The 72,089-nt window shown below is 37.8% G+C and overlaps 1 protein-coding gene across 2 annotated transcripts; it reads right to left on the reverse strand.

The window, feature by feature from the left end:
* Positions 1-42,789: 42,789 nt before the first annotated feature.
* On the reverse strand, positions 42,790-56,887 carry LOC127977657 (sterile alpha motif domain-containing protein 3-like). Of its 2 annotated transcripts, none has more exons than XM_052582643.1 (9): positions 55,897-56,887; positions 52,933-53,062; positions 52,562-52,750; positions 51,810-51,897; positions 51,265-51,408; positions 50,148-50,345; positions 49,890-50,052; positions 49,584-49,660; positions 42,790-43,209 (listed from the first exon to the last, which is right to left on the reverse strand). In XM_052582643.1, the coding sequence occupies exons 1-9, from the start codon at positions 55,982-55,984 to the stop codon at positions 42,901-42,903; spliced, it is 1,386 nt and encodes a 461-aa protein (XP_052438603.1). In that variant the 5' UTR covers positions 55,985-56,887; the 3' UTR covers positions 42,790-42,900. The 2 variants fall into 2 exon arrangements, with proteins under 2 accessions (XP_052438603.1, XP_052438604.1); XM_052582644.1 differs by lacking the exon at positions 55,897-56,887 and adding an exon at positions 53,457-53,595.
* Between the last annotated feature and the right edge of the window lie 15,202 nt (positions 56,888-72,089).

Genomic DNA, 72,089 nt, shown 5'->3' on the forward strand with positions numbered 1-72,089 from the left:
TTTGTTTAATGACTTCTATACAGAAGCCCCTTGTCAATGGTGTGATTGCTCAATCCTAGTTGAATACAGGTAGTTTGGAAGCAGTCAAGGCTCAACAACATGAAGACATAGGGCCACATCTTCACATTGATTTCAGATCAGCTGCTGTAATGAGCTTTAATGTCACTCTGCCCCTTGTTGAACATGATAAAAGCTCAGGGATCCACCCTCATTTTCCCCGTGGAAATCACATAATTTCACTTACAGATCCAAAAAAAATCCACTCCAACCATCCCTTGCCTGGCATGTTCATTGTGAAGATGCACTATGACAGGTTTCATAAAAGAAGATAAAGATATTGAACAGAAAGTAATTGACTGTTTTTCTGCCCATATGCATGTACATGTTGCTAATTTTAATGTCATACTTGAGGGTCAATTCTCACAATTAATTAGCTATTAACCACGACATTTATCTCAATAAATTCCTTATTTGCTGCTTTAAGGATTAAGGGATCTAAAATGTTGCTACCAACTTGTCACGTCACCCAGGAAACTATCACAATTTAGAATTAATAGAATAGAATAAATTACTATTGTTTCCCTTTGTGCAGTGACTGCTTTTTAAGGTTAGTTTGTTAATTTGAAGCATTTATCAAAGAGAAAAGTTTTAAGTTTTAAAATAACCTTGTTTTGAACCTTAAACTGACTGTAACTTCGCTCAGCTCAGATTCATGTTTAATTGGGATCTTTGCTTACAACCATGTAGAATAGCTCCAATTTTCTCTCAAGTGCTATTGCTTCACATTTGATCTTTTCTCATCTCGGACAATGACTCCCAAGTAATTTTGGAACTTGCTGACCGTGGCCGCATTTGTGTCAGTGTTTAAAAATCCTGCACTGGCCAGTTTGCTGACAGATGATTCTGAATGAGTCTATCTGTGGTGTGAGCTCTTCGGCCATTGGCTAAATCCTCCATGGTCATCCTACCTGCCTGACACCCGGGAATCATGATGAATCGGCCCCAACTGCAGCCCCAGATTGTTTTTTAACATTTAATTCAGTTTCTTCCTGTGCTTGGATGAACATGGGCCGTGTTATGGATTCCGGGTCTAATGTACTCCAGCAGGTTGGGAGAAGGGCCCCAGTAAGCCATGGAAATTATGGAGGCTTGGATCAATACTCAAGGTCATCACCTCCACACAACCCCCACACCCCCGCCATCCTATTTGTGGTCCAGCCTTTGATTCAATGCTGTGCCCTATGATTCTTCTCGCTCTGGTCAGTACTATCGCCACTACCAAAGAGCAAAGACCTCCTCTCTTCAGGAGACAGAGAGGGGGCAGTGATGAAACAGAGAAAGATCTGAATGCATTTAATTCACACCATCAATTTATGAAATAACTGTGATTTATGAAAACAAACAAATGAATGGATAAGAAAACAAGTAAAATAAATAACTACTATAAATATCTAAAGGAAAGAATGAACAAACTAACAACATCATTTCGTGCAATCATGATTAAAATAAAAATATCCATGAAATATGGATGAACAAATAAGCTTAAAAGATATAAAACAAAACAAACTACTAAATTAACAAATGCAAAACAAACAAACAAACAAAAACTCCATTCCATACAACCACTGTAAAGGCAAACACATATTTCTTGATAACAAGCAAACCATTTTAAGCAGTCATCGTTAAATTAATACAAACAAATAAATGAATTAACAAACAATGCAACAAAAAGAAAGAAAGAAAGAAAGAGCTGGAAAAAAAACAAGCAAATGAAAATATAATACAAATGAATTTATACTGAATCTTCACAAAATGCAGGAATGATCAATAAATCCTTATCACTTTCTCAAACAGTCGGAAATCATAAACATCAGAAATCATGGATCTAAAATATGGTGAAAAAAAAAAGAGAAAAATGATAATCTCAACTTTAAACCACCACAACAGTAATTATTTGTATTGAGGAATATTACAGACTAAAATACTATATATTACATTTTACCTGCACCTAATTTCATTTTTATACTGTATGTATTTTGGACTGTCATGTATTTTTTAAGATAGAGAATAAAGGAAAGCCTATTTTGGTCTTGATACCTGAGCCTCTCAGATCGCTGCATTTGAGCGACGTTAAACCCTTTAAAACCTTTAGAGAGATCTGTTGTGTTTTGTACTGCATTCAGTAAACTATCTGAATTACAGTGCATTCTGTCGCCCTATAGCAGTGTCTGTCTGTTGGACATTACCCAAATATGTCTGTCTGACTGTCTGTCTGTCTGTCAAAGTGACACCTGAAAACCCTCATCATCATCATCATCATCCACATCACTGTCCTTCCACAAACTCTCCCTTTATTTAGCTCTTTTTTTTTTTCTTGGTCCGTTTATTTCAGAGTGCTGTTCTGCTCTTCTCTCCTGGGGCAAGATTACCCTTTTATTTTGTTGTGGTGGTAAAATTACTGGCTTGGGATGATTGGACCGTGTTTGCTGTTGAGGAAATCAATTTTCTTTCTCCCGTATATGATCAACATGTCAGAGCCATCAGCTGGATAATAGCAGTGTGGAGCTCAAAATGGCTGCTAATACAGGACTACAAGGGGGAAGGGGGTGCTCAAAAAAAAAATAACACGTCCGCCCGGCTGGACACGACACTGTGGTTACAGACAGGCAATAGCGGGCTGGTGTCACAGGGCAATCTGCCCCCCGGCCTTATCCAGCCACCATGATGTGAGGAAATGGGTCCCTGAAAGATATTTGGGGATGAGCGAGATGGTGGCCATGGAGAGAGTCTTTTGTTTAGGTCGTTTGGATAGCTTTCAATCAACCTGTTAATGGGCAAAGGAGGAGTCCAGGGGGAGGGTCCCAGAGGCATGATGGGAGAGCTGGCGTGAGTGAGAGCGAGTCTTAATTTGTCCATCACAAACAGAAGGAAACATCCCAGCGTGACCTTGGTGCTGGTGTTAATGGTTTCTCTGTCCATCAGTAGAGCCTGTTTAGTGGTCTGTCCACATCCTGCGCTCAGAGTTTACTGACAGCAGATAAAAGTACTCATTTGCAGCCACCAGCACACTTAAAGGAATAGTTCACCCAAAAAGGAATGATTTACTTCATGCTAATATCATCGTATGCGTGAAGCATGAGAATGTTTTTCTTCATACTACAATCTCACAATCTCCGAAAAGGATAATACAAGTAGTCCGCATAAAGGTTTTACTAACGAATACACTATTTTTTTCTTTTTTATTGAAAGTCACAGCCAGTCTGCAGATATGAGCTGATCATTTTTCTTAGTCATATTGAAAGCACTGTGTGAGTAACAGAGCTGACCTCATGAATGTGACCAACAGGCAATGTGTATTTACCCACGTATACACAAAATATCATATCCTAACATGTTCATCTAAATTAAATAATCTATTTATATTTACTGCTAAAGCAGAATCTGTGTATTAATATTATTGTGCATGCAGTATATTATTGTTATCTCAATTAACTTGTTCATGTTTATTTGATTAGGGTTCATACTAAATTGGCAAATAGTGCAGACGTTTTTAAATAAGGTGCGATCCATAAGTTGAATTTACATTGAAAGGATTGTTTTTTGCAGAAAATAAGGGCAAGACTCACCTCAATGTCAGTGCATTTTAGTACCTGGTTAAAGTAGTGAGAATAGTAAGTCTTTGTGAATAAGATATATTTTAGTCTTTGGCAAATATTATACATCAATATAGAAATACATTTTTGTACCTTAATTCTGTACTGCAATAATTCATATGTTATTAATGATTTACAGCAAGGTTAAATATAATAAATAAAACAAAAATCATGAATTCCAATCTGATCTTTCACAGTTACACTGCAAAAAAATATTATATATATATATATATATATATATATATATATATATATATATATATATATATATATATATATATATATATATATATATATATATAATATTTATTTAATACACATGGCCTAGATGAGAAATGAAAGTGTCAGATTCAGTGTGGTGTTTGCTGTTCATGCTGTCAACTAAAACACATATATGAGCCCTATCCAACTACGATGTGAACATAGCCATTAGTAATCAATCAGAGCTATCACATTGCAGTTAATACACACAATCTAAACACAGACACACGTACTGGTATACATGTTTTATGAGGATAGTACATAGGTGTAATTGTTTTTATACTGTACATAATTTGTTTTCTATGCCCTCACCCTAATCCTACCACTACACCTACCTCATTTGTATTTATTTATTTATTTATTTATTTATTTTATTTTTTTTTAAAGGTCACGCTATACAATTTATTGTTTTCTTAAGCTTGTTTCCTCATGGGGACCAAAAAAAAAAAAAACACTCCCCTAAGTTCAAAATGTTAATAAATTATTACAATACTTGTGGGGATATTTGTGCCCCATAGCATAGGGAATAACAAGTACACACACACACAAATTACACAGACAACATTATGCATACACACCATTAGGAAAAAAGTGCTAAAAAAGTGCTCCTTAATATTCATAAATATATATGCCTCTTTGCTGCAACTTAGTCCCGAGACAAACATCTTGCTGTATCTTCCAGGGTGTTCAAATGAGAAGGTCGATTCTAAACACCTGCAGTTCAGTGCAAGGCATTAAGTAATAGACTATGGCCTTCCACTGAAAAGAGACAGAGAGCGAGACAAAGAGAAAGAGGGAGAGAGGGGTTCAGGGTTTCTGTGCCGTTTGCCTGACTGAAATTGGAATGAAAGGGATGAAAACCTATAAGTGAAAATCAATAGCAGAAGACAGCAGAGGAGAAGAAGAAAAGGCCATAAAATACAATACATATAAATGCAGAGAGCCGGAGAGAAAAGAGGAGAGAGACAGGGATTATTTCATAGCATCAGGAGATAATGCAGATTGTGTTCACTGAAACGGCTTCTTCTCTGTGCAGTCTGCTGGTCATCAGACAATTTTAAACACATTTTGAGGTTTGCAGCTCATTCTGAATCCATGTTCTGACAGGTTCAGTGTGAAACAAGATTTTAAACAAATAAAAGTAAATATGTATGTGTACTGTTTTTATCATCTTTATCATGTATACAGTATATTAATACACACATACAGTATATATTTTGAAAATATTTACATGTGTATATAATTATATTAGTATATTAAAATTGATATAATTATTTTCATACGCCTGTTTCATAGACAGGCGTGGGCTCTTCCGTTGTTATTTATACAATAATTAAACAGGTAAAAGGTCTGGAGTTGATTCTAAGTGACCCATTTGCGTTTGGAAGCTGTTGCCGTGAACCCACATCACCCGGTCAAAGGATTTCTGCATGCAATTGAAACAGACAATTGTTAGACTACAAAAACAAAACAAATCCATCAGAGAGATAACAGGAACATTAGGAGTGGCTAAATCAACAGTTTGATACTTTCTGAGAAAAAAAAAATGCACTGGTGAGCTCAACAACATAAACAGGCCTGGACGTCCAGGGAAGAAAACAGTGGTGGATAATCGGAGGATCCTCTCCATGGCAAAAAAAAAAAAAAAAAAAAAAAACCTTTCACGACATCCAGCCAAGTGAAGAACAATCTCCAGGAGGTAGACGTGTCACTGTCAAAGTCTACAATCAATAGAAGACTTCACAAGAACAAACACAGAGGGTTCACCACAAGGTGCAAACAAGGCCAGATTAGACATCTCAAAAGCCAGACCACTTCTGGAAAAGCATTCTTTGGACGGCTGAAATTAAGATCAACCTGTATCAGAATGACGGGAAGGAAAAAAGTATGGAGAAGGCTTGGAACAGCTCATGATCCAAAGAATGCAACATGATCTGTGAAACATGGTGGAGCAGTGTGATAGCATGAGAATGCATTGCATGCAGTGGCATTGGGTTACTGGTGTTTATTGATGACATAACAGAAGACAGAAGCAGCTGGATGAATTCTGAAGTGTATAGGGATATACTGTCTGCCCAGATACAGCCAAATGGAGCTAATTTGTTTAGGCGGAACTTCATAGTTCAAATGGACGATGACCCAAAACATACTGAAAAAGCTATAGGAGTTTTTCAAGGTAAAAAAAAATTGAATATTCTGGAATGGCCAAGTCAGTCTCCTGATCTCAGCCTGGTTGAGCATGCATTTCACTTTGCTGCAGACAAAACTAAAGGCAGAAATACAAATGAACAAACAACAACTGAAGTCAGCTGCAGTTAAAGGCCTGGAAAAGCATCACAAAGTAGTAAACCCAGTTTCTGGTGATGTCCGTGAGTTCCAGACTTAAGGCAGTTATTACCTGCAAAGGATTCTCAAAAAAATAATGAACATTTTATTTATAAATGTATTTATTTGTGCAATTACTTCGTTGCAATTATTCGTTGAAATTCCCTAAGCATTTTTGTGTAACCCCTTGAAGTATAGCTTGAAGTCTGTACTTCAATTCCATCTTGATTGTTTCATTTTTAATTCTGTCCTGGTGGCATACAGTGCCAAAAACTGTGTCAGTGTCCAAATATTTATGGACCTAACTGTGGTTTGGTAGATTTGATTGGAAATATACTACAGGTGCAAATTCAATACAATTAAAGGTACAGGTTGTAGGACCTGCCACTAGAGGGCACACTACCAAAACAATAACAATCGCATGGTTTGATTATGCTAAGAAGGAGCGTGGAAAGATGGGATTTGTTGTCTTCTACCCAACCGCTGGCCATCAATCAGACGATATGAAAATGATTACCATTTGTTCAACAAATATATACACTCATGTACATTCAAACACGATAATTGGGTATACATAGCATACACAAGTTCAACGATTTGCATGAGTAGATTGCATACAAAGTCAATGCAAAGATGCGATCAGACTATGGATCAGATGCGTCCTCGCACGGGTCTAGAGACACGATGACCTGCGTTTGGCGTGTATGCCCCATAATACTAATCTTGTTGATCGTTAAAATAGCATACATTTTCTGTAAAGATACGAATCAAAACAACTCCCCTGTCGAGTAAAACACAAGCGAGATCGGCATCTCTTTCTAGTTGAAGTTTGTCACGAAGCTCTCTCCATCTAGAAAATGCGACACCGATACCTTGCTCTTTCTCTCATCTTGTCCCAAACTCTTCTTGGGTCGTTTGGTTGGCCCGTACGCTTACATTTACGGGAGCTGTCCTTGTCAACAGAACCAGCGGCAGACGGTAAACAGTAATTATGTTCCATAAATAAGTTAGACAATCCACCATAAAACGTGCAAAGAAGAAGTAAATAAGGAACTGCTTGAAGCAAGCTAGTGGTTTGCTGGACTCTAGACACTACTTCCCCATTTGTCCACGACACTGTTGTCATGTGGTTTCTACGTCAGTGAAGGCGGTAACAAAGAGTAACTAATGTCATTGATAGTTGACTGCACTGCCCTGTGTCACTGTTTAGAATGGGAAATTTCTCATGATTTACAAGTAGTTGAAAACATTAGAGGTATTGTTAGTAATCAGCTGGACAACTAGCCTAGTGGTTTTTGGATATTTTACTGCAAATATCTTACAAATTGTACCTTTAAGTGCACTATTTTCAAAACAAAACAACAGTGTCCTAAAAATGTTAAAAGATGCTGATAAAACTATAAGATGTGAAGCAGTGGCCTAATACATCAGTGTACCAAATGTTTACAATTCAATTTTAAAAATAGATGAAATACATGAATACATTGTTTGTGAATGGACCATAGCCTAGTGAGTGTGTTGCTTTTTTTCAGCAAATATTGACATTTATACGTGAATTTATCATCATGTGATTAATTCAATTATAATGTTCTTGAAGTGTTACGTGGTATAGCTAAAGGACCTGAATGTTTTAGTACAGTGGTCACAGTTTAGCAGGAATATTGAGTTGATAATAGAAACTAGAATCTAACAATACTCCAATTCCAACGGAGGTCAGGAGGTTTAAACAACAAAGTTAAGCGATGCATCTAATACTGGAACACCTGGACTCCCTCCTCTTCCACCCTGAAGCCCTTCTGTTGGACTTCCCTTTGATAAAACACAAGTCAATGCCTGTCTGTGTGTTCAATGTCTCTGACTGTGCTGAATAAGACAGTTTAATTGTATTTGAAAACAGAATGCCGGATGGGTTCAATGTGAAGCTCATTGATCTGTTTACAGAGTGGCATGCCTGGAATATCGCATCCCGGCCATGAGATATTTAAAAACGTAGTTATTGATCAATAATGGGAGTGAGCTCTGATCACATGACCTCTGAAACGATTACATGAAACTTATTTTGTGTTGCTTTCTTTTCTCTCTCTCTCTCTCTGTGGATAGCTGTGGTTCTCTAGGCATCAAAGGATAGCATTCTTTGGGGAATGTTGTCAGGAAAGTGTCATATTGCAGTGTGGTCTCCACATCTCCTGTGTTGTATGATATTACAATTATAAGAATCATCGTCAAGTAAACAATCAATGTCAAGTTCAAATGTCTCTAATGGTTTGTTGACTGAAATGTGTTATTTTTACACTTACAGATGCCAGGCTAAGAGAAGGTGTCAGTCATAAACCTATAGAGCTCTCTTTCTCTTTCAGGGTACAAGGACATGTCACATGCTTGTGTTTATGTGAAAGGCTAGATGTTTTTTAACTCACATCTTTAACTCTATGACAGCCTAAAATAAAGACTGAAAGGGAAACTCTAAGAAGCACTTAAACAAAAAGAACAAATCCTTTCAGAATTTTTTTTAACGATCAACTAGTTTTTGTGTGAATGTCTGAACACATTATTCACTTTCATTTTTGAGAACTTAACGTTTCAATAACTTAAAGCATTATATATACTGATATAAAAAAAAAAATGCTTTGATAATTATTTGCTAAATCTTGGCTTTAAATTTTTTGTGTCCCTGCAGAATTTAATCTTTCCCAGTAATTACCAATGCAGGGTGTTCTGGGTGGTCACTAGATTGTCCTGGGCTGCGTTTCCCAAAAGCAGCATAAGTTTAATACATTTTAAACCCATTAAAACCTATGGAGCTATGATCAACTTATGCTTAATATGCCTTTTGGGAAATGCAGCCCTGATTGGTTGCTAGATCACTATTATGCTTTTTAGGATGGTGAGAAAAGAGGAGAGAGACCCATACTCAGAATTCGTGCTCTGCATTTAACCCATCCAGTGCACACACACAGCATTGAACACTCATACAGCAGTGAACACACACACACCATGAACACACAGCCAGAGCAATGGGCAGCCATTTATGCTGCAGCGCCCGGAGAGCATTTGGGGGTTCGGTGCCTTGCTCAAGGACACCTCAGTCCCCACGATTGGTTGTTAGATCGCTACTAGGCAGTTCTTCAAGTCTTATGATTGATTGTTAACTTGTTGTTAGGCAGGTTCAAAAGTGTTCAGAGATGCGTTTCACAAAAGCATTTCTTTGGATACAAGTTCTGTAATTACAAGTTCAACTATTAAGTGTTTTTCAAAACTATAGTTTATACCAACATTCATGAAAAACAATCTGCATTTTATTGGGATGAATGGTTCCATGGAGAACAATTTATCTAGATTAAAGACACATCTCTTTGGCCAAGCATTCAAATAATGCATATCATAATCTTGTACTGCAGTTATATCTGATCAAACGTGCAATACAGTCCTTTAGCTTGGGTTAAACAAATCAATTTTGGAACAGCAGCTGCGCTAATTATGTCTCTATTTGTTTCTCTGTTTCTGCCACAGGATTGACAAGCTCCAGTCTGGATCCAGAACATCTGATATATATATCATTTATATATATATAAATGTAGAGAGTATATACTGTGAAGTAGTTATCAGATGCATGTTCATACAGCAGCATCTCAGAGAAATTACACTGTGGATTAAACTGCTGACTGATTACACCACATGTATCGCCCATGGGAGTATACTAATGATATACTGCATGCAAATATGATTTAAAAAAAAAATATGAACTGCTTTCTGCTGTAATTTAACTACAATAACGTGATATTAATTGTGACCTTGAATGAATTTTTAAACAAAAGTTAAAAGAAGATACATTTTCAAGTCTGTTCTGGAAAAAAAAAATATTATATATTATTGTTTACAAATTAACAGATTGCAAAAATTTTTACCTTTAGATAATTTAAAATCAACAATATTTGAGAATTTATGCTTAGTAGACTCTTAGTAGTGGATCAGTGGCTAGATAAATTCTAGTAAATCTAATTTACTAGATAAATTACATTGCATCCTACTGGCGTATCCCATCATGCACCAGTGCTTTGGGCGGCGTGCAGCAATGGCTCCAAACAGAGTACCAGCACTTATTACATTTGTGATTCTTCAAAGAGTTTTGCCTAGTATTGATTTTGTGTCAAGGTTGGGCGCTGGTTCAGCCAGAGAACTCTGCTTTTTAAAGCTACTGGACCAACTTGAAACACACTGTGCATAAATGGAGAGCCGGCAACCTTGAGGTGAAGAAAGGGAGAGAAAAAAAAGACAAAAAATAAGGTGAAAAAAAAAAATACTTGAAGCACTGTGGGGCCTCGTCTTGTGCTAAGTTGGGAAGCTTTTCAACACACACAAACAAAAAGGAAGTAGATAAATAAATAAATGTTGAGTACATATAATTCAGCCACTAGTTGGGCAGTAATAACCCTTTTCTGTGGCACTGGCAGAGCCTGATGGGAAGGGGTTAAAGGTGAATGCTGCAGGGCCTTCTTTTCTGTCTGTCTGACTGAAGTGGAGAGATTACTGTACCATGTTCATCAGGGACGCCGGGGCTGCAGTGCTGCTTGTGTGCAAGGCATTTTCTTTGCGTTTGAAGTCTTTTGGGGTTCCTGAGGTTTTCTTGCAGAAGATGAAGCAGCGCTGGTTGCATGTGAATCAGCTGTGTTTATGTGAGACAGGTCCCAGATCAGTGCAGGAAACAGCACGGCCGGAGGCGCTGACCTCATCAACTATCTGCCAAAGCCAGCCAATGTTCTTCAGCAGAAGAAAAACAAAGTTGAATGATTCCTCAATGCAGAGGCATTTTTTTCCCATCAAGAAAAAGAATGAGTGTGAAATATCTAAGATAAATCTTATTACCACTTTTTTTCAGGTAAATAGGTCATGGCCCAATTTCGAATCCAATTAAAATAGATAAAATAGAGTCTATACTATGCAATAGCATCTGTTTGAAAAAGTTACCTCTGAAAGGTAAAGAAATTACATTTCCCACCTCGGGTACAAAATACCAGAACTATAACAAAAAAAAAAAAAAAAAAAAAAAAAAAAAAAAAAAAAAAAAAACATATGATGGACCACCATAGAGGGGGAGTGTTTCCTTCATTATTCAGATTAATGATTTCTCCATAGGCCAATATAAGTGTTACTAAGCCTCAAGAGTGGCTGGAGGGATCTTTGTTTCTATTTTAGTTATGTGATACTCTAATAATCTTTAAAATGCATTTTGCACAAATGTTGGGTAAAATATTGCATTTTCTTTTAGCTTGGTATATTTTTAATGGACGCATTTGGTAATTTATTTATTATACAAGTTTTATAACTGTATTTGTTATCAATGTGGTTCTCACTTTTAGTTTCTTCACTCAGTAAAGCATTAAGGCATTGTTAGTTCCACAAAGGAAATATGCCATACTCCTCTAGAAAACTGGTCCAAATTCAAGTATCATGAAAGGCCATATAATGTTGCTACTTCTGGAGCAGAGTTTCCTGCACAACAGGACTGTACTTGTTGTGCACTGAATTGCTTCCTATACGTGGGCAGTTCACTTTGTTATGGAACAGAGCGTGTGTTCCATATCTTATGGCACTATGTCAGGGTTGTTCTCTGTCTGTGACCGAGATGGTATTTTAGAGAGTCTCCCCCCTCATAGAGATGGATTTCCTTTGGGCTTTATCAGGAATGAAATAGCAACAGTGATAAAATAATCTCTTTGAAGCTCAGTGGGTGCCACCTTTGAGTAAAGTACAAAAGCAAATATGCTTTCTCTTTCCTTCAAATCCAATACATCACGGGGATTGTTTGGCACATGAAGTATGTTTGAAGACGGTCTCATTTGTGAAATTTAGCAAAAAATCTTTGTCAAAAAACAGTCCATTTTGCATTGGCAGTAGTGTGAAGCACTGCTCACAGAAAGTCACTTTCAAACCAAGCAACTTTCTGTTGATCAGGCGAATGTGCGTGACAAATTTAATATGAGCAAAATCTGCATGGGGAACTTTTTCATCCACATGCGAACCTTCCAATCGCACAGAATCCTGTTGAAATTACTGGAATTTTGCTGAACTTTTGCAAAGCAACGGTCAGTTTGTCCGCACCCAAATAGAATATTTATGAATATTTAACAGGTCATTCCAGGTGGTTACACAGCAATGCTGAAGCACAAAATGGCCCTACAAAATTATCACATACAGTACATTACTGTATTTTACACTGTTTATGCAACAAATGTGATGTGGCCATGCATCTTTGACTATGTTTAAATGGAGTCAATGAAGTTATGCAACTCTATACATTTTAAAGATCATATCTGTGCATTTTTAGTGTTTTGGAAACTGAATTATAGTTTGATTATTAACATGAAAATGAAATATAATGTCCACTGGGTGGGTATACAGAGTTACAATTAACTGTTTATAAGGGCCACTAAGCAACAAAAAACGTATTGCTCATAAATGTGCTGTTATTTTCCTAATTTACTATTTACGTATTTTTGGACTGATACGCCTTATACTCAGGTGCGACTTATAGTCCGAAAAATACGGTAAATACACGACAAACATGTTTCATTAGAAATTACACTGAATCAGTGCACTTTATACGGTGGCAGAGAGAGCTTAACGCGCTGCAGAATGCAAAACACATGCAAATTGAAAAAACACCAGCAAATGAAAAAAACATCTACATCAGTTTGACAACACAAGTGCTGCAAATCTTTCACAACACATGCATATAATGAAATGCGCTGCAAATCATCAGAACACATGTATATAATGAAACGCGCTGCAAAATCTCACAACACATGCATATAACGAAACGTGCTGCAAATCCTTCACAACACATGCATATTAAGAAACGCTGCATATCATCACAACACATGCATATAACGAAACGCGCTGCAAATCCTTCACAACACATGCATATAACGAAAAAAAAAGTCAAAAAGCATTCTAAAGATCAATTAATTAAATTTAATATAAATGTAAACTATAATATATTTAAACGTGCAAAAGCATTGCCTTCAGTTTTAACTTAAAGTGTTAGTTCTTCCAAAAAATTATGTCATTAATGACTCAACCTTCATGTCATTCCAAACCTGTAAGGCCTCCTTTCATCTTCAGAACATAGTTAAAGAAAGACCAGTTTAAGCATCGAAAATACATAATTTAAATTTGGGGGTGAACTAACCCTTTAAAGAATATATCCTATTAAAGTATATCATTTTCTTAATATAAGTACCCCTTGTCAAGCTAGGCGAAAGTATACTTTTTCAGAAAGGTTGAAAAATCAGATCACAGAAAAAGTTCTGGATCCTGTTGACACCCATTTTTAACACTGTCCATTTGACGTGATCAGATTGTGTGAGATTAATATAAATACTAGGTAGAACTGGGGCCAATGATTCTGTGTTCCTGTCATGTTAGCTCCCAGATAAATAAAAACAAGATAATTGTGTAACATGAGATCTCAACGACTGTCGCCTGAATGTTCTCTCATTGACGTCTGGTGAGACTAAAGTCACCCTGAATATCAGACAGTCTGTTTTGACATGGACCTTCTGCCGGACTGAAAGACCCAGAAGCCCTTATGGGCACATCTGTGTGTGTGTTCAATTATTCATGCCGTGGAAGCTGGTGGTGAGTGTGTAAAAGGAGCAGGGGGGTCTGACGGATGACAGCGATGTCAGAACAAGCTCCACAGATACGACATGACAAGCAGCTAACACACTTCTGCTACTCTGAAGACTGTGTGACCAGCCGTGTGGGAAGTCGCATGACAAATTCATGATTTGGTGAAATTTTGTCAATGTGTGCATGTTAAGCAAAGAACACAATTCTGACAACACAAGTTCCACTGATGAGGATGTTTTGTATGATAGTAAACAATATGTTTGTAATAGTAAACAAACACACACAGGCGAGACATGGCACATACATGGGCATGCACCGCCATTTTTTCTCCTTTTTTTCTCACACTTGCTGGGTCGTTCAGGCTTGTCCATGGATCAATATGAGCAATTCTAGGAGAACTACAATGTTGCCATGGTAACCGAGCCACAAATTTGGCACAGAAGGTAGGAGGTGTGTGTGTGTGTGTGTGTGTGTGTGTGTGTGTGTGTGTGTGTGTGTGTGTGTGTGTGTGCAGTGGGGCACAATAGCTTGTAGTATTTACACTGCCAGTCAGGGGATATAAATCAGATAAAGCAAAGATATCAAATACACACTATCACAGTAAAAGTTTCATAAAATAGTCCGTAAGAAAAAAAAAAAAGCAGGAAAACATTGTAAAATCTAACAATTTTTTACAATAGATAAAGGTCCGACAATTCCAACAACTATTTCCAAACGGTGCCAAAGCAGATGGGCACGCAGGGCAAGGAGGGGGGGCCCTGTGTTAACCTCCCCGTCAGGAGTGATTCTAGGACTTTTTCAACTGGGTGGTGCAAGAGGGGTCACAGTTAATACAGAGGGGCCAATCTTATGTTGCGCATTTGGTCCAAATCTCGCTATTAACAAACCATTTACTAAGACTTTTGTCTCAAAAAAAAAAAAAAAGGAAGTAGATGGTCATGTAGAATAAATTATTTCTAATTACTAATAAACAGACAATATGTTAGTAATAATAGGCATGCTAATAAGCAAGGGATACTCCACCTCAAAACTGGTTCAAGAAGATCCGGTTACATCGGGTGATTCATTCACAAACCGGATATCACTAAACTGCAGTGTTTTGAACGCGCTCACAACAGACACGGAAGAGAAGACAATGCTGAATAAAGTCATAGTTTTTGATATTTTTGGACCAAAAGGTATTTTCGATGCTTCAAAAAATTCTAACTGACCCTCTGATGTCACATGGACTACTTTGTCCTGTTCCCCATATACATACTATGTACTTATTATAGTAATTACAATGACTATGTAATAACTAGGTACTAACCCTGAACCTACCCCTAAACCTAACCCTACCCCATGTAGTTACCTTGTATTACCAGAACTTTCTTAGATAAATACACTATAAGTACATGTAAGTACTGTAAAATAAAGTGCAACCGATGTTTTTTATTACCTTTCTGGACATGCACAGTATATCGTGCATATACTTTCAATGGAGGGACAGAAAGCTCTTGGACTAAATCTAAAATGTCTTAAACTGTGTTCCGAAGATGAACAGAGGTTTTACGGGTTTGGAACGACATGAGAGTCATTAATGACATAATTTTCATTTTTCGGTGAACTAACCCTTTAACATTGCTTAATTAGAGAGTGTTTAAACTCTTATGATCTAGAATATTTTTAAACATTTTTATATCAGCCAATCATTGTGTGCATAGTTAGTAAACTTAGTAAACACACTGACATCCATAGCAACAAGGTCAACAACGTCCTTGCTCTTAGCTTAACACTTCTATCTATTCCTTGGTAAATGTTTGTGAATAGGTTTTAAGAGAAAACGCTTAGCTAAAAACTTTTACCGCTTTTAAGGAGAACTCTTTAGTGGTAAGATAAAATGTTTTGTGAAAACGGGCCCTGATGAAGAAACAAAATATGAATAGGGTGTGGGTGTAAATGTTTAGCAAATTTTCATTTTGGATGAGCTTTCCCTTTGCATTTAGCTGTTGTTTATTAGATTAGTTGTGTATTTAAACCACAAAAAAAAAACTGCATAAAATGTGAGTTTAGTGGCTTGGGTGACGTGCAGTCTTTATATATAGTATTGTCAAGGCGGACAAACATCAACAAATATATATATATTGTTTTAGCTATATTGCCCAGCCATATATATTGCTATTATATCCTGATCGATATGTTACACGTCTAGCTCTACGCTATTTGGTGTTTGCTTGTTTGTGCCATAACCGGGAATGACAGAAAAAAAATATCCTCCCAGCTATATCAGAGAATGATGGACAGAGAAGCCCTCTCTATTCTGGGCTTATATGTCAGGTTAAAACTACTCATTAAAGTTGCATGGCGCTGAATTGGATACGGGTGGCAGTAAACAGCAGGCTGCGGATCTGCTATGAGAGGTCAGCAAACCCTAAGAGTCCCTGCACAGGTCTGAAAACTCTCTGAGCTTTCACGCTCACTCCAGAGCTCAGTTTCTAGGCTTTGAAGCGATCCAGGACCCCAGCCGCTGCTTTGATTCTCTGGCCTCTGTCTGACTGAGCCAGAGGGCAGGAGTTTTTCACAACACCCGGCAGACAAATGCATCTCACGCTAACCTCTAAGAAATTGACCTATGGCAAGAAATAGAACATCTCTTACACCTTATGCCGTCTGCAACCATCGTAACCCATACAGCAAAATGACTAAAAATATTTCATTTTCATTTCATGTTAAGCTTATTTCATAATATACTTTTTTTTCTGTGTCCATGCATATTACTGTATAGACATTTTTTTTTTCTTTCAAATGTGACTTACATTAATGTATTTCTCTCTATTGAAATATAGTGCCAATAAATTATTTTTTTTAAGTATGTCAGCAAACAGGCCAGAAACACAGGTATGTATGCCAAACAGGGCTGTGGCAAAGAGAAGCAACGATCAGAAGGTGAGTAATATGCAGATATGTCTCTTAACTGATAGTAACAGATGATTGTCTCTCGCAGGTGATCTGGAGGAGTGAAGGAGCGGTGGAGAATGGGAACAGTGGAAAAAAAAAGATCTAAGGGTGCATAAACACAGGCAAGTAGCAAGATAAGGCGTCAGGCTTAGTTCAGTAAGGCAATCTATCTATCTATCTATCTATCTATCTATCTATCTATCTATCTATCTATCTATCAATTTATCTATCTATCTATCTATCTATCTATCTATCTATCAATCTGTCTGTCCGTCCGTCTGTCCGTCCGTCCATCCGTATATATATATATATATATATATATATATATATATATATATATATATATATATGTATATATATATACTTCTTTCAGGGTTTTTGCCTTTTTTGGATCCTGAAATACATATGTTTATTTTATTTTTATTTATTTTTTTTGGGGGGGGGGGGTGAATGAAAGACATATAGGTTTGGAAAGACATGGATGAGTAAATGAAAGCAGAATTTTCATTGCTGGGTGAACTATTCCTTTAAGACACCAGAACGCCAAAGTCACTGTTTGTTTAAAACACACTAAATCTGAAAGACAATAATGTCCATCCCTGAGGAATGCTGACTGCCCATTTATAGAAACGCTTCAAAACAATCTAGTTAAGACTCACTTTAGCATTGAGCATATCTGGAGAGATAGATAGAGAGAGAGAGAGAGAGAGAGAGAGAGAGAGAGAAATAGAAAGGGAGGAGGAGGGCCCCAGGGTCCCTGAGGAGCTGCCCCGTAGAGGTGAGGTGCTTTAGAAAGCCTGTAATGCCTTGATGTGGTTTGAGCTCCAGTGATTTGAGATTAGCTCCACTGAGAAATATGAAATATGTGCTCAGAATTGTGATACCAGGCCAGGAAGTCAATCAAATCAACCAGGACTGTTTGACTCATATAAGAGAGAACACAGTAACTGCCCAGATTTTGATCAAAGCCTGCCTTTTATACTTTTATTTTTATTTATAGGTCAAAGTGATTAATTTGAAGGCTTTTCTTAACCCACCTCCTAATTTGTTAATACATTTACTAAATACTGGCTATGATGGTAATGTTATCTTATTTGAGTCAGAAAAAGAAATCTTTAGTTCCAAAATTAGCAAAGCTACTCTGACATTTATGCATTTAGCAGACACGTTTACTTGCTGCCTCGCTTCCGTATGAGGCAAAGACGTGGCAGGCAGTATAATGATGCCTTCCTGCCTTGGAATGCTGCCTCCGAAGGCAGCATTTGAGAGTTTTCGGATGCAGCCCATCTCCCACTCTCTCTCTCTCTTTCTCCATGTCAGCTGCCGCCCCCTCCTCTTCACCCGTCCTGCTACACTATTTGTCATTGTACTGTTTCTGTAGCGTGTGGCTTTAAACGACTCTCACCTGCACCGTCAGTCTCCTCAGGGGTGCATCCTTCACATACACACTCACACAAACCTACTTTCTGTTACACACACACATACACACTTCCTGTCGGGTGGCTGGCGGAAGGCCAGTGCTGAAATACTGTCATGCTCGACCGAACCGGCACCTCGCTGTGAAGGATCAGTGGACAGAAAAGCCACATAAAATATTTGCTTCTAAATATAAACCTCAGCCCTAGCTTAGTTTCTCTGTTCTTCTCACTCCTCCTGTATTTCTGTCCAACTACACATACACAGGCACAACTTATTTTGTTACTTATTGAATGATCGATCGATTGATTGTATTATATCATGGGGAAAGGAAATAAAAACAATAACTGAAAATATAAACACAAGAATCTGCAAGAAGACTGTTTTGAATACAAGCAATTTAGTGTCAGTATCTTTATTATACATAGCAATGTATAGAAATGGGAATTGTACATTTGCATTTTGCAGTGGTGTAGTTAGATATGGTGTTTAATAAAAATGTTAATGTCCAAAAAGTTGCCTACACCTAGTCTTGAACACAGTTGGTTATGTACATACAATGCAACCCTGCAAGTAAATACCTACACACTTACATCTGTTTAAGGAACTCTGTAAAATAAATAAATTAATAATTAAATCACACCTTTTTATGCTCAGGTTAAACTTAAAAGCCACTAGTGTTATTAAACTAATCTTTACAAGGTGTTTTATTTTTTATTTTTTATTTTTTTAATCAGGACATGACTTTAATCTTGAACTCTTGTTCTGGATTTTAGAAAGTAAATAAAAAAATAAAAAATAAAAAAAACACTTTGTTACACAAGCAAAAGAAACACAGAAAACAACATCCTTCTGAAAAACAAGTAAAACTTTCAATACTAAGACCTTTTCTTCAACAACATGGATAACATTGTAAAAACATCACAAGGATCAATCAAAAATCCCCTGCAAGGATATGAACAATTGCATTGAGTTACAGTATTACAATAACATTCCTCCAACCATCTGCCAACCACTGCCCCTCCCACACAGTTCCAGAACTCTGTTCCTTTGCCAAATACACAATAGAGAATTACTGTTGATTCAAAACAAGCCAATAAATATGGAAAAGCAAGATAGGCCAAGCAGATCACGCTCCTGGTCGATATTATCAATAACACATTTATTACAGCTAACAAAAATATTCAGCCTTTCCCTGCAGCCATCCATTCTCTAAATGAGGAAATATATCCATTAACGTTGGCTAAACACTTATTCAGCATGTAGCTGCATGTTTGCCAATGAATCATGATGTTGTAGATATTTTCTCCCCCACCAAGCTACAAAGCAAACATCTACTTCAACGAATTTCCTCAGCAGGATGTGAGAACACTTTGCAGATGTGTTTTTATTGATCTGAAGTGTAATAGCAACTGTTTAGGCAATTGATACCGCTGAATATTAGTTTTGAATTTTTTTTTTTAAACAATCGTTTCAAAATATAGTTCATAATACGTTTTTCAGTCATTTTAAGTAATAAATAATTAACTTTTTGTTATCTGACAATTCTTATATGGTTAAATTTATATATTGCATAAAAAAATAATTTGTGAGTATTAATAAAATGATAGATTAATCAATGGTGAAAGGATTTCCATAGTGATTTTTTATACATTTTGTAATTCTTGAAAGAAAAATAAATAAATAAAAACTACTATTATGCATTTCCACTGTTACACATAATAGATAACATAAATAACACAGCTAAAATAAATTAGAGTATAAAAAGATTTAGTTACAAATCTGCCACGCCAAAACTGTCCTTAGCTGAAGTTGCTATTTTTATTTGTATTGCATTATTTGCATTGTTTTAATTTTAGCACATTTCAGAGATTAACATGGTACTATATTATGGTAGTGTTACAAAAAAAACCTGGATTATGTAAAAAAACATATTATGCAAAAACATACTTGCAGTTCGAATATATTACAATTTAAAATGTTAACAATTTACAGGTACTTTTAATGGATTACATGATTACATATTTTACACACTCATTATTGATTGATTCTCCATAATTCTTTTTTCCGCCTCTTTTAAATGTTTAAATGTCATTGTTGTTTTCATATAAGGCAGGGATTCCCATACATTTTTTGTCAGTCAAACCCCTAAAATGTTCAATAAACCTGTTAACTGTCACTCACGTTTTTGAATATAGACTTGAATGTGCATGATACAAACCTAAATTTTTATAATTCATGACTTAAAACATTTTTTTAACATGATTTTGATGTGCCATTTACACGGTAATGCAATGTCTGATTTTAAAATGGGTTTTACAGGATGAATTTTGAAATTTTATGTTTTCAAGTGATATATAACTTCTGATGATTTCTAAAATGTGATAGAGAAAAAGGCAACGAGGAAGTCTTTTTTTTAAACAAAGGTTAAAACTCCTTTTGTAATGTAGATTTCTGAGGGTGCACTCTAGTCATAAATTAATCTATTACTTTTCCTACATAATTTTTAACAAAAAATATTGGTAAAATATATATTTGGGAGTCTTAGACCTTTCCAACGATATATAGTTTGTCAAGATTAGATTAAATTTGATTGTAATATAGTATAGTCAACGTAGGCGTCCCGTATACGGGACGGGGTGACAATTAACAGGTTAATAGACACATGGACAGGCAGGTACACAAATAATAAAATAAAATAAAAATATTTAGTGTTCAAATGTTTATTTAACATTTTTTTATTTAATTAATTATTTGCGTTTTATCAACCCACAAACACAGTTCTTTAACCCTAGTTTGGGAAACCCTGGTGTAAATTGGTGTAATTAAGTTTGATTTAAAAAAGTAATCTAAAAATGAGTGACCTACGTTATGTTGTTAAGTGCAGTTTTCATCACGTAATCTCTAATCAGTAACAATCGTATGCGGTATTCAGCATATTATCAATATATATCTCACTGATCTGAACTAATCAAAGTAGTTTATGCATATAGCAGACAAAGAGTTTTATATTTTCTGAGGAAAGTGAATGCAGAACACACAGACATATGCCAGAATGTCAGTTCCAGCAATGCTGTTGTGGGTGGATGCTTATATGCACAAGTCTTGGGCCTTGGACTCTTTTGAGATTTGGGAGTTGGCTCTTTTCAACTCTCAAATCTCAAGAGTCCAAGCTCCAAGATTATATACTGGTCTCTAGATATGGTTTGGTTCAGTTCTTCGTCTGATTGATTTTTTACACCCGTTTCATTTTTGCTCACCAAGCAAAAATTCTGATTGCTTAGAAAGTAATAATATATATCTCGAGCTACATGCCGCACTTGTTTATTCTATTACAGTACATTATAGTAGGGACAACAGTAGTGATGCTTATCTTAGCAAACACCACTAACAGACACTGCATACATTTGTATATACTGTAAGTCTCTTGTGCTCTTTCTCCATCTGCAGGCCTAATCATTTGCGAGGACAGCCTCTCTCCACCCTGCTGCTATGAATTTGCTGGCTGGGCGATTCGTCATGGCAACAGAGAGAGACACAGACAGAAAGATCCCAGAAGAGATCAATACTCCAGCACCCATCCCCCCTCACCCGTACCTACACATCTCATAGCAGTTTAACACAGGACAAGACCACGTGAACCGATTCATATACTCACACAGCCAGTATCACCTTCAATTGCTCTGTTACGGAGAGCAGGCAGGGTTTTGAATTATCCTTCACATTTCAGTACTTAAGGACCCAAACAAAACAATTCAGTCAAAGCATTTTCCTATTGAATAGATGCCCGGCATAAGCAGCCATTTTATGATCAGTTTTTCTGGTTTTTCTGATCACAGACAACTGATCAAGTCAACCTGTGTTGTTTTCGCATATTCTGTATGTATGGCCAATATAGTGCCTATGGCAAGGAAGACCACGGTAAGCAGACTGGTGGTTTATCTGGCTGCACAAGGCCTGAAAAACAGAATGCAGCTAAAAAGGCAGGACAGTCTGTGCCCAGAGCCCTAAGGGTCAGAGAGCATGTGTGAATAATGAATGAGAGTATACTGACCCTTTGACCCTAGAGAGAACAGGAGTCATGAACACAGACATACACATACAAACATATACACAACAGCAAGTGCACTCGTCAAATGCATGATATGTGCATCTTTTCCACTGAGAATTGTATGAGAGTATTTCACTGAGGATGTTTGTGAGCTAACAGAAAAACATTTTATTTCCTGTTTTGTGACAGTAGAGGACACATACACATTAATTATCCAGAAAGAACCGATATGAATGTTTGTGTGCAGTGTTGGGAAGGTTGGGTCTTTACAAATGTAATGAGTTACAGATTATAAGTTACCCTATCTAAAATGTAAAAAGTAGTGAAACAATTTCAGTTAATCTATTAATGTAACTAATTACTTTTTCTTTCTCTAGATTTCTGGTGTTTTCAACTATTTATCATTGTCAAACTTTTAAAGCAGGCAGGGTTAATCTTACAGTAGTACTCAACACTGATTTTTACTGACTGAAAAAAAAAGGTTTTAGCACCTCTTTTTACTTAGAGATCATTTTGAGGTCAAATACAGATTTAAAACCAGAACAAGAAATAGTTTAATAGCTATGATACTGTTTTTGAAATCAAAGCTTGCATAATTATGATAGAATAAAAAAAAAACAATGATAAAAATCCACATACTGTACATTATTGTTTCTTCTCTATGCCCTGCCTTTCTGAAACAGTTCTTTTATTTTTTACTCCCCAACACTGTGGGTTAGGGCTGGGGAAAATATTAATATTGGCTGTTAAAGCTGCAGTATAAAAGACACACCACTCCAGTAGCAGTGAAGTATTAAAACTGCAAGGTACTCGGTAAGGAAAATTGTCTTGATAAATATTTAAGTTGGTATTTGGTTTAGCTTTGCAGAATGAATGTATGATGGTTTGAGGTGTAACAGAGTACCAGTTGTTAAAGGAGCATATTGCTGCACCCTAGAGCTCATCAGAGACACTCCTGCCCCTCACCATGACCAAGTTGGCCAAACACACCCATCGGCCTACTTAAAAGGCCCTGCTTGAGGTAGGCAGGCGTTGTGTGAATGATGTTACTTTAGTTCTAGATCAAATAAACAAGTATTAAGTCATCATACCTGCACATATACAGATTATGTAAAAGTCAAATGCAAACTCAAAATATACAAACCTGCAATATTTAAGTTAAATAAGACAAATGTCATTTGTGCATTTAATCACATTTTATTAACCATTGTCTTTGCTACTGACCTTCGAATATCCTATTTAAACATACAAAAATGACACATTTGGGTTTCATTTTGTTAGTGCTGATTAATGTAGAACATTCTTCTCCTGTGTCATATACTTCATGTAATTTGTTTGTTCTGCACCCTCTACTCGTCATGCCACAGAGGAAAGACTATGCGAGGAAGCATGGTTAAGTAAATTACTATTTATTTTCAGATCCGAGAAGATTGCAGGAGATAGCAAGTAGATGAAGGTATCTGATGAGTCAGGTTGAGACTTCACAGGTCAGTAGTTCAAAACAAACTATTAAGCCCTGCCCACATTTAAAAAGTAACTCAAATATGACGTAACACAGTACTTTCCATAAAAAAGCAACTAAGTAACATAATTGTGTAGTTATCTACTTAGGGAGTAAAGCAATATTGTTGGTGTCACTATAAGGTGTCTTGGAGGGGTGATTGCTACTGGGGTTCCTCAAGGCTCATTACTTGGACCACTTCTCTTCTCCATCTACATGACATCATTGAAGCATGGCTTTTCTAAACACTGCTACGCTGATGACACTCAACTCTACTTCTCATCCCAACCAGAGTTATGGTTGATGAACCCAGCTGTATAGATAAGTTGTAATGAAACGATAGGTTAGCTTGAACCACCAGTAGTTAAGTTGACAGTAGTTGCTCGCATTTCAGCCTGTCTGAGTGACATTTCTAGCTGAATGAATGACCATCACCTTCAGCTCAACCTTAACTGCTGGTGGTTCAAGCTAACCTATCGTTTCATTACAACTGATCTATACAGCTGGGTTCGTCAACCATAACTCTTTCCAGGGCAGCCAGAAATCTAGGAGTTGTGATGGATCATCAGTTAAGCTACACAGACCATATTGCTACAATGACCTGGTCCTGCAGATTTCCCTTATGCAACATTAAGAAGATTAGACCCTTCCCGTCAGAGCAAGCCACCCAACTTCTTGCCCAAGCTCTTGTTCTCTCCAGACTGGACTATTTTAATGCTCTCCTGGTGGGCCTTCCTGAATGTACTATCAAGCTTCTGCAACTGATCCAGAATGCAGCAGTGAGAGTTGTCTTCAATGAGCCAAAAAACACTCACGTTACTCCTCTCCTCATCAGGTTACACTGGCTACCAGTAGCCACTCGCATCAAATTCAAGGTACTGATGCTTGCCTACAAGACGACCACTGGCATGGCACCAACATACCTAAACTCACTAGTTAAATCTTATGTGCCCTCCAGAAGTTTGCATTCTGCAAGTGAATGACGCCTTGTGGCGCCATAACAAAGAAGTTCAAAATCACTCTCACAGACCTTTTCCTGGACTGTACCCAGCTGGTGGAATGACCTCCCAATCTCAATTCGAACAGCTGAGTCTTTATTCATTTTCAAAAAACATCTAAAGACTCATCTTTTTCACCAGCACTTAACCAACTAATACTAGCATTTACCTTTTCTTTTTTTCTCATCCATTTTCTTATAAAAAAAAAAAAAAAAACCTGACTATGTGTTCTGTACTAGACTAACTGAGACTTGTCATGGCACTTGTATACTGTTGTTGTTCTCTTGTTGATCTGATTGCTTCTATTGTTCTCATTTGTGAGTTGTTTTGGGTAAAAGTGTCTGCTAAATGATTAAATGTAAATGTATTGTAATATATTACTTTTAAAAGTAATTTTCCCCAACCCTAGAAGCTTAGCAGATTTCAGAACAGTAGAGCATTATTGACTCTCTGATCCCATCCAGTCCCCAGACCCTTCCTTCTTAGCTGGTTCCATTTGATATCTAAGAATTACTGGTTCTGTCCAGTTTCCAAGCCCTACCTGTCATGTTTTCAGTTTTCCTTCTCTCCTCCCCCCTCCCCTCTGCTGTTTTTTCTTTGCTACACTCACACTCTTCTTCAGCTGTTCCTCATTATCGCTCCTCTGTCTCGCTAATAGATTCACACCTGTTCTCGCTTCTCCCTAATCACCCTGTCTATTTCTAAGTCCCCATTTTTTGTGTTCTCTGCTTGATTATTTCATTTGCTGTAGATGCTGATGCTTCGCAATCATCTTGTGCCAGTCCTGTCTTGTCCTGTCGTGTCGGACCCTATCCTGCCTTTCGTGCTCCAGTCACAGGTCAGATCTAACGGTGCTCTGGGTTAACCTATTGCTCTGCTCTCTGTCCAGTCCTGCTGGTGCTGACAAGTACTCTGGACAGTTACCGTGCCTGCCGCCTGTGTTTATCCAGCTAACGCTTATCTCTACACGCTGCCCGAGCGCCGGCCTGTTTATCTACAAGAATTCTCTGTTTGCCCATTTCATGTAGAAGACTGTGTTTACCTTTTGGGTACCGGCTCATCGGCCACCTTTTGTTGTTATTTCGAAGACTCATTTCTGTTGCAACGCTACTCTATTAAAGACGCTTCCTTTTTGCATAATCGCTCTTGGGTCCTCATCTGTCCACACCACAGAATAATCAAGCCAATAATGGACCCAGCGAGTGCAAGCCCGATTAAGACTGCCGTTGAGCTGCAAGGAGCCATGCTCGGAAGACATGACACGGAGCTAGCCACTGCTCAGCACGCGGTCGACTCTCTGGTCGCCCAGCTCACGGATTTGTCTACGCAGGTTCACCAACTCAAAGCGGGAGCTCCTGTTTCCAGGGGGTTGGAATCCCCAGAGCCCAGAGTCAACAACCCCCCTTGTTATGCCGGTGAGCCCTCACAGTCTCAATCATTTCTCACCCAGTGTGAACTTGTCTTCTCTCTCCAACCAGTGACCTACGCTAGAGAGCGAGCACGGGTCGCTTACGTCATCTCGCTCCTGACTGGACGTGCCCGCGAGTGCGGAACTGCTGCTTGGGAGGCTGAGGTCGAGTATGTCGCTAGCTTTGACTACTTCAAGGAGGACATGATTCGGGTATTTGACAGTTCGGCCCGCGGAGAAGAGGCGTCCCGCATCTTGTCCACTCTCCATCAGGGCAGACGCTCAGTCGTGGATTATTCCATTGAGTTTCGCACCCTCTCGACCACTTGTGGGTGGAATGAGCCGGCGCTCATGGCACGTTTCCTTGAGGGACTCAGTTCCAGCATCAAGGACGAGGTCCGCGCCCATGATCTGCCGACTCGTCTTGACCTCCTCATTGATTTGGCCATACGGACAGAGAAGAGGTTTGATCTACGCCGCCACTCTAGGCTCATGGATCCCCCCACTCGTTCTGCCACTGCACCCGTCTCTTCCCCCCAACCTACTCCGCCTGAACCAGAGCCCATGCAGTTAGGTGGGCTGCGCATATCCACCAAGGAGAGGGAACGTCGCATCATTCACCGCCTCTGCATGTATTGTGGCGCAGCCAACCATTTCGTGGCTACATGTCCAGTAAAAGCCAGCGCTCGTCAGTAGGTGAGGGATTACTGGCGAGCGCTACTTCTATCTCTCCTTCAAAGTCATGCACTGTCATTCCTGTCATCCTGCAGTGGTCTGGTTTCCTGTAATGCCTTAATAGACTCTGGGGCTGAGGGGAATTTCCTAGATGAGTCCTGGGCCCGCAAGCAAGGTGTCCCATTGAGGGAGCGTGAGGAGGCCACTCCCCTTCTTGCCCTAGATGGTAGTTCCCTACCCAGGGTTCATTTTCAGTCTGCTCCCTTATCTCTCACTGTCTCTGGTAATCACCAAGAAACCCTTTCCTTTTTAATTTTCCGCTCCCCCTTTGCTCCTTTAGTTTTAGGGCACCCCTGGTTAGTGAAACACAATCCTCACATTAACTGGTCTAATAATAACATCCTCTCTTGGAACCTGTCTTGTCATGTCGAGTGTTTATTGTCTGCTAACCCCCCTGTTTCCTCTGTTTCTGTGTTTCAGGAGGAGCCGGGTGATTTGACCGGGGTGCCGGAGGAATATCATGACTTGAGGGCGGGTTTCAGTCGTTCATGGGCAACTTCTCTCCCTCCTCACCGGCCGTACGATTGTAGTATAGAACTTTTACCCGGGACCACCCCCCCTGGCGGTAGATTGTTCTCCCTGTCCGCGCCCGAATGTAAGGCATTAGAGGAACATCTTTCCGAGTCTCTTAATGCCGGGACCATTGTCCCCTCCTCCTCGCCAGCCGGGGCAGGTTTTTTCTTTGTTAAAAAAAAAAGGACGGGTCTTTACGTCCCTGTATCGATTATCGTGGGCTTAATGACGTGACCGTCAAGAATCGCTACCCCTTACCGCTCATGTCATCAGCTTTTGATTTGCTTCAGGGGGCTAGAGTTTTCACCAAATTGGATCTTCGTAATGCGTACCATCTCATTCGTATAAGGGAGGGGGATGAATGGAAGACTGCGTTTAATACGCCGTTAGGGCACTTCGAGTATCGGATGCTTCCGTTCGGGCTCGTGAACGCCCCAGCTGTTTTCCAGACGTTAATCAATGACGTTCTTAGAGATATGCTAAATATCTTTGTCTTTGTGTATCTTGACGATATATTGATTTTCTCCCCATCTCTCGAGGTACAGGTACAGCAAGTGCGTCGAGTCCTTCAGCGTCTACTGGAGAATCGCCTGTTTGTAAAGGCTGAGAAATGCACTTTTCACGCGCCCAGCGTCACCTTCCTCGGTTCCGTGATCTCCGTAGATGGCATTAGTATGGACCCTGCTAAGGTTCGGGCGGTTTCCGATTGGCCAATCCCTGACTCTCGTGTCGCGCTCCAACGGTTTTTGGGCTTTTCTAATTTTTATCGACGTTTTATACGTAACTTCAGTCAAGTAGCAGCTCCTCTTACAGCTTTAACGTCAGTCAAGTCTTGTTTTAGGTGATCCGAGTCCGCTCAGAAGGCATTTGATCACTTAAAGTCTCTTTTTGTCTCGGCTCCTATTCTCGTGCCCCTGATAGCTCTAAACAATTCACGGTTGAGGTCGATGCGTCAGAGGTGGGGGTGGGAGCCATCCTCTCCCAACGCTCATCCGACAATAAGTTGCATCCCTGTGCCTTTTTTTCCCACCGTCTCTCGCCTGCAGAGCGCAACTATGACGTAGGCAATCGTGAGCTGCTGGCCATACGTTTAGCCTTGGGGGAGTGGCGTCAGTGGTTAGAGGGTGCTTCCTTACCGTTTATCGTGTGGACAGATCACCGCAATCTTGAGTACATTCGCTCCGCTAAGCGGCTTAACGCACGTCAGGCTCGCTGGGCTCTATTTTTCGCCCGTTTCGATTTCTCAATCTCCTATCGCCCTGGGTCAAAGAACGTGAAGGCCGATGCTCTCTCTCGCCTCTTTGATTCCTCAGACTCACCCTCCACCTCCGAGGGAATAATCTCCCCCTCTCGTGTTGTTGGTGCAGTGGTCTGGGGAATAGAGAGGGTAGTAAAACATGCCCTGTCTCACTCCGTCGCTCCGCGCAACGTCCCTAGGAACCTCCTTTTCGTTCCTGTTACGGCACGCTTAGCAGTTCTTCAGTGGGCTCATTCCTCCAAATTAACTGCCCATCCCGGCATTCGGGGCACGCTCTCCACTATTCGCCAGCGCTTCTGGTGGCCTACTCTTGACCGTGACTCGCGACGTTTCATTGCGTCATGTACGATCTGCGCACAGACCAAATCTAGCAGTTCTCTGCTGGCGGATCTCTAAAGACCACTACCTACTCCGTCTCGGCCTTGGTCTCACATAGCCCTTGATTTTATTACCGGCTTACCCCCGTCAGCAGGTAATACCGTCAAAGGTATACCGTCAAATTTTCCAAAGCCACGCACTTTGTCCCCCTTCATAAACTTCCTTCAGCCAAGGAGATGGCTCAGGTTTTGGTCAATCACGTCTTTAAGTTACACGGTCTCCCCTCTGATGTCGTTTCAGACAGGGGCCCTCAATTCACGTCCCAATTCTGGAAAGAGTTCTGTCGCCTCATCGGCGCGTCTGTCAGCCTCTCCTCTGGGTTTCATCCCCAGAGTAATGGCCAGGCTGAACGCACCAATCAGATCGTTGGCCGCCTTTTACGCAGCTTAGCCTTTCGTAGCCCATCATCGTGGTCATTGCCTTGGCTATCAGCCTCCTTTATTCTCCTCGCAGAATGCGGATTCCAATGTCCCTTCAGTGACGGCGTTCATCAATCGCTGTAAGTGCACCTGGAGAATAGTTAGATCGGCGCTTTGTCGCACCAAGTCCCGTACTCGAAAATACGCCAATAAGCATCGTATCAGAGGGCCTAAGTATCATTGTGGTCAGAAAGTGTGGCTATCCACCCAAAATGTACCTCTCCTGACTCCCTCCCACAAGCTGACCACCCGCTTTATCGGACCTTATCAGGTTTCTAAGATCGTTAGTCCTGTCGCGGTCAAACTAAAACTCCCTCCCAATCTGCGTCGCATCCATCCTGAGAACAGCCGAGAACTTCCAACCCTCCAACTCCACCATGACACTCTCCATGTGACTTGTCACTGGAGAGTTAATACGAAACTCACATACTCCAACCTTCACCTTCTATTGATCAGTACCTTTCATGAGTATTGTAAATTCTCTCCTTTCACCAACAAAATTGGTGGTCAAATCTTATTTGAAAGAGCTTGTTAAGTAAAGCTGATTATTTGGTTGTTCTTTAGGAGCATTTTACTTTATGTGTAAATGTACTGTGACATGAATTAGGAGCTTCCCACACTAAGGATACCTTCCTCATCCAAGGCTGTGTTCCACTCAACTTTTATTAGACATGCACTCATGAAATCCCCTCTGATCTTTAAAGTGTCTTCCACTTTGTGAAGTGAACAAGAGAAGTTTATATGAAAAGACCCTCAACCCCTCGATTTTGACCCAGGGAGCGAGTCTGCTTCATATGCATAGGCCTCTCCACAGACCACAATGCAACACGATAGTGACCTATTGTAAATGTGTTCTTCACCATCTGTTTTTGCATATTTGACCTATCAGTGATTTGCCTTTGTTTGGTTTAATGTTCCAAACAAGAGCTTTGCGTAGGTCAGGATTATCTTTAATTTCCTCCACCTTACGTTTTCTGTCAGGTAATTCATTTGGCATTGAGACTTAAAAAAAAAAAATATATATATATATATATTTACCTTTATGTATGTATGTATGTATGTATGTATGTATTAATTCATCCATTTATTTATTGATTCATTCATTTCCTTACTTGTTCAATAATCGATTTTTGTTAATTTATAACCAAACATATAAGATATTAAAAATAACTAACATAATAAATATATTTTCTGTTTTCAGAGAGTATATTTTGAATATATGTTTCACAAATAAAGTAAATTATACAATCTTGTTTTAAGTATTTTGTATATTTTATTGTATATGTTTAGTTATGTGTGGTTGCTATGAAGTTTTGGTTGTTTGCTAGGTAGTTACTTACTGACCCAAGTGAAAGCTCTCTCCCAAGTCTCACCTGGGTTGCCCACACTCGCCATCAGTGCACCTCTGGAGAGCTGCCCATCACATTATGGGATACAAAGTGCCTTCGAACTGTTTGCTAAACATACGGTGCATAAATATCATTGGTAATCCCATTGTGAGTCTTTTAACAGAGGAACATGCAGACTTCATATTGAAATATTGAGCCAGCTGCGATGATTTGAAATGCTTCTGTCTTTCTGTAGCAGCTATGGAAGCCAAGAGGATGCAATCACCGCACACACTCCAAGGCCCTAGCATCAATAATGAAAGCAAATTTACTTTTATTTGATATATCACAGGATACTTCATTCATAGCAGTCTATTCATCATTGCCAGCGTTTGCACTCTCAATGTGAGCAGAGAGAGGTGCATTAGAAAGATGGAGGCGGTTATTAGATTACGCCAGGCCTCTATGTCACCCCACTCTTCAAGCTCACAACTTCTCCTCTATTAGGCCTGCATGCATTTATCTGCTTTCTATCACACACACAGACACACAAGTTTGTTTTTTCTCTCATGCTGGGGACTTTCCATCCACTAATTGTTTTATAAAGAGATAACGATATTTAACCTTTACATTTTGGGGTTTTCAATAGCATATCAATTAGTTTGTTAATTAAACTGTTTGCCTCATGGGGACCTTTAGCTGTTGCCCACAATAGGTGATTGATAGGTGCTGATACTTATGCCAAAGCCAACAAAAAAACTATTATATGCAATGCTAATTATTTATTTCGGATACAATAATCACACTTTTTTTTAAAAAAAAATTATTTTTTGACATAACTGTGTCTATTTGACAGTTTAAGCGTGATAACACATGAAAGAGAACTTAGTTTAGTAATCACATGACACGTGATTTTCTGTGCATGCTGGATGTAGATGTAGACATGCCAACCACACCCTATTGATAGACATAACTCCACCCATTAGGCCCACAAAGGTGGAGCTGGACTAGGTCGTACTTAACCAAAACTGATGTTTTGTTTTGGCAGAGTATGCGAGGCAAGAGCTGAAAAGGCATAGTCCTGTTCTGGAAAAGGGGGCAGGGAATGGCAACACATTTGCATTTTAAGATACACGCTTCAGCTCATCCAACAGCCATTTTCAAAATGGTATATTAAATTATCTCTGGAGTATATTGAGCAAAAACTTGATAAAAGCACAAATCAGAATATGGGACTTAATAATCAAGACTAATATTTCTCCTGCTGCTAAATCACAAACAACAGCCTTTAATTCACTTCTAAAGAGCTTGATCCTGTCAGATATACCTCTGGTGAGTTAAATCAGTGTTGATGTGAGTGTGTTTTCATGCTGTCTGGCTGGGCATCTCTCTCTTTCTCATCGTACTGATTGCCTGAGCAAACTTAAGTGAATTGCACATCTTCAATCTTCTCCAATCACTTAAGGCTGCAGCATAGCGATAGCCATCCATCATCTGTTGCCTGAAACATCTGGTGGAATAGCAGCGTGGGACCCACAACTAAATGATAGTAAAAGGTATGATAGCACTTAGGCAAAAGAGATCCAACAGCACCTGAACTGCAAAACTCTAGACTCTAGGCCAAAGCTGCACTGCACCACGTCAACATGAACAAAGTTCTGTCAATAAATAATGATCAATTGTATATACAGTATAGTGGCATCAAAATCTATTTGGACATTTAAGCAACACTTTGTCCCTTAAATTAAACCAATTGGCAACTTTATATGATATATGAACGCAACACTGACCAAAGACATCTAAAAGAATCAAAAACAGGATTTGATGTCCTAAGATGCAAACCTAAAAAGGGCAAAATGCTCAAGTATGCCTTACTCTTCTCATCACAGGAGTACATACAACCAACATCCTCAACATACAACCAGCACACAGCTGGTTGGGGGAATGCTATTTCATGCATACTGAGTTTTTTACACTGTTTTTTACACTGTTACACTGAGTAGGATTCCCATGCTAAACATGGAAAAAAGTTTCAAAAATTAAGTTATAAGTTAAGTTAAGTTACAAACAAGGCCCAGTTTGACGCCGGATTTGCATATCGTTTATTTCTTAAGGATGATGCTGTCCCAACGAAAAAGGGTCACGATCGTGAGTTGGAACCGCAGGCGGTGAGTAAAACTGCTTAAAATATCTCTGTGAGACAACATAAAGTGGAACTTAGTCATTTTCCAAAACCGCTAAGCAAATATATACAGTTTCAATTCATACCACATAGAGACGTCGTTGCTGCTGCTGTTCTTGTTCAATTTCAGCCTCGGGATCTGATTCTGGATCATAAATATATGGCTGAATCTGACTGTTAGCCATGGTTTGTTTTGGATGATGGTTTTTTTTCCTCACGGTAATGTCACAGTTTCCAGACGCTCTCAACGCAAAAACCTACTCGCTCTCGTGATTCTTTAGCTCCGCCCACATGTCACGCCTCCAGCCGCTCGTGTTTTTCCGGGGAAAAAATGGTACAGACTATCTTTCTCTTATAAATATAATAAAACTAACGACTTTTTGGAGATATGAAGGATGCAGTACTATATAGGTTCTCAAGATTAACAGGATATTGAGTGAAAACGAGCATTTCACCCCCCTTTAAGCCTAGTCCTAGACTAAAATGTATATCTGAGCTGTTTCAACTGAAAGAAACTTGCACTGACTGATCTTAAAACATGTCAGTGCCTTGGTTTTGTCTTCAGATGCACACCAGTAATGCTTTTTTCTAAGGCATGTTTATAAAAATTACTTAAATGTCCTAATTGAATTATGGCCTAATCCTGGTTTAGGCTAAGCCCTGTCTATGAAACCGGGCCAAAATGTACTAAACATGCAGTGCATTTTATTGATTTTTAATGACTGAATCATTTGTTTTCGATCTAACCTTTTCATAATAAATTCAGTTAATTGATTTTCTGTGTAAAAGCTATGACCACTAGCAAATCACAAGAATATATAAGAAACAAACAAGCAGTTTTATCGTGTGAGAGACATGAGTTGTGGATCACCTCCACTGACTGTCATTGTTTTATAGCTCTCTGTCTGAACAGAGGCCCTGGTACAAGGTTCTTGGCCACATGACACTAGGACTACAGTGGCTTATTACTAAATGCTTGACCTGCTTCCAACCCCTTTTACAGGGTACAAAGAAGCTATCTGCTGATAGCTTACTCCTCATTTCATGATGGCAGCAAAATAGTAGATTAATCTGTTCCATAAAAAAAGCAATAAATACACCGGAAACAATGCAAGTGAGATATTGTTTGGTTTAAAAAATAATAATAAAAAAAAGCTAAATGAAATGGTGAAAAGGTGACATTTAGCTGATGTTGGACAGTAAAAACAAAAAGTTTTTACTGTATTTGTGTGTTGAATCTTTAGTATGTTTGACAGCTACTCTGTAATGAGAATCTCCTTTAAGGGAAAATTAGCTTTTTCACAGCTTGTATGCTTGTTCTTGATCGTTTCTCATAAAATTATTTAAATAAAAATAGAAACAAATCAGATACACATATAAATCATTTTAATATCTGGTACTCAAGAAACATTTCTCATTACATTCTTATTACCATTATTAATAGTTGAGCACCAATAGTAATTGAGCACAAAATGAGTATATTAGAATGATTTTTGAAGGATCACGTCACACACAGGAGTAACTGCCACTGTAAATTCAGTTAAATTAAATTCAGTAAAATTACATTTTAAAAAAGTCCAGTCTGGGAGGTGAGACAGGTGTTGTATTTCCAACTTTTGTCTATGAATGGCTCAAATGGACAACATACCATAATAGAGGAAATGAAAATGAGCTAAAAACCAGGCCGTCACTTCAAATCTTTGGTTAATATTTCAGGCATGCAAAGGAACAATGTCTCATTGATTACTGAAGGTGAGCATCAAGCCACACAGGTCAGCTATGTCTCCATGACAACAGCATTCACCTCATTATATTGACTTGTTTTGAAGGAGCTAAGCAGCCACGGACATCTTTGTTTTGTTTTAGTCCAATTCTCACCATTTTCAAACCATTAAATATGGTAAAATTCTAATTAGCTACTTATTAAAGGTGAGGTGAGCAATTTCTCGTACCCAATTTGGACATTTGAAATCACGAAAACAAACACGCCCCTACCCCAGTATTGAACTGACACAAATTTCTAATGACTTTCAACGGTCAGTGTACTAGACAGACTTCAGCTGTTGCGTTGCAGACATGGTGTTACTCACCTATCGAGAAGAAACAAAGCAACCTCAGCATCTGATCGCAGGCCTTCCACTACGTGAGTTTTCTCCAGAGCTGGAAAGCTTCTTCCATGTATAATCACTGAATTTATTATTACCTTTTAAATATGGTTATTTTTCTTGTAAAAATGCATCGCTTCACTGCAGGAGAATTTTTGTATAATAAAAATAAGCTTCACTTTTCCCTGTGTGAACAAATAAAAACACATGCAACATACACATATATTTTTTTTAACTATAGCAAAAAAAAAAAAAAAAAAAAAAGGAACAACAAAAGGGAAAGGAAGAAAACAAAAGTTAATTGAATTTAAAGGGGGGGGGGGGGGTGAAATGCTATTTCATGCATACTGAGTTTTTACACTGTTAAAGAGTTGGATTCCCATGCTAAACATGGACAAAGTTTCAAAAATTAAGTTGTACGTTTGAAGCCTAAAGCCTACTGGCGCTTGTGATTCTTTAGCTCCGCCCACACGTCACGCCTCCAGCTGGTCGTGTTTTTCCGGGAAAAATCGGTACAGACTATCTTTCTCTGATGAATATAATAAAACTAAAGACTTTTTGGAGTTATGAAGGATGCAGTACTACTCTATAGGTACTCAAGATTAACAGGATATTGAGTGAAAACGAGCATTTCACCCTCCCCCCCCCTTAAAGAAAAAAGTACTGACTTTTAAGGGGAAAAAAAAACTATGTGCAGCTCTGTTGAGGTGTGCTTTTACTTTTAAAAATGAGCTAACAATTATCACCTACGGTAAAGATGGTAAAACAAGAAAAAAAATATCACTGGAATATCACAAAAAAACGAACAGCAACACTCCAGCAACCAGCCTAATAACTGTGTAACAACACCTTGACAACCACCCACAACACTCTAAAAACAGCCTAGCGATTCTTTGCTCTGTTTTTTTTAATATTTACTTAAAAGTAAAAATGTAGTTAATTCTGTGGTCTGTTTAGTGAAGCTAACATGGCACTGAAATTAGAACACACTGAAGTATACATATTCACTCCTATGTAGCACACATAAAGTGATTCTCTAGTCAACCGTCGTAAGCCACCATGTGGTCCTCTGTCAGACACAGTTAACACAGTTACAAAGAGCCGACACACTCCTGGCACCTGCAGCCACACTGACCCACATTCAGACACTCGTAGCCCGCAGCCCTCCCTCATAAACCCGCCACAGCGCCTGCTGCCCCAGCCCGTGCCTGGACACAATGGGGTTAGTGGCAGCTGCTCCGATGTAAATCTTGTCAGAGTCAAATGGCAACTGTTGAATAGCGAACAGGCTGGTGGGGCACGAGCTTGGGGGTGTTGTGGGAGGGGGGCGACCGCCCCTTAACACTGCACCACAAGCAGTTCATGTTCCCCTTCTTTCCGAGAGCTTTCGGCTCGTGCTGCTCCAGCACAATAGAACATAATAGCTGGCGTCCGCCAGAGAGCCAAATCACTGTTTCCTAATCTCCCTTCATTAGGCCCCTCTCGTCCACCACAGGCCTGCTCCCTTTCATCCCCCTATTCCTTCGTCCCGCAATTGGACAGACTGAAGCTTCTGTCCTCATACAGGGCCCAGCAGAAGTTCACTTAATCTTGCTTCTCTTCCTGCTTGATGAAGAGAGAGAATGTGGCTTTAATCTGCCTATAGTGACTTTACAGATCAAAGGAAATGTTATTTTGATTTCACACACACACACACACACACACACACACACACACACAGACAAATGTCCTCTTTGTCTTAGAATATACTAGAGTAAAAAATAAATATTTGTATTGATTGTCGATTGGTCAATACAGCATTCTAGCTGAATAAAGTTTCATAGTAACAGCTATCATGCAAAACATCTGTTCACGAGCTAGACCCATAGAGACCAACTGTTAATATTAGATTAGATGTCATGAACATTTGAAAATTTGTGGCTTATATACTGTCCTTATATAATTATATTCTAAATATAGTTTCGTAATATTTTTTTTTTCCGCAAAAAAACAAAATAAAAACAAAAAACATTTATTGCTGTAATGTATGGGTAATTTGTGTGGCATCAAATATGTGCAAAAACAGTACTGTTTTCAAACAGGTTTCCCAAAACATCTCTCATTGGCTGTATGAATAGATAAGCTAGTGTTGCTAAGTTAGGCTTGTTGGGAAGAAACAGAGCAAACAACAAGAGCGATGCTTTGAAAGTTCCCCAGTGTTTGTTTCTATGTTTTTCACACAAATCAGCCTCAAATCTTGGCATATCAAACAACAAAATACAAAAAAACTATCAAAAAACTATACACATTAACTTTTAAATAGCCTAAAAGCTAACATTACACACACACAGATACACACACACACACACAAAGCTGAGCAGAATAAAACTGGATAAAATTATATGGGGAAGTCCAGAACTTCCCAACTGTCAAAGCTTCCATGAATCTTTCTTGAATGTTGTTCTGTTTGAGGAAAGAGACAGTCTGATGTCTTCAGCTTGCCCCCTAGTGTTCACTCCTGCTCACAGCATGCTCTATAAAGGCCTCAGGGAATGGTCCCTCAAGTGACACAATGACAAGGACAGGCGCCAGATCAAAAAGTGCCATGCGTGTGTGTCTGTGTCTCCTAATAGGCATGACTGACTAAAAGAAGAAAAGAAATGTCAGTAGTACAGTCCATATGGACAACATAAAAAAGATGGTGATGGGAATGTGTAGTTTATTAAGAGATGTGCATTTTTTTTAAGGATTTTCTATCAGTGCATAAACTATTAAATTATAAATTTGAATCAATGAGTATTGAGTATCAACCTAAAAACAGGGTTGCAGTGTAGTGTTTGGGAAGTTACTTCGAAGCTACAAGCTAAGCTACATAAGCTAACTGCTTCTTCATTAAATTGAAGACATGGTCCTTGAAAATTTATTTCAGAGTACATAAAGTATGACAAAATATGACAAAGATTTTTTTTTTATCACACTACTCTTCTACCTGTTGGAAAACATAACTTTGTTTCTGGAAAACTACATTTTGTAAACTCTCTTTTTCATACTGTAGGGAAATATTTAGTTATGCACTGCTGCCTATGTTTTGGATCAGTTATATTATTTAATTTTAGCTTAACATAGTTTAACTTTAAAGCTGGCATTTAAAGTTGCATTGCTTTTCAGCAAGATAAACACAACTCTAAATGTAAAACTATAAATATAGATACAGATTATCTTGGGAAGCTACAGTTTCAAAATACCCCTGCAACACAATTCACGTAGTTAAGTAAGAAGCATTGCTTTGAGATGTGTTGTTCTTTACTTAAAGACTATGATAACTGCAAAGGAATCACAACACACATGCCTCTGTTCTATAGCAAAACAGTAAAGCAAAAAAAAACGACCTTACACCCCATGTGTAATCCGCTGTTGTTGAGATGGAGTTCAGGTAAATCAGCTGGTTTATTCTCTTTCATCTGCTAAATTTGCACTCTCTGCACTCTTGTGTTTCTGACTCGCTGAAACTTGACCAGGATGTATAATTAAACACACACACACACTTTAATGTTCAAAGTCTGATTTATGGGGTGAACAGGATTTTTTGGATGGACAAATCATCTGGGACAAGTCAAATCAGAATCCAGAGACATAAAAGAGCTCATCTCTAGCAGGACTCACCCTGAGCTTCATTAAAGATTCACAGGCGCTAGCACGGATAGGGATGAGAGAATAACAAAGAGAATACTCTGGCTCATCATTACTACACACGTTGGGCGAGTCGAATTTTTATTCAAGGCATTAGCAGACTGCTGTGTCAGGTCTCTGCACAGCCATTTTTAACATTTCGCTTAACTGCACAAAGGTTTATCATTTGAGCGGCAAATTACTTTTTCGTCTTTCTCTGTGCATATGTAATTACTTGTGGCGGGCGAGTGGAACAGTATCCTGGTCCCTCAGTCAGAGAGACAGAGGTGGCGTCTCTACAATGTAATTTAGTTTAAAAATACACCCTAAATCTCATTTGCCCTGCATTAAAGGATCCCGTGTTAAAACAGGCAAGAGAACAGCACTGAATCATCTCTCTTTAACATGCTGCACGTAAACGTCTGAACACTGAAAATACTAAAGTGATGCATCAGGATTTTGATTTGAATGGTGTTTCTTACGTAAACACGTAAAATCACATTTAATATGTACGGATCCAAGTACACACCACCCAGGATGTCAAGCATCTCTAGATTTAAGATTCTTTTTCTGTGTAACATTTATAATATCTTTCCTAAATAACATTGAAACGTGCAATCATTTATTTTTTATACTGCTACACCTACTGTATGTACACTGAAGAAAAAAGAAACAGCGAGTACATACTGTACACACATAGAAGTGTGAAATATTGAATTATAAAGGCTGATTTAAAAAAAAAATACAAATTACAGTAATCATTTCTTGGCTTCACAAATTATTGTTTATAGTGTAACATATTAAATGGCCAGTATCACATTAACAAATATATTTTTGTATTTGTAAAGAAAGTCATGGATATATGGACCTTCCACCATGACGTCCAGACAACCTTTTTTTTTTTCATTTTCTGAACTGATTATCAGAAAATTATTCTGTGTGATTAATTTAATTCAAGTGTGTCATGTAAAACTGAGAATACAGTAATACATTTTTACAGGTATCTGACAGCATCAACTGAAAGTAAATATTTAACAAACAGGCAAGAGACAAGGAACTTACAGAATTCTGTTTCATATGCAGTTCATTTTTCTTTTTTGCATTTCTTCGAGTTATTTCATTGAGAACATATGCAGGCGGCCTGTTAGCGAATAGACTTTGTATATGAAGAATATCATATTCTCAGAAGAATATCACAAGAATTTGTTATGAATTTTTGGCAAAAATGTATTAATAGTGCACGAAGGCTTTGAAATCTTGAACAGCCCAACAGAAGATGGTTAGATGATCCATTCTTCATGCTGAGTGGTTAATTCTCATTTTATGCAAGCCAGTTACTATTGCACCAAACACCTAGCTATCACTAAAACTTACAACTTACATATAAAGTTAATTATAATTCCTATTGACCAACACAAACTTTAAGCCTACCCCTATATGAAAAACTGACAACAAGGAACATGCAGATTTCAGTATTAGCCGTACAAAAGTTTGCTGCTGCAAAAATAAAAAATTAAAATTGAACAAAATCATTAAAGAAAAATAATCCACAAATGCTGCTTTCAAAACTTTTTGAATGAGCTCTTTTTGACCCTCAATTGAGTGCGTCCATTAAGGAATCTTCTTGTTATTTCTTTTTTTTTTCTTAGAATTCATCCTTTCAATCTCGCTCTGTCCTTGGTTTCCTGGAACAACTGTTCCACCACACACTTGAGGCCTGTCTGCTTCATGGTATTGCGGTCGCTCCTTTGAGTATGAGGTTACGGTTCACGGACAGCTGGAATAGTGAAAAATCCAACGCTGAGCCCCACAGGTTTGGAGGGAACACTCATTTATATGTTTTGCTATAAAGGACGTTCATCCTCAAAGGCTTCTCGTAAACCCCACACAAAACATGGCACACACACACACAAGCTCAAATGAGGCCTGATGCGAGATCATTGTGTAACGCATTTCTCAAGGCCACCAGATTTAAGTGATGATAGGAAATGAAGGGTCCCTCAATGTCCTTGCCAGCTTTTTTATTAAAAAGCAAACAGTAGCTGGTTATGTCTTCTCTTGAGATGGAGCTACCTGTCATCACCAGAGACAGACGGCGCAAGGAAGACTTTAAAATGATCGCGCTGATTATTCTTTACAACACAACAGGTTGCAAGGGGAGAGACAATGAGACAAATATGGACAGCAGCATTTTTAATTGCAGGTATGGTTTTATAAAAGAGAGACGAGTGTTTCATTATTCAACACCGGGCTTCATTACTGTTGATGAAACCAGGTGCTTAAAGCAAAGCCTCTGGCTATAAGCCAACATCTTCTGTCCCACAGTCTCAACACTGTATTAATAAGATGAGAGATAGACAGGAAGAATAAAGGAAAGAGACTTGCAAATAACTACGCACCTGTGTGAAAGCAGTTTCTGAGACCCGTCTAAATAGCTATGTATAATCCAACAAATTCTGAAATATTTAGGTAAAGCTATCTGATAGCTGTCCCACTCATCTCAGTGACAGTAGTTCAGCTGGCACATACGATCTGGATTCTTCCTCCGAAGTTCCAGTAATTTTTGTTTTATACTCAGTTATAAATGCTAATTTGTCTATTCCACACTATTAGATGTCCCCAAAAATTCGGCACCAGGATAATCATTTTTTTCAACTTCTTACACACAAAATCTTTATTGTCACATAATTTCTAAATCTTTTACACACAAAATCTTTACTTGTCACATAACCGGACACTCAAACAAAGAACCACACAAGAAATCTGCAGGACCAAAAATGCAAAGTTTTGAAAATATATGTACAGAACTGCTTCTGTACTTTTGATTGTCCTTCAGGAACATGTTTACATACTGTGAGAAGCTCATAGAGCAAATGTTTTTGACAATCTGACAATCTGGTGTAATCACCTAACAGAAATGTTAAAAAGTAAACATCTAATGAATTTTAGTGCATTAGTTTGTCCAAAAACTTTGCAGAGAGTCCTTGCAGAGAAATTCCTGTTTACCACTTCGCATATATTTTTTGTACTGAATTATTTAGTTAGCTGCTGTTTAGTTTTAGCTAGTTCTATATGGTCTGTTTTCAAATGGAAGCTATGTGCGCACAATTTTTTTTAAAGCTTTTTTTTTTATCATTCTGTTCATAAAGCAGCTCTCACATCAGAGGCTTGAATACTGATCCCTTGCATGCTCATTTTATTCTCACATCAGAAATGAATAGGATAAATAGGCAAATATGGGACCCAGTACAATAAAAATATTAATAAAATGAAAAGGCTTATTGAGATTACATTCCATTTGAAATCGCGTTCCGGTGGGGGTCCCAACTTGATTGAAATTGTGATTGTTCTACCAGCCATCACTGTGAGTTACCGAAACCACACAAGAAAATCACATTTAAGGCGTGTGTAATGCAGAGTGGCTGCAGAGTTGCCTGTCAAGTTCCCAGCTAACAAAATACTGTATGTTCTAAGAAGGTTTTGCAAACATGCACATTAAAAAAAAAGTGCATGTAGCATCCGATGACCTCTTGTGTAGCAACCGATGAATGTTATTTCTAATTTTCTCATTTTCTAAGTTCTCTGAATGTACTGTACACTCTAAAAAGAAAAGGTGCTAAATAGCACTAAAAGTGGTTCTTTGGCTCGTAATCATAGGGGAACCACTTTAAGTGCCATATAGCACTTATCTTTAAAGGTGCTATACAGCACCTTTGTCAAATGGTGCTATGTAGAACCATAAGAGGTGCCATAAAGCACCTTGATTGTTTACAATTTCTTCAACAAAAATGGCGCTCCACATTGGTTCTTTGGGTCGTTATAGGGGAACCTCTTTTGGCATTAATGGCACTTAAGCTTCACAGCACATTTGTCAAATAGTGCTTTATAGAAACTTTTTTTTAGGTAGTAGGCCATTATCATATCATTATACTTCAATGTTTGAGTCAATATGCTTCTAAATGACGATTTTATACCAAATCATGGATTGAAAGATTCAAAACCCTGTACTAAAAGCTTACTGATAAAGAAAATACATTACACTTTTAACAGTTTAATTCATTTATTTTAGTTGCAAATATAATCAGTGCTTTTTAACTAACAACACTGGCTGAAAAAATAGAAAATGGAATATGAGAGAGAGACAGAGAGACTCTATGCACAGATTGAGCTGTACACTCTTTTAATTGTGACGGGAAGTCCGGCTGCATCCTTCATTTTTAAGACAATGCACTCCAGGAAGGTCAGTGTCTTTTTCAGTCCTTTAGGATATTGGATCCCAAACAGAAAATATGTGCAAAGGATGAGGCCCAGTGCCATTGAGATGTCCTCACTCTCCTCAGTAATGGACTGGCCATCCAACATGACGACAATGTGGTCGTATTGCATGGGATTACCCTCCCTGCAGCCTTTGAGCACCATTTTAGGTGTTGGTGTGTCAGGAGGGCAGGTCTGAGCATGGCCCTGGGGGAGAAGGGATAATAGCATTAACCATCTTCATTTATTTGAAAGGCAAACCTTAAATAGTTGAATAAAACAGTAAGCCCATTGAAGCAGTTGTTTTTGTGAATTTAAGGAGCGGAGTGCCTAAAACCCCCTTGCTGTTCTACATCCAATGTAAAACATGGATTCAAAGAACTTATTGCATTTATAAAACTTACTCCATAAAAATATTTTAATATTTTATTCACAAAATAAAAACCAGCAACAAAAAATTACACATTTATTCATCTGCCAAGCAATGTGGTTTTAAAGAGGTTACTAAGCAACATATGCAGCAGCAAAGACCGTGACAAACAGCACTTGCGCAGTAATATTATTAGGTACACTGTGTAGGAATCACAAAACAGCACTTGCCTCGAGTACCTTATTGCTTTTATAAAACGGTTGCCACACAATACCAATATTAAAGGCGAAAAATGTGTATCTATTCAACTTTCATGAAGTAAAATCACTAAAAGCATTCCTTCTGCTGAAAAAAAAAAAGTCCCTGTCCAGCCGTAAACAGCAACAGAAGTTACATATATTATTTTGCCAAAAGATGGAGGCAAAGACTGTCTTTATGAGTGAGTCATCTGGAATCGGTAGAGAAGGACGTTTATATTGGAAGGCTCTGAGTCAAACTTGTTATCACGAGGAAGGAAGATGGAACTGACATGACTATAGGCATGAGAAAACCCCTTAACGTTGTGTTAAAAGGACAAGGTAATCGCAGCAGACATTCAAACGGATTATTTTATTACGAATATAGGACTCTCCTGAATACATGTCTACATGTCTACTGTAAATGCAAGTACACTCACTTTCTCACTTTCTCACTTTCTATATATATATATATATATATAAAACATATAAAACATTAGTGTCAAAATTTGCTCATTAACGAAAGCGATCATTTTTTTCCAGTTTAACGTATTCAAATTATATTACGACGGTGGCAGGGATGGCCATCCACTCACAACTGCTGCTTCTGTCACTTTTTCTCATGACAAGAAGTGAATTTATTCATTCGCAGTCAGAATGACTGAACAGGAAACGTTTCAGACACGCGCTCCACTTCACTTTATTATCAGGTGCAAGTTAAGCGAACGCAGACGGTCCTGTGCTCAAAGACGGTGCGCGCTTCCTTTGTGCGTATCCTTTCATATCAAACTGCGAAATAAACTATGCAAGCAGTGTTCATGGAATTACCAAAAAAGGTGATTAAAGCTGACTTAAACTGTGCATGCATGTAATATAATTTATATAGGCTATATTAGGCCTATATACAGGATATATTTATATGTATGCACGTCTAGAAATCACTCATCTAACACATCCTATTTAACTCGTCAGTTCGTGTTTATTTGAGCACTCTGTCAGTGAACGCCGCCTGCAAAACACTAAAATAAATATCAAAGAAATAATGCTTATAATGAGTATTTTGTCGCGCTGCGTCGCTCGCGTCCGTTAGACAGGGTGTATTTAACTTTCTTATTTAGGCTATACACCCTGTCTAACGGACGCGAGTGACGCAGCGTGACAAAATACTCATTATAATCAGTGATGCTACACTGGATGCAGCACAACACGACATGATAAATCCCCGTCTGGTCTGTGAGGTACTGACACAGAGTTCAAATGTCCTGTATAGGCACTAGACAGACTAAACCTGTCGCAACGCAGTTGTGTTGTGTCCAAGGGAAAACCAAAGACACAAAGAGACCAGGAGGGAGGTGGAGCGGTGGAGGATCAGGGGGAGGGACGGAGGGCCAGATAAAATGGTAAAACAGAGACAAGAGGACCAGGTAGAATGGGGAAACAGAGACAAGACGACCAGGTAAAATGGGGAAACAGAGACAAGAGAAGTGCAACACAAAACAAGGAGTCCTGGAGGGTGGTGGACCGGCGGAGGATCAGGGGGAGGGACGGAGGGCCAGGTCCATAGGAGGAAACAGAAAGACACAGACAGGAGAACAAAAAAAAAAAAAAAAAACACAAAAAGTCCAAGAAGGACATCACGTGACGCCCACCAGGGAGGAACAGAAGACCACCACAACCATGTAGTCAGGGCGGAAGCCCCCCAGGGCGGAGCAGAAGACCACCATAACCGTGTGGTCGGGACGGAAGCCCCCCAGGGCGGAGCAGAAGACCACCACAACCGTGTGGTCAGAACGGGTGCCCCCCAGGGCAGAGCAGAAGACCACCACATCCGTATGGTCGAGATCGGAGTCCCCCAGGGTGGAGCAGAAGACCACCACAACCGTGCGGCCGAACCAGACGCCCCCCAGGGCGGAGCAGAAGACCACCACAACCGTGTGGTCAGGGTGGAAGCCCCCCAGGGCGGAACAGAAGACCACCACGTCCGTGTGGTTGAACAAGATGCCCCCCACGGCAGAGCAGAAGACCACCACATCCTTGTGGTCGAGGCAGAAAGCCCCCAGGGCGGAGCAGAAGACCACCACATCCGTGCGGCCGAACCAACAGGAGGACAAGTCTGGTTGGGCAAGTCTGAAACATAGAACATGAGCATGTTAAGGGTAGCCTCCGTGGCCACAACAGGAACAGTCGGGTGCTCAGAGAGTTTGACTGAGACATGACGAGTCTCTGGAAGTTCCGCAGAGGCGAGGAGAGATTCTGGTAGTTCAGCAGAGACGTGGAACGGTTCTGGTAGTTCATCAGAGACGTGAAGAGGCTCTGGTAGTTCCATAGAGAAGTGACGAGACTCTGATAATCCCATGGTGTTTATACTGGATTCCAGAAGATCGGTGCTGACTTGACTTTGCTCATGAAGATTATTGGTGACTTGCATTTGTTCATGAAGATCATTGGTGACTTGTATTTGTTCATGAAGATCAATGGTGACTTGCCTTTGTTCATGAAGATCAGTGGTGACTTGAATTCTCCCATGAAGAACCCTGGTGACTTGACTCTGTTCTTGAAGGTCACTGGTGACTTGACTCTGTCCTTGAAGGTCACCGGTGACTTGACTCTGTCCTTGAAGGTCCCTGGTGACTTGACTCTGTCCTTGAAGGTCACCGGTGACTTGACTCTGTCCTTGAAGGTCACCGGTGACTTGACTCTGTCCTTGAAGGTCACCGGTGACTTGACTCTGTCCTTGAAGGTCACCGGTGACTTGACTCTGTCCTTGAAGATCAACGGTGACTAGCCTTGACTCTGGAAGGTCCACGGTAACTAGCCCTGACTCTGGAAGGTCAACGGTGACTAGCCCTGATTCTGGAAGGTCAAAGGGGACTAACCCTGACTCTGGAAGGTCAATGGTGACTAACCCTGACCTGGAGGGTCCACGAGCACCTGCCTCGACTCTGGAGGGTCCACGAGTCCCTGGCTCGACTCTGGAAGGTCAACACGAACTAACCCTGACTCTGAAAGGTTGACAGTGACTGACCCTGACTCTGGAAAGTCGATGGTCACTAGCCCTGACTCTGGAAGGTCTACGGTGACTAACCCTGACTCTGGAGGGTCCACGAGCACCTGACTCGACTCTGGAGGGTCCACGAGCATCTGACTCGACTTATGAGGGTCAATCGGAACCTGACTCAACTCTGGAAATTCAACGGGCATCTGACTCGACTCTGGAAGGTCAACAGGAACTAGCCCTGACTCTGGAAGGTCGACGGTGATTAACCCTGACTCTTGAGGGTCCACAAGGACCTGACTCGACTCTGGAAGGTCAACAGGAACCTGACTTGACTCTGGAGGGTCAATTGTGGCTGTTATCAGGTACAGAGGCGATAGATAAGCAGCCATCTTGTGCCATAACTCTGGACCGGCAGCCATCTTGGGCCGTGGCGCTGGACCGGCGGCCATTTTGGTCAGTGGCGCTGGGCCGGCAGCCATCTTGGACAGTGGCACTGGGCCAGCGGCCATCTTGCATCATGGTGCTGGGCTGGCGGCCACCTTGTGCTGTGACGCTGGGCTGGCGGCCATCTTTGGCAGTGGCGCTGGGCTGGCGGCCATCCTACCGGAAGAGACAGGAGTGGCTGGGGCATCCCACGGACGCCGATGCTGCAAGTAGCACACAAACTCCCAGAACCCGAATGTGTCCAATTGATCCAGTTCCTTCTGAGGAACCGAGTCATCCAGTCCAGTATTACAATAGTCCTTAAAGGGGGGGTGAAATGCTATTTCATGCATACAGAGTTTTTTACACTGTTAAAGAGTTGGATTCCCATGTTAAACAACATAAACAACCGGTTTGTCATAAGTTTCGGAAAGTTTTTTTCGAGTATGGGTCTGTGTGACGTTAGATGGAGCGGAATTTCCTTATATGGGTCCTAAGGGCACTTCTCCCGGAAGAGCGCGCGCGCCCTTAGAGCAGAGCAGAGATATTCACTGACCAGAGCGAGAGAGCGAAATGTCACAAAAGAAGTGTGTTTTTGGTTGCCAGGGCAAGACAACCCCGCACAGTTTACCAGTGGATGGAGTTTATTTTTACAGAGCATCAACGGAGTTGTGCAAGTGTTTGTGTTTTTCCCTGCATTTCGAAGATGCTTGTTTTACAAACAAGGCCCAGTTTGACGCCGGATTTGCACATTGTTTATTTCTTAAGGATGATGCAGTCCAAACGAAAAAGGGTCACGATCATGTGTTGGAACCGCAGGCGGTGAGTAAAACTGCTTCAAATATCTCTGTGTTATTAACTTAACTATCGGGGCGTAAGCACATCAAGTAAACAACATGCGATGTTGGCATCAAACTGCACTTCCCACATTTAAAGAAAAAAAAAGAAAGACGACAAAAAGTGGAACTTAGTCATTTTCCAAAAATCGCTAAGATATATACAGTTTCAATACATACCACATAGAGACGTCCTGCTGTAATATAGTCTGATCTGATCTGATTCTGGATCATAAATATACGGCTGAATCTGACTGTTAGCCATGGTTTGTTTTGGATGATGTTTTTTTCCTCACGGTAATGTCACAGTTTCCAGACGCTCTCAACGCAAAAGCCTACTCGCGCTCGTGATTCTTTAGCTCCGCCCACACTTCACGCCTCCAGCCGCTCGTGTTTTTCAGAAAAAAAAAAAACTGTATGACTATCTTTCTCCGGAAAAAACGGTACGACTATCTTTCTCTTATAAATATAATAAAACTAAAGACTTTTTGGAGATATGAAGGATGGAGTACTACTCTATAGGTACTCAAGATTAACAGGAGATTGAGTGAAAATGAGCATTTCACCCCCCCTTTAAGGGCCGCGTCATTGTACCCCATGCCCTCGGCCAGGGACCAGAACACCAGCGCCATGGCACCCACATCATTGCCCTCTTGGCAGAAGGTGGTTAACTTAATGTATTTCGCCCTCCGTTCCACCATACTGGCTGGAGAGGAGACATGAAAGGACATACCGCTAGATCTGTTTGATGGAGTCCTTCTGTGACGATCGTGTACCCAGAGAGACACAGGGATAGCGAGAGATCCAATTGCAGGTATTTTAATAAAAAGGTAATCCAAATCTTTTGTCAAATACAGCCAAAGTCAAAACCAAAAAGACAGTCCAAACAAAACAAACAAAGGAAAGGGACAGGAAAAGGGACTCGGAATATGAGAGGACTCAGAGGACGAGCAGACAGGAAGAATCTCGGGGGACGAGAATGCTGGACACACGAAGGGTAAGGACTCCGTACAAACAACAGGAAAAGACTGGAATATATAGGGAGACTAATGACACTAGAGTTGCTGCACCTGGTGCAATTAACAGGAGTGCAATTACTGTGAAGACAGGACCAGACTAGAGGATTTCTAGTGCCTACGGTGAAGTGCCTAAGGGGAAGTGAGCCCACTAGTGGACACCCAGGGAAACAGAGACTAGACAGCGTGACACAAACATGTGTTTAGGTTGCCAAGAGTGGTTGCTATGGGTGTTGTAGTAATATAGAGAACCATTGGTTGAAGTGTTCATAGCCGTTTTATCGTGCAATAAAACACAGCTATTGACCAATCAGAATCAAGGATTGGAACTAACCGTTTTATAATTATAAAGACATTGATTTTAGCTAATAATACACTTAAACTACACAATGTACCTTTAAAGTAATTAAGTCACAGGTATATGTTTGTTGAGTAATTTACAACGCTTAACCAATCAGAATCAAGGACCGGAACTATCAGTTTTATAATTAATTTTAACTCCTGTCATACAACTGCTCATACTTTTGGCCATTAACTGAAAATTAATGTAATTTTCTCTTAACTTTGACAGCATAGTTTGTGTAGACCAGCAAACAAAAACTAATGTTTGCATTGAAGTCATTTGCACAGCAAAATGAGCAATAATTGTAGTGCTTTAATTAGACTTGCTTTACACTCAGTCAACTGTTGTTCATGCCTCACCTCAACTTCAAACAGCAACCCCGGGTCCTCCTTAAACAGTGCAGGCAAGAGCAGAATAGCTGCTTCCAACTGTAGTCCTTTAAATAAAACAAGAATTAGGTTAACATAACATGGGTGGATGCTTTTATCTAGTTTTCTTTGTTTTTCAATTAGTTACCAAGACAGTAATTATTACTACCTTTAATAAACTAGAAATTAGTCTTTATTATTACACAAGACAGATACATGCAGGAACGTATGATCTCAGGCAGATATGGGTGTCAGACAGTGATACACAGAAAATCTAAGCAGTGCAGATTTAATTACCTTTTTTCAGTCTGCCATCTTCACAGTCATCAACCACACACCTGAACTTCTCCATCAGGGGACTCCGTGAAACTTGAAGGATTTTAGGTGCCATTACCGAGAGCTGAGAGAGAATCTGTTGGTCCACATCAACGTTGGTACGGTCTCTCAGATCCCAAAGGAGCTTATGTTAAGATGAAGGCAAAGTAGAAAAGACAGTCATAACTTGTTAGTCATAAGTCATAACTATGGAGGAAATTAATACACTACTGTACTTACCATTTTGGCCAGTCTGAAACATGGAAATTTAGAGATAATCTCCTCCGTGCTGTGGTTAGACACAAAGTGTCTCCGGTAGATTTTTATCAGCGCCATCCTTTCTTTAAGAAGCTCCAAGTTTGGTCTAAGCTTCTCGGTTTCCTCCTTTATTACTCGGAGATGTTCCCTGATGCTTCTTTCATCTTCTCCTGCATCAACCTATTGGGGTAGTTAAATTGTTACAAACTCTCAAACTACAACATTGGGAGCAGCGACTTTAAAAATATGAGGGGAAAAGGACCAATGGTCATTCTGCATAGACTTATTTATAACTACAAAAAAGCCAAAATATTCTCAGTTGAAATTTACAGTGACCAATCAACTCGTTGGAACCAGGTTCGAGTTAACTGTAAATTTTGGCATGACATTGGCCTGTAGTCACAAATTACACTATATACACAATACAATCATTTCTTTAGTAGAACATAAGATGCATCTTATTATACTATTAGCTTCCCATTTTGGAAAATAACATTTATCAGGGTTTTTGAAGGCCAAAATGATTGTCCTCCTGGAGAGTATTGGAGTCTGGAAAAAGGATGCAGCACAATGCCAAGTTTCTTAATAATAAAGCAATCAGTGAAAGTATGGCCTTTAAGATGCACGTTATGTTTAAATAAGGACTGAATGCAAAAAAAGTTAATTTAATAGGTGGGTATGAATAATTTTTTTATGGCAATACATCGTTAAAATTATTATTTAGTGTTTTTTTCACATTAAAAGAGATAATGCTATAAACAGCCAAATGTTTTCGTAATAGCAGAAGGATCAGGTATAAGCAAATCACAAGTTTTATTTTTCAAAATGTATCACTGTTTTAAGTATAGATAATGCCATTGAATAATACTTTTCATTATGTCCAAATATTGATTTCCATATAATATTGCTTTTCATATTTCATGTGATGTTCATACTGTAAAACTGAATTAATTTCAAGGGCTGAAAATATGAAGACAGGATTTGAACAGATATTTTGCAGGCCTTGCCATTTTTAATCCTTTAAAATGACGATGATGTCCATGGATTATCGCAGAAATTGCAATTATACAAAGTTTACTGCCAAATTCAAGATTTTTACCATGGTACTTGGATAAGCTTCCGCTGTCTGAAGAGGTCGCTTCCTTCTTGCCCATCTCTCTTTCAGTCGCTGTATTTCATTGTTGGCAACAAGAGGCTGCCTTTCCTTCTTAAACTTATTTCTGAGTGATTCAAGCAGGGCATCCTTGAAACAACAAGAGATTGTAGTTTTTAATGAAACATTTACCTTCATGCTAACAGTCAGCCTCATTGCAAAAACCTATGGAGCAAGTTTATTTTGTTGTATACACAATTTTTTGACCAGGTGCATTTTGGGTATATGCATACTTGCAGTATGTTCTTGAAGAGTTTGACTTATAAATTTAAAAGCCTTTTAGAATTTCCTAAACGCATCATGAAAATACAGAGCTTTCTTCCTCATAAAACAGTTTACTGCCATGAAATAAAATACCAAATGGACCTACTAGAAAGTGTATTCTTGACAAAAAAACTGGTATCCCCAATAATTCATTTCTAATTATTATTATTCATTTGAAAAAACTATGAACTCATTTTGAAGAACATTACATACAATTGAAAACTTACATATCCAGGCCCAATACTTTCCCTTAGATATGGGTAATCCATTATCACATTTGACAGAAGCTCAATGTATTGAAGATGAGTTGGGTACCTAACATTAGAAGGAGAAAAGCATACTAGTTGTTAGTAACTATACCAGCCATAGCAACTACACACTGAGAATTCTAAGGTAAGGGAACATTGTCACAAATATGCTCTGTCTAGTCTGTACCTGTTCTCATTAGTCACTGATTAGTTAACCTTCATCCACCTGTGTCTGGATAGTTTCCTCATTTCCTCAATTTGCATTTAGGCCATCCTTAAAAATATTATTGCTTGCCGTAACAGGTTCGACCATGTCAAATTTAGTCTGATCGATTAAGTTATTGCATTCAAGTAACTAGTACAAATCCAATAAAGTAATATTAATTTTAATTTAATAAGTATTGAGAATATAAATTGCCTAGGCCTAGATACATACACAGGCAACTTTCTTTCTTTTAAATAAAAACCTGTGGCGTCATCTATGATTATGTTTACAATGTTGGTTTAAACATGACACATAGTATGGCCTGTACGTTCACTTTTTTTCACACTAAATATGCGCAACCAGGCAACCAAGAAAAAAACAACAACAACAACAGGAGATTTCTACTATTTGTTACATATAACCCTTATGTACGTCTGGCAAGAATCGTGTATTGATATTGTATTTGTTGCAGTGCAATTAATCAAGCATTTATCAAGCTAGAAAGGCACAAGTAGTAGCAACTTACATTGTTTTCTTACTGAGGTGGTCAAAAAGAGACTGGATCAGTAGACTCCGTAGTTTTGTTTTACTTGCACTCTTCAGATCAGAATCTCTTCTGTCTATGGCCATCCTCAGCACTGTTGGAAAAACTAAAGAGGTATCTGGACCGGACTGTGCTTGGCTGGAGTTATCAATGTTTCTTGGAGGGTTCTCTCTACAGAGAAATAAAATTTGAGCAAGAAAAGGGAAATTCAATAAGAGACTTATCAAATTCATAGGTGTGATTGGTAAAGGACAAAAAAGCAGGAAAATATACGGCGCACCTACCATGAACATCAATGTAAAAGAGTGGGCACAGTGATTGTGTTTTGGCGTATGGGATACCATTCTGATTACCTGCTCATTGGTGTGCTTTTAAGTTTCTCCAACTGGGTCAGAAACAGACTCTGTTTGCGAATGACCGGAAAGAGCCTCTCAGACATCCTCTCTGAGATAACAGCAAGAGTGGCTCCATCTATCTCATGTTCTAGAATCAAAAAAGCATTTAATTAAGAAGGAGAGGTTCAATAAATAGCAAGCATTGTTATGAATTTACCAATTAGACCTTGCCTTGCTACATTCCAGGAAGTGACAAAATCTTGTGAAAAATGTGTATTCTGTTGATCAATTGCTGCAATCAAAGCTAAATGAAACATGTTGTAGCTTATCAAATTTATAACCTTGCAACTCTCCTTTCAGGAGACCATTGGAAAAATATCATGGTATAGGTTGAGTGGTATTGGTTAATCACAAATTAAAGCTTGACTAGCACATTGCATCGCTAACAACAAGATTCTGATTCTGTTCATCACTGAAATCCAACAAATCATTAGCCTAAATTTAAATCAAGTTGAAATTACAAATAACTTAGTATATCTCACAGGGCGATGAAGCAGTGTGATGAACAGGTTGTCCTCTTGATCTGTGTATGCGTCAAGGGCATGGAAGTCAGTTTCCTCCCCAGGTGTAATGGCCACCCACTGAGTTGTTGATCGGACACCATAGGCATGCAGATGCTCAGAGAAGCACCAAGTTTGGTAGAGTCTTCCGCACAATTTCCACTGACTGTGGTACTTAACAATATGTAGAACTTTCAAAAAAACTGGGATTTCCTCAGCATGCACAAGGTCAAGGATCAAGAAGTCTCCAGTGGTGTATTTGACTCTGTCATATATCACTTGTTTGGTTTTCCAGAGTGTATCATTCAGTTCAGCAGAGTCCTCTGCAATAATCTCTCTAAGCTGAGAGGGTAGTGCATTCAAACGTATCTCTATTAAAGAGTACGGGACATCTTCCGAGACATGGTGTCCAGTTGATTGTGCTTCCCAACACTGGCGCATTTGATAGCGCTTTGCCAAAGTCTTTGCAATATTCTGGTAATTGTTTACAATTGATGAAAGGCGTTTAAAGTACAGGTGTTTGGCCTCATACCTGAGACACCAATGTGCTCTCAGTGGACCATGTTGTTTGATTAATCGAGGATAGTGAACCAGAAAGTGAATCTTTGGAGTGAATTTGTCAGGGAAAAGCTTCTGAAAATTCTTCAGAAATTCTGTGATGAGAGCAGACAATGGACTCAACCAACTTGTTTTGATCACAGGTGCCAGTACTATGTCACATATAGATCTAAATAGCAAATAAAGAGCCCAGTAAGTGTTGTCCTGAGGGATGGAGCTTCCAATTAAAAAAGGTAAGAGTCGGAAAAGGGTCAGTTTTTCAACAGCTTTTCCTGGGATGGCACCTTGCTGCAGAGCAGATGGCTTCAGCAAAACAGGCCTGTGAGTTATATCATTTTGTCCAAAGGGGAACTGTTGTAGCTGGTCATTAAACTGTTGCACTGTTACCAGCCTTTCACGGGTAAGATTTAGCAAGACTAATTTCAGAACCTGTGGGATGACACCTTCAAGAATATCATGCATCAAGTCAGGCGGAAAGGATTCAGTAACCTCAAAATGAGGCAGTTTATCAAAAGGGCAGCGTCCAGTAACACCATACAAAGTTTTACCATCTGGCACTTGTAAATGTCTACAGTGTGTGTCAGGAGTCCGGAGAATACACTCACTTTCCTCAGTTTTGTTACCAATGTCACGGTGGTGACATAGACAGAAACGACAGATCCGTCCTTGACTAAAGCAAGTATTGAAACCAGCCAAGGAATGGGCTGATAAATTGTCAGCACAAATGGAAATCACGGAGCCTTTGAAAACACAGGACTTGTCATCAATGTCAACTGATACACCACGGCACTGAAGTTCACAAAGGTCACGAAGAAGAGGATCCAAAATTTGCTCGTAACTATACTTCTGAAGCAATCGGTTTCTGACAAGTACAGCCACATGTATATTTTGAAGACTGGAACGATACTTCAGAGGAATATTTCCAAGAACAAAGTAGACACTTAAAATTTTGTGGATCTGCCTTTTGGATCCTAAACAATTTACAATTTCAAATTCATCAGTATATAACTGGAGCCTCAGCTGTGTCTCAGATCCATCAAAAAAGGCGTGCTGCTGAAAAATTAATCCATCTGTGAAGTCTTTAAGTGTTTCACCATCAAAAACTGTGTCTTCCACAACATAAGGAAAAACATCATCTCTTTTCAGAATATTTTTTAAAACTTCCAAAATGGGAATATACTGGAAAGTCTCTTTTCTTCCTGTCGAGTCAAATCCGAGTAAATACTCTACTGGTTCAATTAACCCAAACTCTCTTATACAGTATCTCTCAAACTGAAAGTCTGATGCAATAACATCAAAACACTTCCCAAAAAGGTTGTCTTCAACCAAGGACTTCAAGTTTGAATGATTGTCAATATTGATATTTGTTTCTTCTAAACAGAACTTAAGAAGGTCCTGGGACTGTTCATTAAAAAGTTCAATGAGTATTTTCACTTCATGAGTAATAGTATGCCGAACAGTTTTTGGGAGGATGTGCTTTTCTTGAAGTTTTAAACAAAACAATGCAAAATGTCTCTCAATTAGTGATCTGAAACCACATATTTTTTCAGAAAAAGAGATATTTGGTTCTTCAGAATCAAAAGTTTCCTCGAAATCATTAAAAGTAGGTGAGGTGCCTGGAATCTCCTGATTGTTCTCTGAATCCTCTGCGTCTCTCACGATTTTATGATTCCGAAAAACATGGACACGTAAAGAACTTACTCTTTTGTACCTTTTTTGGCACCCATCGTGGCCACATACAACAAAGAAATGTGGCTCATTCTCATGGAAATACTGCAGGTGTTTGAGGTATTTGTTGTAAGAGACTGTTCTTACATGGCAGTTAGGGCACTGGTGCATTGATCACAGAATACTTGAAGCTCACCCTCAAAAGTTTCACAGAATTCCCCCAAGTCAATATCTTTCAACCACTGGCAAACTTGGACAGAAGTCCAACCTGTGAAGTCTGTCATAACCTGAAGAAAGACACAAAATAACAAAACAAACAAATTAAAACACTAGGATGAATGTAAGCCTATTACCCATCTACAGCAGCCCAGTAATGACAAACATTAATAATTAAAAAATTTAAGCATGTTGACAGTATTTTATGATTGGACACGGACATTTGAACCTTATTTGAACATTTTGATAGTTGGTTGCCAATAAAGTCTGAATGTGTATCCCTCAAAATTTTTTATTTGTTTTCCACTGAAGAAATAAAGACATGGATATCTTGAATGACATAGGGGTTAGTAAATTATCAGGACATTTTCATTTTGAGGTGAACTAACTTAATCCTTTAAATGGACTCTACACTATCAGGCGAGACACTAACGTTACAAGACTACACAGTATCCATGGTAACGATGCAGCTAGCGATACAGCCTGCCACTTTTCGCTATTAGTGATTTGAAAAGATATTAAACGGTAGTGTTATAACTTTATATCTGGAGAAAGTCAAGAAAAGAACGACCCCAGTTAACTTACACTTAAGTTACTTAACTTAACATACAGTTCAGTGTTTGTGAAACAACATATTTATTAGCCAACACGGTTGGTCAGGCTCCTCAGTCAACTAACAGTAGACTGATACTAATCTTAGCATTAATGTCACAAAACACGGTAAAACTTTTGCAAAATACAATGAAAAGTTTCCCCTGACAAGTAACTTAACGTTTATTGTATATTTCACTCGCAGTATGCGCTATGACACTCACCTCGAAAGATATCTTCCGTCTCTTTTTAGAAATGTGTTCGTCGTCGTCGTCCTGGTTTTGATTGACGTCGAGTCCAACGGTTTTTCTAGAGTGTTCTTTGAGGAATGCGGCGCTCGCCCTCGCTCACGTGCACCTGAACTGCACAGTGCACGCTATTCGGCGCATACAATATATTTGTTAATTTAATTTAAATGTTATATATATATATATATATATAATAAAAAAAATATATAATATATTATATAATATATTTGTTAATTTAATTTAAATGTTTTATATATATAACATATATTTATGGAAAAAAAATATATAGTTTTTTTTATTGAACTTAAAAAATTCTTGACACATTTTCACATTTTGTAAGTAGAAATTGAAACACGTTTTTAAACATAACTTCTCACTTATTTTAGGCTAATTATTTGAGGCCTATACCTACACAAACAAAAAGCATTGATGAATATGAATATACGTTTTTATTGAAGTTTGTGACATAATTTCGGTATATATCTGACTTCACATCCATACCAAAAAAATTTCTGTGGTCAAAAAGTCTTGTGTGGAGGCCTTTGATATGTGCCTTGTGTTCAGGAAAATCACAGTATTTTAATGTAATTTTTCTAATCCTATCACCAACTAAAGCTAAGACACTTAGGATATTAGAGAACTAATATCACTAAGAATTAGGGGCTTAACAGGTTATTTGCATGGCAGTGGTGCCATATAGCACCATATCCACCGCAAAGAACCGCTGAAGAACCGCTGAAGAACCAAACTGGGCTTAACAGGTTCTTTAAATGGTAGTGGTGCTATATAGCACCATATCCACCACAAAGAACCCCTGAAGAACCGCTGAAGAACCATTATTTTTTAGAGTGTAGAAACATCTAAAAATTAAATTGCTATATGAATTTCCAACTAAAATGTTTCAGAAATAAAATGTTCCGTAAGCAATTTCTAAATAACTCTTTTCTGCTAATGCTTTGAGAACATTATTAAAAAACAGATAACCCTGAATGAACTTGTTTGCGAGTGTGTGTGTGTGTGTGTGTGTGTGTGTGTATCGCTTGTATTGTGAAAGTAAATGTGCATTATGCTGTTTTGCTGTGAGTACCACGCTACTCAAGCACATTAACAATCTGCTGGTGAGGGGTCATTCGACCCCCTGTGGGGTCATATGACCCCCTGAGGGCCATGATCCTTGACCTTCCTTCACCCTACTGTATCCTAAATACGAAATGCATAAGGTAAATCCACAGTGTACACAGAATTATTAACAGAAATGTTAGTCTGCGGATATAAGGATACTAAAAGTATGCTTATAGTCTAATTCAGGGGTTTTCAAACTGATAAGGAAGTGCTAGGGGGTCATTGAAAATGAATGGAGAAAATGCATGAAAAATTTTAATTATATTATTATTATTGTATTTATAATATAAAATTATATATAATTATAAAAGAATTACCACAAAAATATTATTTAATAAGAATTAAAGAAACAAACTACCCATAAATGTATTAAAATCAATTAGTAAAAATTTAAATAAAGACATACTTGCAAAATATATAAAAATGATTTATAACATTTAGATTAAAAATATACATAACTAAATTCAATACTTTAAATACATTTTACATGATACTTTTAGGGAAAAAATTACAGAATTTATTAGAAAATAAATATTTTCCAATTAATAATTTTTACTTGCTTATTTTTACAGTATAAATTGGGTATTTATACAAGAAACTACAACATGTATTTCACATTTAAGGATGGGGGTCCCTCACACGATAATGATCATATTTGGGGGTCTGTGGCATTTAAAAGATTGAAAACACGTGGTCTAATTTATCTATTGTAACTATGTTTTTGGTATGAAATATGATAAAGGAACTCCATCAGCTCCATATAGTGCTGTTATGTGGATGGTATCATGTTAATCATGGCTGCATCTGCTTTAGTGTCTATGTATCTCTATATCTTGCAGATTTGTTCATTAATCAGTGATCGTAAAGAAGCGAGCCAGCCTGTCGCCGAGCTAACCCTCACAGACACACGCAAACACACACTGAAGCAGCTAAGTTATCAGCTAGCATGTCAGCACCCCTCAGACTCCTCTCTAAAAACTTCATTTATCATCAGATCCTCCGTATAAATACTACCCGTCAAACTCTGCAAAGGCTAATGCTAACACCCTGGCTCTGATCCAATGGTTCATAATGCTAATAAACTGGCTGTAGCCCAGCTATGCTAATGCTAACATGCTGGCTGTAACCCAGAAATTATAATAATACATTCTGGCCAAAGTAGTCATACTCAATCTCTCCTGTTTTGTTATAAAAAAAAGAAGTATTCTTTAGGATTATACATTTATCATCAGATCACACCATGGAATTTGTCATTTTCTGCTAAAATTGCATATAGTTCCAATTAGAGTTAAATGTTAAAACTCTCAGTTATTGTAGCCTGCCTGTTATTATACCAACGCACCTATTAATGGCTATTTAATGCTCTTACATCACTTATGTTATAGAGTGATGAAAATGTAATGGTAAAACAGTTGCATAATATAATATGTTGCATGTATCAAATCATTAGATCTGCAATTAAAACAGGAATAATGGTTAATCAAATAAGAATTGCATCTACAGTTACAGTCCATTACCCAGCCAAGGACATATTGCTCATAAAATATGACACTAGTCTTTCAAATGAGACTCTTTATCTTAAAAAAAAAAAAAAAAACAAGAGGAAAAAATATCCTCAGCACGTGGCAGACCATATTGTGAATGTGTATTAGTGATGGCTGTGCCCAGATGTCCACTGCACTCAACTAGCCCCCATAAGGTCAAGGGTCATACTGACCTTTGTCAGTTAGGACGATCAGCGTGGCCACTGTTTTAGTGCCATATCTGGAGGAACAGATGGACAGAACGAGTCCCCCATTCCCCCTCAAAAAACCCCACCCCACTTAAGAACCAAGACAAATGAAGCTTTGCTCATCCAGCATCTAATTTCATGAAGACAAACAGCAGGAAAACAGCTGAAAGAATCTTGTAAATACAAAAAAAAAATAAAAAAAAAATAATAAAAAATAAGATCTTTTGTCATCATAAAGCTAACTACAAATTTCATGTAACATGATTCGACATGCTATGGCAGTAGAATGGTAGTGTTGTATTACATTGTATATCGGCACTTCTAATATATATATATATATATATGAGTATATAAATGTACAAACATGACCCAAAATGTTAAATATTATAGCGTGTACATGTATTACTCAGACAATTTATACATCTGCATAAGTCATAATTATGGATTTCGGTTTTCATTTCTAGTATAATGAACAGAATCAAATTGATTTATTATGGTAAAACAATAAAAATAAAAATAAATAATATACCGTAAGTAGGTAAAATTTATTTTGAAATGTGCTTGCAAAATCATATTTTCTAAAACTGTACAATTAAAAATATACAGTTTATACAGTTTTTCCCCTGATATTATATTATGTTTCAAAAACATTTTAAATGATAATTTAAGTATTCTAGTATTTTGTAGTCACTGTTTATTGTTGATATGATACAATCATAGTGTGTGTGTGTGTGTGTGTGTGTGTGTGTGTGTGTGCGCACACGTGTTTATGTTTTAGTACCTTATGATGTATTAAATATTGGAAATGCTTCTACAGCCAATCTAAAACAAAATATATTAATCATTGCGTATTGTGCACAATTGTGTATTACACAAAAGGAAACAAAATGCACAAAATATACACCAGTATTTTATCTTTCTATAGCACTGCATGTCAAAAAATATTAATATATATCTTAATATCACAAATATGAGTGTTGTGTGCCGTCACAGACAGATGTCACAGAAACACTGTAAGAAAGTTGTGAGTCTTTCACTCTGTTATTAGTGGAGTGTGCAAGACAAAACTATAGTATAAGTGACAATTTAACCAGTAGGGTCATTATCCTCTCACTTTAACCCTCTTGCAGTGTAGGTGTGTGTGTGTGTGTGTGTGTGTGTGTGTGTGTGTGTGTGTGTGTGTGTGTGTGTGTGTGTGTCCACCATCCCCCTGGCCTGATAGCCATTGTAAAGCCTCAGGGAACAGCTCAGAATCAATACTGTTCCACTCCTCTATCTCTCTCTTCATTTAATAACTTGCAACCTTTGTATCATTGTTCAGCTTATCTTTCTTCATCTACAAAACCTCATTGTCTAAAATATATCCTTTTCACAGTTTGACACAAAAATGTCAATTTATTTATTTATTTCAGTTGAATTGTGTGGTCATCACTTTTTGTTGCTAGTAATTAAATTCCAGGTATTGACAGTAGTTGACATATGACCTTTTTTTATTAACATTAAGATAATATTAATGTTTAACTTTTTTTTTTGCCAAAAATAATCCATGTAGTTTTACTCTTAGTTTTACCATTTTAGATACATAATTTCCACACAATGTATAATAATCATAATAATAATAACAATAACATTACTATTTAAACATGAATCCCACACAACCCATGGCTTTTAATATTGGTAGCCTGTTTTATTCCTAGACTTGTTTCAAATGTAACCCCAGTCAAATTTCCCCAGTTAAATTTCAAGTAAATTTACACAACAAATTATTGCACAAAATGCATTTACATAGTTAAATTATAGATTTCTAAACTACTGAATGTGAGAAAAAAAGCAATGTTTAAGATGCATAGTTAAAAATATAACCTATATATCATATTAATTCTTTTTTTTTTCTTTTTTTTATAACATCAGGTTAATTGGTAAGCAAAGACTTGCTTTTTAATTGTATTTTTATTTTACTTATTATTATTATTATTATTATTTACTTATTATTTCAGAATTAATATATCCAATTCATATTCTTTTATTATTATGCATTTCATGTACAAATAATCGGAAGGATCACAGTGCAGCATTTATTATTTATTTATTTTTATAACACTTTTTTGGCATCTCATGTCTGGATGTTGGGAATGAAAGCCTGGACTAATGTACGAGACAAAATGCATTTACTCAGTTTTTTTGAGGTGCTAGTGGGTGAGATCAATTATGAGACGCACACGATTTTAAAAATGTTATATATTCATACTGTACATACACCCTTTCACTGCAAAACCCTTCAATGCAATCTAGTCGTTTTCCCGAGGAAAAATTCAGACAAAAGGTTTCCGAGAACTCATTTTTTAAAAGCGTTTAAACCTTTCTTCACACAGATGTGAGCGCCTGCATTCTTTCCAATGGAAAGCCCAAAGGTTTTCTTGTATAAATCAGGGGAGGGGAAAGACGCAGGCTGCCATGAACAGGAGTCCAGTATTGATTTCTTTTTGTGGTGCGGTCCTATTTAGCTGCTGTCAAAGCTACTTTCCACTAGCCGGAGTCAAATTGCCATATTTACAGCAAGAGCCCTTGTGGAGTGGACTGCAAGCATTTGAACAATAAGCCTTTTCAAAAGGCATCCTGGCAGACAATCCAGAAGATCTGACAGAAAAGCACGTCGTACAAAAGATTTTGCTCCAACTTTCTTCGAAACAAGTGTATCACTTATTATTATACAAAAATAACATAGCAATGTTCACCCACACACGTGCCCAGCCAAGCAGATTCCTTGGACCGTGCGTGTGTCAGATGCTCCGAAACTTTACACAAAAGGATGTGTGTGAGGAGAAGAGATTTGTCACACTGCGTGAAGGGGCTCCTTATTTTTCCCTGACACGTGTGAGGAGAATAGGACACACGGAGGAAGGCGTTGGGTGTGAAATCCCAGCACTCGTCCTTTGTGTGTGTGATGTATTCTGAAGAGAGGCACCCCTTTTAGACACACACACACACGGAGGGTCATGGGGTGGTGGAGGTCATTGTCACTTGGACACACACACACACACACGCGCGCGCTACTCTTTCAAACCAAATTTTTGGTGTATTATTGAAATTATTACAATCTATTACATAACATCCACAACCAAACTAGCCATATAACAGTTCTGCGTATTTAAAAATCAGTATATCCATTTTTAGTAATTAAATATTTGGTTTTAAAACCAAAAAAATTTTTATACTTTAGCACAGTAAAACTGGTTATCCTCTTTCCCCTAGAATTCTCTGTATGTCAAGCCCCTTTTGTTCTGCATTTGAATAATAACAGTAATAATAATAATAATAATAATAACCACAATAATTCTTTGTTATTGTATTGTTATTGTATTTTTTGTTATTAGAAGTTTTTATTAATTACATTTATCTGTTTGTGTGTGAAAGTCATTCTTAAAACTCTGTTGAATTAATTTAATAATTAATACTGTATAACATTTTACTGTCTCTTGAATTTTGAATAATGTAATAATGTGAGCCTAAAAATTCTATTCTTTTGAAAAGAAAATAATTGAGTGACTATCACAACCTTTTTTTTTGGTATTTTACTCTCTCCGATTTTAGATAAAGATGATAACAGACATTATTTTTATTTATTTATTTATTTAATCAGTTTATTTGTCAGGGAAAATGTACAAAATACATTAATCTTACGAAGAGATGTTTTGTACCAGAGTTAGCGAACGCTAATTTCCATCTGCAGTCCCGATAATAATATTTTCACTGAATATTATTCATTTATTATTATTATTATTATTAGTAGTAGTAGTAGTAGTAGTATTAGTATTATTATTTATGTTGTCAGACACATCATACATTTGTTGAAACTGCTCTTCTTCAACTGTGTGTATTGTGTATTAATTGAGTGTTGGTTATTGATCTAGACATACAGTTCATTGCTGGTACTCCTTATTAATTGTCAATGTAAATAATACTGTAAATGTACTGTAAACATGTAACATTCTTATATCTTGAACTATATATATATATATATATATATATATATATATACACACTAATAACATTCCTGGGTGCTGAAGTTTTAACTGAAAACTGTTGTTTCACTGAACAAAATGCATGAATTCCATTAAATATTTTAGTATTAAAATTTCATTTAAAATAAAAATAAAAATCAACTTGAACAATGAAATAGAAAGTAGAATTCAAACAATTTTGTACAGGTTGTGAAATCTAAATGCCATATAAGGGTATATACTGGAAATATACACTAAAATCCTGAATTATAATTTTGGTACATACAACTGCTGTATTAAATCACAACATCACTGTGCTACAGTACGAACTGCAGAAAGAATAGTGAATACACACACGGCTATTCATTGATCTGCTCACACACTTTCCTCATAAGCTGCACATTTGGCTCCTCCCCTTTCACCAGCATCACAGTATGTTTATCTCAGACAAACATACACACACACACAAGACTGCATGTCACATCTGCAAATCCTGGTTGATTCATTTGTGTGTAGATTGCAGTCGTTTTGGTTTTAGTGTTCATTTAATATTATTTCTTCGGGCTTTTGCATCAAACACAGAAGAAAAAAAAATCCAGCACTCTTACCTGAGATCGTAGACTGGAGCTGTGTGTTTGATCCTGTCACCACAATCTCCCACATATTGGCTCTGTTTCTCTGCTTCACTCTCTCTTTCAGCATAATGGTGAGAGGCCACCAATCAATTAGCCCTGCCTTTGATTGATCAGGCCTTGTTTTGGTCACCATTTGTTCAGCCACACACAGTTTCATCTGTTGTTTTTGAGTGCATTACATAAGCCTTAATTGCACTACACACAATTGTAATGTAGTACTTTTTAATTAATAATAAAAAGTCACATTTTTTAAAACTGAATTACTTAAATTACAGCTGTTGTACTTAAAGAAGAATGGCTATTTCTGTACTAGACTTTCAGAAATTTGCAAAAATTCACAAAACAGTAACAAGGTAAGTGAAAATGACATCAAACAAAGAAAAGAAAAAAAAAAATGTATTACATATTACAGTAATATTATATTTTCTAGAAAACATAAACCGAAATACATAATCCAGTGTACTTCTATTTTATTTATTTGCTCCATAGGATGTTGTTAATTTTTGTTGTTAACTATTCTTTTGATTCTAGTATTTTCGGCCATTGATTGAACATGAATGACATTACTACTCAGGAGACTTATAATGTTTTCAGAATTTATGGTGAAATGCCCTCTTAAGTATACTGATCTAAAGGAATTCTGGTCGTTCTGGGAAGAGTATCCAATCGTCTCCTTGATGAGTGGAACATAGTGTGATTTTTTTCAGGATTCATCATATTTTAACCCTGAGCCGGATAAATGAAACAATACATTTATTTTCCAGTCTTTGTCAAGATGGGAGATGATTCTACTTGTTACTTCTAGACAAAGCAAGTAGTGGACAGAGGGGGTGGTTGTTCTCTCAGTGTGGTCAAGCCCTTGCAGTGCTTTATCTGTGCTGGACACTGACCATTGTGATCCTGATAACTGATGTCCCATTATAGAATCCTGACCGAACAGAGTACACCAGAGATATGCTGTAGTTCTGGGTGGTTGCAAATTCTTCAATCCTGTTGCATCATTTTCACAAATCAGAGGGTGCATTTCTCATTTTCAGTGCAATATCCACTTTATAAAGAGATTTGTCTACACTGCATAGCATAGATATCACTGGTCTTAAAATAATTGAATAATTTAATTCAAATAGCAAACTGCACAAAAAAAGAAAAGAAAAGATATACATAAATAGGCCTATAGAAGCATTAATGAATTTATCATATTAACTACATGGGAAAAACTACAAAAGGCAAGATTTTTTTCTTCATGCTGAGGAATGCTGTCTTTAAAGAAATTCTGAAATTCATTTACATTTTTTCAGTTCAATTTGTCCTGAAAATAACAAAATTTTTAACATTTTGTATGAATATTTTACCGTGGGAAGCCCGGTTCCAAGGTATTCTATGATTGTATAGTAATTTTAATTTACATTTCTTTGTAAACTTTATTTTAAGCTTTCGTTGTTACACATTGCATGCACTTACTATTATAATAACAATAAATTATGCATAATTACATGCAATAAACCTAAGCCAAAACCTTATCTTAAACCTAACCATATGTTAAGTACATGCAGTTAAGAAATATTACTCAGTATATAAATATATGATTACATTGTAACATGGACACCTTCAAATAAAGTGTAACCTTTTTTCCCCACTCAGCATCAGTATGAGGAAACACCTTTCCCTGAAAATACTGAAGCCAAATTCAAAAACAGCAGTGTCAAACACTATCCTGTTATTAAGCAAAGCTGAATGCCATTTCTCCAGAGTCAATGTTGTTGAAAGTGCTGCTCTGTGAGTGCCCCTCTTGCGAGGTCCCACCCAGACATCAGGTGGGAATAAGAGCTATGTTTTATCAACATAACGGACATACAAAATGGAAAGCAAGTGCTGCTTTTTTGTTTCATATATATGAGCATATCTTGTTTCAATTTCTCCTTTTGAACGACTGATATAGACTATTGTTACCTGCTAATAAACATTTAATTTCTTCCACACAGGCACAGAACTAGCATGCTATTTTTCTTTTTTGTTGTAACAAATTATTGAGCAGTTAAAGGAGGTTAAACTTCTGTGCCCCTCCACACTACCTGATCACTGCAAAGATCACTAATAGGCTCAAAGTTTTCCAGCAGTTCTGTCTTTGCAAAATCCAGTAGAACACATATCGCAGCTGTATCACAAACAAGGAGATCCTTCTGCAATCAGGTTTGCAAAAAGTGTTACATATGCCCAATCACTGCCACCCAAAGACTGCAATAGATGAGTTACCCTATTAGTTACTCAAACCTGTGCAGGAGGAGCTAAGACTAAGTTCATGCATGATCTTTGCATCGATTTTAAGCGCTTTAGCCTGTACTAGCTTCTAGAACAGCTCTTTGGCAATTTTGACGGTAACACTAAATGCTTGCTGGTTGCATTGGATTGTGAATGTGGCTTATGATCATACTGGTCTACAGCACACCATTACTCCAAAAAGCGTAAGCATAAGCCTAAACATTTTGCAGCTGCACAACGTGCATGCATATTAATTTTGCGATTGCAATTCAGTGCTAGCACCACTGTATTAAGCTTTCTCTGGAACGGGGTTTTATATAAAATACACGTAATTAAAAAAGTATAATAAGAGGTTTACATGTTTGTAAGCTGCATTGCTTGATCACATACAAAGTGAGCTGCATTGTGAGTGTTTGCTCTCCTCATGGCCCTGATGCAGTAGTGTACATCAGTAAATCATCCCCATGTATTGATCAGTCTTAGCTGCTTTATGGCCTGATGTTGTAAATGTCATGTTTTAACTGTGGGTGTTTGATATCAATCTGATTAAAGCAGTTACTTCCATAAAGAAACTGTACACAGCAAATATTCTTAATCTGTCATCAGTGATTACCCAGTGATTAAATAGGATGTAGATTACTATATGACCATCAATTTGTCAAAGCAAACATTTCTCTGCCTTTTCTGTTTGCACTGTGTTTCAGTAGCAAGAAAAATAAAGAATAAATTCAGAACAATGTACTGTCCACAGGGTTTTTTTGCCTTAAGCAAAGAACAAAAGCAATGTGGCCGCTGACTGGATGAGGAGAGACATTTACAAACATTGTAAAAACTTTGTTAAAGACCCTTAATATTTAACTTTTTTTTTTTTTTTTTTTTACCAAAGATTAATTTAGATTAATGAAAAGCAAATTATACTGTCTGCTGTATTTAATATTTAAGAATTTGAATACATGTAAGAATTTTTTTTGTCTTAATTTTCTCATTTCTGTGTTTCTGAAAATATAAAACAGTGAAGCAGTGAAGTTTTGTTTCCACAAATATTATATTCTTCTTTTTTTTTCAAGGAAATAATAACAAAATGTAATAATTAATACTTGATTCATAATTTAATTTCTTGATACTTAATTTAAATTGTATATATATATATATATATATATATATATATATATATATATATATATATATATATATATATATATATATTTATTTATTTATTTATTTATGATTCATACAGTAAAACAGCCTTTTATCTTGTAAAAGTTTTATGTCTGTAAACTGGGTCATTTTCATATTATAATACACATGAGTATGTGCAGAACATAACTAGACAGTCAATTGAGTAGATATTTTTATTGCATGGGTTTTGCATCTGTAAAGAATATATTAAAACATTATTTTAATGTATATTACGATATTGCGACTGGAGCCTAAAATAGCGAGATTTATAGTGGCACACACCTTAAGGCACGCCACTTTGGAGCTAAACACACACACACACTGTACAACAGCTGGTGTGCTCAGTATGGGACTGATACGAAATCTCTACAAACAAGTGGCTGGACTGTGTTATTAAGCAAATGATCCTTAAACAATACAAACACATATTAACCATTAGGGGCTCTCAGGGGCTCCTTCACGCTTAATAGGCTTGCTTCATTTAGCGCTTATCATTGTAGCATTTCCAGGTTATGCTCATCAGGCCTTAAGATAACAGACAGGAGACGTGAGCACTATATCAACAAGCTCATAGTGCCCTTATCATTACAGCTTAGTGGCACCTTAATAGGGACAGTAAATGATCAGCGGTACTTCAGCATTGCATTGACACACTGAGTCTGTTGTATAATGAAGAGGCTTTTCCAATGATGGTGTGAATGGGGCTACTGTGGTTCTCATATGGACAATGTGTGTTCGATTCCGGCTCATATCATTAGTTCCTATCCATGACCTATGTCATAATCTATATCCAATATCAATAGCATTTATTTATTCTTTTTGTTGTTGTTTATAGCATTACCATTTGCCACTAGCTTCATTTACATTATTAAGCACAATCATCTCATTTTCAATTTCTACTTTAGTCCGTGTTCTTTACATTTTATAAGTGCACTTGATGAGGGAGGATCACATGCACTTGTTCACCGTCTGGGGTCAGTTTCTTCAAAAATAAATGAATGGGACTGCGAGAAGGAGAGCTGGTGACAGCGGCTCGTAAATTAGGAGTCCAGACCAGGACAGCGTGACCTGAGAATCTGTCACCGAGAGGGACGGATGGCAAGAGGTGCAGATATATTTTGCTGAAGGCCTTGTTTAGGTTCCCACTGACCTTGTGTTTGTGTTTGGGTCTGACACTTTTATTGATTAATGCAAGGATCTGAGGTTCTGCTCAGAAGACCCTTATGTACACATGGAGGGGAATCCTTCAGAATGAGTGCCATCATATTGAAGTTAACTTTCTGTACTGGCATATGACTGAATCTGTTGTGTGCTCTAGCTTTTACAAATCTTTACGTCTGGTAGTTTTTCACATCTAGGAGACACTAAAGATCTTTTTGGATCTTGCAGGAAGAATATCTTGGTTTAAAAGTTTATAATTTGCAAAACAAATTAAAATAATATTCTACCATGTATTTATTATTTTATCATTTCGGAAATGAGTGACTGATTGATTGAGCGATTATTCATGTAACATGTTTGGAATGTATGAGTGATGACATGACATGCTTACAGGAGAGAAAAAAAAAGTAACAGGTCTGGGTCACAGCAGAAATTTCTTTACATTTAGCCATTATTATTAATAAAGCTGTCTAAATTCTCCTTTGCAGTATGTTTTGGACTACTTTTCTTGGAGAATGAACTGATCATATGTTGCAATGCAAAAGAATGACTCTACTTAGGTGGATTTGTGGCTTATGTTTCAGTCTGTATCAGCACAACACACAGCCAGTTTATTGTTCTGGAGACCCCAAAACATTCATTTTATCATGACAATGATGAAGAAAGAGGCCTTGACAGACACTGAGCCAGAGGAAACCATGAAATCTGAAAGTCTCTGAAACTGAACACAATATAGACAGACTAGTGCAGTGGTATTCTGCACACCCTGACGTCACCAGTAGCAGTTTAGATTCCGTGATGTAGTATGTCAGAAATCATGTCAATAAATATTTCATTGTAGTCTGTCTTCTAGTCCATGTTTTTTTTTTCCAAACAGGGGTTCACAAATGTAGCATATACTTTTAGTGATTTAGCAAAGTGAAATTATTTAACCAAAAGCTGTGATTTCTTTCTTTATTATCATTATTTATTTATTTTATTTTTTTAAGTATAGTCTGATGTGCTGCATATTTTAGAGGGAACCTAAGCGTACATTTGAAGTAGCTAAGTTCACAGTAAAAGCAGCACACTCCATCTCTGCATGTGCTGGCAGTTTAAATGTAAAAGCTTTGAGGATTTGAAATATTGATAGTGAAGAATTTAAGACTTTACTATTTAAGACTTGACTGACAAAAAAGGGTCATATGATGCAATTTAAATTTTTCTTTTCTCTTTGGAAAAGACTTTTTGCAAAACACAACACACAATTCTCTATGTAACACACACACACACACACACATTTTGCAAGAGATGTGAGGCATTATGCACTTTGTGTGTGTGTGTGCAATTCTTGAATTTGAGTGTAAAGTTTGAAAAAAGAATGGCAAAATTTTGTAAATGTGTGTAAGCAGCTGGAAGAAAATTATAATAACTGAGGACAGATTATAGTCTGTTTTAAACAATATATATATATATATATATATATATATATATATATATATATATATATATATATATATATATATATATATATATATATTTGTCTTAATTTAAATTCTTAATAATTGGGGAAAAAAGTAAATTATTTTCTGAAATCAACATAATAAACATTGAGCTTTCATCGTGTCACATTTTACAGTGACATATATTTGCTGTCTTGCTGATGGGGTGGTGGTGCAGGCGTAGAGAGATGAAACAGAAGAGGGACAGATGGTTTTGTTCCTTGCGGTCAGGGAACACTAGATCACTGATCAGAACACAGGTCAGATGTTCTCTTTACAGGACTCTGGTACATGCCTGACAAAATGGAACTAATTAACAGTTTGACCAAGTATATGGCAACAACAATCTGAGTGATAGTAATGAGATTAAATTCAGAAATTGGAACCAACTGATATGCGACTCTAAATCAAACATGCCATATCTATGGCTAACATGGAGTCCCAAAGAGAGTTTAAATAGCTTGAATTGCAGATTACAGAGTGACATTTATATTAATTATGTACAAAATTATGGGTAATATTAATAATGTAGTATGTATTCTAAATTAGATATTTTAAATAAGTATATATTTTCTGTCTAATAAACTTACAACAGCAGTTTGGAAAGCAATGTATTTGAAATCTGTGATGCAATATGGTTTCTGTGCGCCACCTAGTGACAAAAGATTGAAAACAGTAAACACAACATTTGGTTCTACAGCTGTATTACTTTAGTGATCGCTTGCATTTTGTTGAGGTCCACAAACATACCTCAGGAAAGATACAAAGTTATTTAGTTATTTCTATGTTATAAATTAAGACAAATATTTATATAATGGCCAAAACTGACTGACCATCAGCTGCAAATAATTTAAATATCAGGCAAATTCATTTGATATATTTTACTGCATCTTAAACCATATCACCTACGTCCCTATATAGACTTCTTTATAAGTTTGAGGTGGTTGCATATCATTACATTTTAAGGTTATTGCATATAGGCCTATATCAGTAGCAATTTTCCAGTTAATAAATTTGTTTTAACAGTAAAACCCGAGAAAAGCTCAATTGAAAACCTTAATCATAGAATAAAGCTGATATCACTGTAAAACAACTTGGATCTTTTTCTTTTCTTTTTTTTTCTGTTGTTACTTATTATATCTATTCTGATGTTGTCAACATCAATATGTTCACGCTAAGAAATTATACCAATGTAACATTTAATAAAATGATCCAATTCTTTATTTGATGAACCTTCTATTTTAGCTTCTTTATGCTCAGACATGGGTTGTCAGGGTGTCTACTGTTAGTGTCTACCTTGTTGTTCTATCAGAGGATAGAAAAGATTCACTGCCAAGTAAATTACACTCTCAATGTCCAGAAAAGTATGAAAGAGTAAATGAGTCCATCTACAATCAGTGGTTAATCAATTTGAATTTTATGAAGTGACGAGAATAGTTTTTGTACAGAAATAAAATAAAAATGTGTCTCCTCTGTGTCTCTCTGCATAACCATTGCGGCATTTTGGAGAATATCCGTTGAACACAAGTGGCTTACGCTGTACTGTGTCAGCTGCAACACAAGAATATAATTTTCTATATGTATTTATACTTTTGTATGAATGAAAACAGCGCATCCATGCAGTGCTTTTTTCATTCTGTACAAAATGTATTCTCGTTGCTTCATAACATTACAATTGAACCGCTGATGGCAGATGACATCTTTCATAGTCAATGGGACAGTCACAAGCCTCCCGGTTTTCATCCATATATCTTTAATTACATT

The sequence above is a fragment of the Carassius gibelio genome, chromosome B18 (genome assembly GCF_023724105.1).
Source record: "Carassius gibelio isolate Cgi1373 ecotype wild population from Czech Republic chromosome B18, carGib1.2-hapl.c, whole genome shotgun sequence".
Classification (NCBI taxonomy): domain Eukaryota; kingdom Metazoa; phylum Chordata; class Actinopteri; order Cypriniformes; family Cyprinidae; genus Carassius; species Carassius gibelio.

Coding starts and splice junctions, on each gene's coding strand:
- LOC127977657 (XM_052582643.1), bottom strand. CDS start 55,984: ATGACAGACTTCACAGGTTGGACTTCTGTCCAAGTTTGCCAGTGGTTG. Junction 52,751..52,932: donor AAAAGCACACCAATGAGCAG/GTAATCAGAATG, acceptor ATTTCTCTGTAG/AGAGAACCCTCCAAGAAACA. Junction 49,661..49,889: donor AGATGGCAGACTGAAAAAAG/GTAATTAAATCT, acceptor TTTTATTTAAAG/GACTACAGTTGGAAGCAGCT.